Here is a 70,424-nt window from a genome sequence, read left to right as displayed (position 1 = left end):
AACTTATTGTCAAGGCGGAAGGTACGTGATTATGAATGAGATGTGGGTTTTTTTGTAACGGGGGCTGGGGGGTGGAACATCAGGATAGACGAACATTTCTTGGTCGGTGACGGGGACTGGTTTGGGGTTTGCAGTGACGCCACCGAACACTGCTGCCTACTGTTTCCTACTTAGCAAGCATTCTTTAGCTGTTGTTATCCAGCTGGTGATCGGCAAACTTTATTTGTTTGGAGGAATATGGAGTTAGCTAGATAGGAAGGCAAAAAAGGTGGTGAGATGGGTAGTTTCCACACTTTTTTTTTGGAGAAACATGCCGTGGAGAAGACTGGGCAAGCGTCTCAGGATATGGTGAGACCGAGGATGCTAGATCCCTAAACCACGCTGGGCTGCTGCTGTGTGCGTGCAGCACCGAGCACCGGGAAAAGAAAACCCCTGTGTCTGGTTGAGGCTGAGGCCTGGCATCTGCAGGGCGTGCTGGGTGTTAGCTCAGTGGAGGGATGTGTGTCCCCACCATCAAAAACAAACTGGAGCAAAGCAGGGGGTTGCTTAGGGCAATCACAAGAGCGGAGACTTGGCTGCTTCTGGAAGCTGGAAAGCAGCCTGACCAGTCCTGGTAAGTAAGCCTTGGGGGAGAGTGTGAACTCCAGGGAGGTTATTGAAATTATCCTGGCAAAGGAACAAATGGGTTTAAATAGGACGTGAATGGATTTGACTACAAATTAAACAACAGTGGCAACTGTTAGCACAGGAACTTTGGGAACAGCTGTTTCATGGCAGCAGGGAGGGCAAAAGTCCAAACCACCATGAAGATGGAGCTGGGGTGGGGATGCTGGGCAAGCTTGCTGTAGTGCACATGGGGGACTGGATCTGATACCCCAGAAACCTCTTCCTGACCCAGGCTTCTGTTAAGAAGCCAAGAAGGATTAATGTAAATGCAACAAACCTGGCACGGTTTCAGTTCAGAGCTGCCAGGCCAACACGCTCCCTCTGCCCGTGCCCAGGGCTGTAGGTGCAGCAGACGTTCCAGGGTTAGGAGCAGGGGGGTGTTAGGGGTAGCGCAGGGCAGCAGCGCTGCATCATGAGGCCAGGCTGGTGGCAGGAGGGATGCCGGTCCCCACGCTGGATCACGTTGGTCCTGCAGCAGGAGGTACTCTGCAAGCCTCACACACAGGGACGTTTCACCCAAGCTGCCACCTCGTTCCCTGATGGCCCTCCATGGCGATGGCTCCAAGGATTTTGGGGCTGTTATCCTGGAAAAGCAACCCAGCAGCACCTTCCTGCCCTGCTGAAGGGAAAATGAAGCCAGCATCTTCACACAGCCCCGACAGGATGGGGTGTTGAAGCAGTACGCGCTGGATAACTGTGTCAAGGACCAAGCTGCCACTGTACCTGCCATACAGGGGGGTGATGGGCAGGCTCCCCTTGGGAATTTTCCTGCACTTCACAGGGCACAGGGGCTGTATCAGGCAGAGAGCAGTGAGGTACAAACAGTGCTGGTAAGCATGTGAAACCCTCCCAGGCTTCTGTTCTTTGTGTGCTTCTTCTCTGTCTCTTCCTTAACGCAGTAATAGTGCTGATCAGGCATTGCTCCCTTTGCTGGTGCCCTTGGTTGATACCAACATATTCAACACCGTTATTGCTGCCTACATGTTAAATGTGGGCAGCTCTTGTTCATATCACCATCATTGTGGCTTTTTTCAGTAACTGTGTGATGCAGCGAGCTCTGCCACTGATGCTACTTGCTAGACAGAACTAAAAAAATTCAGTTTGCAACACACCTCTGGCAGATTTGTATTTTAAGGTAAACAGATTTTTGCAATGAGCCACTTCCACTCAGAAGAAGGCGAAAGACCTTAATCCATCCTATGAGTGGGGTGGCAAAGGGTGCTGCTCATTAAAGTACAGCTCCCAACTGCATCAAAGTGGATCCAGATGGATTCAACTTGTGCTGCTCATTAAAGTACAGCTCCCAACTGCATCAAAGTGGATCCAGATGGATTCAACTTGTAGATACTGCAAAAAGCCCTCAGAGCAGCAGGCCGATGGAGGACCTTAGCCAGCGGGCTGTTGATGGAGGTGGGAATCAAAGATGGGGGTGGGGGGGTGGAATAAGCAGCTGGGACCTGTGACTGTGAGAACAGATGGAGGCTGTTTGCAGGCAGAACTCCTGGGGTGGCTACTCATCCTTGTATTTCTCATAGGCTGTACGGCACTTTTGCATGGTAACTTATCCCAGCAAAGTCTCCTGTGTGGTTTTATTCCTAGATTTGCTTCCTTTGCCCTTCCTTTATCCGTTCCATGCTATCCAGCCCCCTTAGGGTTTGTGCGCTCTGTGTCCTGCTGTGACAGCTGCCTCCTCGGCTGCTTCGCTCTGGTGGAGAGTGGAAATGAGCTGCTTCTGCTGCTGGGTCTACTGGGCACCGCTGGGCACTGCCTGTATTCACATCCCCGTGGCACAGGCTGCGTGCTGGCACTGTCACTCCATGCTTGGGTGCCAGGCGTAAAGGAACTTAGAGTCACCAGCAAGTCCCCGCTGCCAAATAACCTAACAGTCTGGGACGGCTCAATAGTCTCCCTTCCCTCAAGATAAAAAAATAAATGAAATAGATCTCTATTTTATCGGAACATGCAAGCCAGAACTAGCAGGGGAGCAAAGTTCAAGAGCATCCCCGCGGTGCGTGCCTGGAGGGAAGAGGGGAGGCAGGCTGTGCAGGCAGGCTGCGCGGTGCTGTGCCTGCCGCCGGGCTGGCTCTCAGAGAGGTCAGTGCTCCCCAGGGCACTCGTAGCATCTCCTGGCCATCACTGCTGCTCTTCCTGCTCAAACACACGTGCAAACGCAGCCCTGAGGTTTAGACCACAGCTGCGCTTTACTCAGTGCATCACTCTGCCCTGCCACAGCTGGACCAGACCCTGGGCTGGGAGTAGGTAAGGTGGGAGATGCTGAAATGCTTTTGTAAACCGATGACAAAGGAAAGAGCGATGAGTTCTCTGCTTCTGGTGGTGGGCAGGTTGGAAAATAACAAAAGGAGCACTTACACTGAAAAACAGGGTTCATCTTAACATGCCTGATATACTGAACATCTTCCTTAGTGAAAAGCAGGTCTGCAGGTATCTTCAGAGAAAAGGAAATACAGGTGCACAAAATTGATGTGAAGGTTCATCGCCACAGAAAAAAAAAAAATTGTAAGAGAAAAATTGAGGCTTCAAATTATTCTCGGCTCCAAAAGGAGATGTCTTGATCCTGCAGTTAAGCAAAGATTTTTATGAATTGCCCAAAAAATTCAGGTAAAGCCATGAATTAGAGTCATGAAACTGCATCTAAATCAGATGCAGGGCTTTCACTTAACAAATGTGTCTATGGGTAATGGTTGAAAATTATGGTTCCTTTCTAATCAAAAAAGTGCCTGTTCCTTGAACAGAAGACCAGTCAGCACTGGGTTTTAAAGCACAATGAACATCAAGTTTCTGATTGTCCTTCTTGGGCTTTTTTTGTTGTTGTTGTCGCGATGACAAAAGAGGAGCAGCGCTACGTGAAGGAAGTGCGGTTAAACCAGACTTTAGAAATTCCATGCCTTGAGGACACGACCTCAGATAATTTGTCCAATTACCCATTGAAATGGCTCGTGGTAAGTATTTTTTATCTCAGGTATAAAATTCAGAAGCAACCAGAGGGTATTTTTTGCAGATTAAAATAGAAACGTTAGATTTTACTGCGTCCTGCAGAAGCTCCTAAACAAAAGGTGTCGGTTGTGTTGGACTGTGATAATAAAGGGGGAAAATATAAACGTGGTTTTGCAACATAGAAACCACAAACAACAGCTGTTAAAGAAACAAAGAAGGGAAAATTCCATCTTAATTTCTTTTAATTTTTCAGGAGCACATGTAGAGCAGGTCTGTGGAAGGTGGCAAAGCACTTAGCAAATGTAACAGAACTAAAATATTCCTTGCATTGGGTTTCTCAGGGATTTTTGCAGTAGCAAAGCTGTAGTATCTCTGAAAAATACATGGTTACTGTGTAGGGTAGTAAGATATCAGGCTGCTTTGAAACAGAAAGAAAAAAAGGTGCTGACTGTAATGTTTTTGTTAGTTAATCCTGTGTCACAGAGACATGCAAACCCAGGTACCTAGCTAACCACATAACGACTATTTTTAAGCATTTTGCTGTGAATTATAAAGCTTGTTACATTTTTTTTACCACATATCACTTTCTAGATAAATATTTATATGCTATATTTTAATGTAACCTTTTAGCATTAATTTCAATCAGTAGGGATAAGTATCAGCCAGCAGCATCCTTGAGGTTTGCCTGTGAATTTCTGTCTATTGCCACAGAAAAGCTGTAACTGCTGAGGTTTTTCTTAAAGGTGATTTTCAAATATTTTGGGTTTTTTTTAGTTTTTTTCCCAGCTCACAGTCTATTTAGATCTCCCCTTTGCAGCACATTCTTAATATTAAAAATCTTTGTATTTTTGTAGGGAGCATCCTTGGCCTTACTACTTTTTAGCGTTGCTGGTTCACTCTACAAAGTAGCAGAAGGAGGGGAGGGGCGGGGAACCAAACCCAAAGGTCATCACAGTGATAGCTGTGGGCCACCATGCATCATTTAGAGTACAGCTTGCAAATATGTGCCAAGGCACAGATGTCCTGCTTGTGCTGGCTGCATCTGCATCTAACGGTGGCTGGCACAGATGACTTTTAGCTTTTATCATCAGGTTCTCTCTGATTAAAATCTAAAAGAGCAAGGATTTTCTTGGAATTTCAGTGATATTTAATATGTATGGGATGTTCAGCATAACTTAGAGATTGCTGCAGTGAGACAGCAGCTCTGTTGCCCTCTCTGCAAGCTACTCAGGAGTCACAGCTATTTACTCCATAGGTCATTGGTAAGATGATGACTGCTGTTGTATTTGAAGTTCTGGGAGAGGATGTATATGAGAAAAGAAAAAAAAAAAAAAAGAGATGCTGCAAATGTCCACTTACTGCTACTCAGTGCTATGGGCATGAGGGAAGATTTTTATAGTGGGAATAGAGCTGGCTACACAGATGCTTGGGCTGGGGTGTCTGATCTTTACCCACCAGGTGGGTTACTCTTTTCACAGGGCAAAAATGGCAGGAGAGAGGAACTGGTGAGCAAGGAGCCCTCCCACCCTGCGGTGTACGGCAGCGGCAGCACGCAGTATGGGCCAAGAGTTCGCCTGGCTTTGAATAACACTCTGAAGATTTTCGCCACCCAAATCACAGATGATGGCAGGGTGTTTTCCTGCCACGTGGTGTACCACCCCCAGCGTGTCCTGAAGAGCAGCACCACCGTGAGAGTATTCGGTAAGGGGCTTATGCCAACGGCTTGAACTTGGAAAGGGAACGCGACTGCCTGTTTGCGAAGAAGGCAATAGCTTTTGAAATGCGCAGAGGTTTTTTATAGAGACCTATCTACATTGTATTTTTTTCAGCTGCAAGGAGTTAAAATGTTTGTAAATAGCCCCTTAGTTCTTACGAAGAATTTGAGGCCATCCCTTCAATCCCTGGCATCAAAACTAGGCGATCATTGTGCACATACCAGCAGTGCTGGCATGCACATTGCCACCATCTCACCCCCACGTGTAAGCTTCTGTTGGCACTTTGCAAGTTTCAGGTAAGCACCTTGGTCACCAAGATGTCCATGATGCAGTTACAGAATGACCGTGCTGCCTGTGGTTAGGAGATGATGGCCAAAATTCTGGAAGCAGCCAAAGTGCTTTGGAACTACCGTTGCTGCAAAGTCGCATCCTGGAAGGCATGTGATGTTCAGCGGCTGCCAGAGGCTCTGGTTCTGAAAATGGGGTCCTGCCTGGAGGTCCCAAACCAGGCAGGAGTGGGAGGACCTGGGTACTGTAGGTGTGTGGGCTGGCATTTCAAGCTGTAAGTCTTCTCCATCTTCATTTGCTTGCTCTGTTCCATTTCTAGTTGCTTAGGAGCTGCTCTACAATTGCTAAGGTACAATCAAGTCAGAAAAGTGAAAAGTGGGCTATATTTTCTGCTTATAGGGCAGTGGGTCTGGAAAACATATTTCCAATGCTCCTAAAATGAATGGGTGTTCAGCAGTGGGTCTGTCAACTTTCCCTTGACTGTAGCTGCTTGCCCAAGGAAGCCCACGTCTCATGGACAGAACAGCTTTTGCTCTAAAGGCAAAGATTCTCCAGGGAGCAGCAAAAATAATAATAAAAAATACCAAACCACAACCCAAAACCTTGCGTCTGGGGGCTGTTGGTCACTGATGCAAGAGAAATAAAAATAGAACATGATGATCTCAAATTTCCCCTTGCGTTTGCATGATTCAGACATGGATCTTCCTTTTAAAAATTAACATTTGTCAAAAAGCTACAGTGTTGCCTGGGTAATTCTGCAAGTATACGAACCTACTTGAACTCTCCCTCCCTGCTGATGCTCTTGCCTTGCATGTCTGTGAGCCGAAGAGGTTGCTTTATTTGGCTCGTTTTCTGAATTACTGTGCCACGTGTGGCTGTCCGTGCACGCACCCACATCAGCCCGCTAGCACAACAGAGGAGAGCAGCGGACAGGAGAAAGCAGCCATGGCCCTGGGTGACCAGCAGCCCATGGTGCTCCCAGTAAGCACTGGCTGGCTTCGGGCCAGTGTGTCCATCAGGTGCCATCAGCCTTGAGGGCAGGGTAGGGTGCAGGGGCTCCCCGAGAGCTGGTTTGCAGTGGGTGCTGAGGAAGGTGGCTCAGACCTAGAGTCCAGATCTCAGAAGAAAGTGCATTTTTGTGCTCTTAGCCCTCTCCCATCTGATATTTTGCAGATAAACTATCTTGCATGCTGCCATCTGATATTTTGCAGATAAAATAACTATTTTGCATGCTGCCTCACTCTTTTCTGTTACCATTCACTGAAGTCGCACTGTTTAACCGTCGCAACACACCAGCTTTTCTCCATTTCCTCGCTCGTGCGCAGCAGGAGGGGAGCCCAAAAGCAGCCTGCCTGGAGCTGCCCCTGTGCCAGCCCCCAGCCCCTGCGCTGGCACAGCCGGAGCTGGCAGAGGGCAGGCAGAGACAGCCACCAGAACCACCCAGCAACCCCCAGCTGACATCTGGGGACAGACCAACAGCCACTGCAGACGATAGCACACCTCTTGTTCCTTGAGCCAAAGCTGACCAGGGAATGAAGAAACGAACATTTATGTCCTAGCAGGGTAGACCCAGCCTCAAATGGCCAGGGCAGGACCTGAGGCACGTAGCAAGCGTACACAATGTCAACAGCACATACATTGGCTTTATCTGTCACCCTGGTTGTTGACAAGGATGTAGCTAGAGAACAAAGGAGAACTGAAACCTGGGGAGGTTTTCCCATCTTAGCAAGCCCCGTCACCCAGATGTTTGTGCAATTGAACGCCATGGGCTGGGCGGCATGAGAGAAGGGCAGGAGGGCAGGCAGCTAGTGCTGCACGGCGCTGTAATGGGCTGGAGGAGGAGAGGAAAGTGCTGTCGCCTGGGGAAAGTTCCCTGTGCAGGACCCCTCTGACAAATGCTTCGGGGCAAGCAGAGCAGAGACAGCCCAAGTGTCAGGGGTGGCAGTGGCAATTCCCTGCAGGAGGTGGCCTGAGCGTGAGCAAGAGCTGGGTGGGAGAGGGTGGGGAAGGCATCAACAAGTGGCTCAATGAAGTTGAGAGTCTTGATAGGTTGAGTAAAAACAGGTATTCCATCGAGAGAGAGCTTTTTTTTTAAAAGAGTACTTTTGGATTGAAAAGCTTATAAAAATATTTCTTTTCTAGAGTTTTTTAGATACAAGTTTCTGAGAAAATGTATGGGCTTTTCACATCTAACTTTGCCAAATATTGATTTTTCCTTTTTGTAAGAGTAAAAGCTCAGCCGTAGAAACTACTGTACTAAATATTGAATTTCTGCTAGACCGAAAACATGGGTAAATATCCTAGCAAGGCAAATGAATGTCAAACTGTTAAGAGGGGTTGGGATGTTAAATGGAAAAGATCTATTAGGTCATCCAGAGCTGTGCTTGAGAGCTGCCTGCCAGGGCAGTTACTCAGCAAATGTCTTCTGAGAAGGCAGAGGACAGCAGCCAGTACAGATGTGGAAAAGCATACCTGTTCTCACACACACACAGAGGAAAAAGAAAAAAGAAAAAAAAAAAAAAAAAAAAGGCAGAGCAGGCACTAGACTAGATCTTATTTATTCTCCTAGCCAACTTTCAGGTGAGATTAGAAGACCCACTTTACCAGACTATTTCTCTACATCTGAAAAAGTATGGTTGTCTTCTGCTAGTCCCACCACCATCTGTACAGTTTTGACATAGCAGAAACAAGGATGAAATCTTCAGACATTCATTTTCTGATAGGAAGAATTCTCCCCACCACCCCAAAAAAATAAACATAAAGGGGAAAAAAATCCCTCAAAACCAAAAATGGAAATCCCACCTGAAAAGCACCCTAAGTCCAGAAAAACATAAGGCCACAATAATTAAATATAGGTTTCTCCCAGGCATAATCCATCAGTAACATTAGGCAGAAAAATGGAAATTAAAAAAAAAAAGGAGGTGGGAGAGTCCTTGGTAGTTTGGAGTTTGACTATATAGAACAACGGGGAAACGTGAGCAGTTAGCCTCAGAGGGGAAGGTAATGAACTGGGGTGACCCTATATCAATTAACAGGTTAGGAAAAAATGAAAAAAAAAGAAAAAATAAAAAGAAGAAAATTGTCTTAATGGTAGAGATTAAAGTGAGGTTTAGGTTGGAAAGAGAAAGAATTACGGACGTCCTAAGTAATCTGGGGCTGTGCTTGATTCCAGTCCAGTTTTAAGGGTCAGAATGGGCCAGAAGCACCATCTAACCACGGCTTTTGAGACTTGCTATACATTAGCAGTTTCATCAGTCCTAACTTAACGAGTCTGTTAACGTTACCGCAAAGCGGTGATCCCAAAGGCTAGTTTAGAAATGCCAACTAGGAGAGGCTGACAGTACCTGATAGCTTTTATCTAGACACAGCCACAGTTAGAATCAAAAACGCTGCAAAACCAGAAGGAAACACTTTTTCCATTTCTTGTGGATGCGGCCACCAGCGCCCTGCTGCTCTGAGCGAAGGTGACCTCTGGGCTGGCTGGCACGCTGGGAAGCATCTGCGGTGTGGCATGCTCACACATCTACCCAGGCAACGGCCACGTGGGCAGCTGGTACCCCAAATTGATCAGTTTGGGGGATGGCTAAAGCCTTTGCAGACGGCTTGGAATGGCAAACACCCCGAAACCCCAACAGTTCGGGAGTATTTTGTTTCAGCAGGCACAGGAGGGGTGGCTTTGCTGCCAGAGCTGCCTGCAGGATGGTTTTAGCTCATTTCTCCAGCAAAGCCTCCCAAGAGTGGTTTAGATAAGCAGTGAAATACATCACGGATCTTGCGGTAGTAGCTGCTGATATATGCTTGTAAACCACTTCCCTGACCTCGAATCAGAGCTGTGCGAGCTTTTATCTTGCTAGGTGTGTGGGTGGATGTAGGATTTAATTTCCACTCCTTTAACGAAACAAGGCTGTTAAGTCTTATTAGAAGCTGTTACTGTGACCTTTGGTATCCGTTTCACTCACACACTTCTGTTTGCTTTCCAGCCTACCCTGAGATCTCCGTTAGCCTGCCGGAGGGCTCAGCTGGCACCTCGCCGAAGGTGAGCCGTTTTGGAGCAGGGAGCAACGCCTGTGGCCGCTGCCATGCCACCCCAGCAGGGCCAGGCAAGCCAAGCTGGGTCAGACGTAGGGGGGACTCCCAAAACTGATCGAGCTCACGGGGCAACGAGCAAGTCAATGAGTTAACGTCAGCCATTTGTGCCCTTCCTCCTGAGCGATTCCCATCCCCACAGCAGTGAGCTGATTCAGTGAGCACAAACCGGAGCTAGCTAAGGGCTTCTTCATGGTATGGGCAAAAGCTGGGTTTGTGTTAGCCCTGGGGAAGGCTCCAGGAGAGGATCGAGAGGCTGTGAGGAGCTGATGATGTCACAGAGGGCTGTGATGCCCCCTTTCCCTCCCCATCTGCCCGGCTACCCCCCAGCAGCCTCGAGCTGCCTTCTCTTCCTCCTTAAAATCCCTCTCTGAAGGTCACCCGCTACCCGGGATGCTGCTGCGAGGGGCCAGGTAGCAGCAGCCTCCGCCTGCCCCGCAGCCCCCCGGGGTCAGGGAGGGGAAGGGGCTGCGGGAGCGATGCTTGGGGCACCGGCCTTGGCCTGATGTGTCGATGGAATGGCGATGATCATGTCAGCTGCAACGTGTCATGCTACAAACAGTCCTCAGCCGGAGCAGCGGGATGCCGACTGAGGGACTGGCTTTAAGGCTGAGGGGCCCTATTTCAGGCTGAGCCCCTGTGTTTGGGGGGCCTCTCCTTTATCACATGTTTGGTAATGGCAAAACCTAAAGCTCCGCTGTACCATGCTGGCCATACTTGGCATAAAACATAATTTGGCCCATATGACTGACCAGCAAGACACCCTGGCTACTAGCTACGGCGCGTTGCTTCCCGATGCATCTGGCCAGGTTGAAGCTTTTGATCTGTGAGCATCCCAAATTAAGGAAGTTTTCCTCAAGAAGAGCGCTTGTGGGCAGGTAGAACCTTGCATTAACCGTACCCACCTGCTTCAGACAAGCCATGAGTTGGTTGGTTCTGCAAAACCAGTATCATTTTCCTGGTGACCTATTTCCAGGGGTGGTGTTGGACATTGCAGGCTTTCACCCTGTTGAGCAGGGCAAGGAGTGCTGCTAATCATGGGACCGGGCACTAGAAACTCTACCAAGAGCCTCTGCCCGTTCCTCACCTCCCAACAAACACCAGCTCCTTGTCTTTTCCACCCTTTCTTGCAGAGCTTGAATCTCCTTTGAGTGTCAGATTTGTATTTCTTCATAGGAAGCATTCACAAAAATATGACGAACTAAAAGAGCCCGAAAAATAAGAGAATAATGAAAAGAGGGGGAAGCAATTGCGCTAGGAGTTCAGAGGTTATTTACCACAGCAAGGGAAGAGTTTCAGCTGGGTAGTTTCAGTCTTCATACTGAATGATTGACTTCGGCTGGCTGCAATGCGTCAGGTTTGCTTTCAACTAAGTGTGTGAACCACTTTCTTCAAAAGTGGGAGCAAGAGGGCTTTGTGCTGCATAATAGCACATGCTTTTTCTTCTTTTTTTCCTGCATTTTTTTTTTCTTTGGTTAAATGGACAAGGCAATTTCTCTTAGCGCAATAAGCTGCTAAGTAAATGTAATTGGGAACATCCAGGCAGCATGAGGATGAGACCTCCCACCCTGCTAGTGCCCAGCCCTTCATCCAGCCTTGATTTCAAGGTCCTTCTCATCTATGGCTTGAGAAGAAATCAAATTGACCGCAAATATGGATTTTTGGAGCAACTGGAGTACAGTTAGGACTGTTGCGTGTACAGCACACAATTCCTTGTGACTTCTGGAAACCTCTTACACATCATGCCCTCTGCAAAGTTGTAGTATATATTTTGTACATTCAACATAGCACTGTGTCAGGCAGTCTTTTTCATGGGATTTGTCTCTTTACCTGCCTAATGAAGGAAGGATTTAGACGGCAGTCGGGAGGTATCTCGCTCTCCCCGCACACGGTGGGGTACCGATTCCTGTGGTTTTCCATGGGGGTGTTTGCCACTGATGCGCTGGGCTGGGGGTGTCACCCTACATCTCTCCAACCACAGCACACAGGACTGGAGGGTGTTAGAGCCCCGTCACCCCCCACCTGGCCCATGGTGGTTGGGGTGTCCCTGGGCTCTTATTCCACAGAATGCAAATCTCATCCAACTCTTCAAGCAACCAGAACACTGGGGGCGCAGGGGGGGAGAAGCGCAATAAAGAGGGAGTGAGTGCTTCCTTCCTGAGCGGGATGGGGGGTGAGGAAGCTGTGTCTGTAAGGAGGTTTGGCAGCCAGGAAGGATGTAGCAGAGGGTGACGGATGGTTTTTGCTGCCCCACAGCCTAACGTGAGCTGCGTCGTGAGGAAGGCGTTTCCCAAGCCAAGCCTTGTGTGGTACATGGACAAAGCGAGCCTGGCGGAGCAGGCCGGAGGTAACGCAACCTGTCAGCAGGACCACAGCGCAGCTCTAGAAGTGGTCCCCAAGAAAAGTGATTGTTGCTCATCTGCTCCTGCCACAGGGAGCCTGGTGTCCGTCTGGGTGAAGGGGAGAGCATCAGGCCTCCTCCAAGGGACCAGCTGGCAAACAGCTGTGACCCAGAGCCCCCTGCAATTGCTAGTGGTGGGAGCAATGGCTTGGCATGATCACGCTGTTCTTGCCAAATCTTTGATAGCGACTCAGCCAAGAAACCTGCAGCCAGATGAGCTTGCTTTTCAGTACCAATATTTTGCACAGCTCTGATTTATAGTTTCAAATGCAGTGAGAGAGTCTTGCAGCTTTCATTTTTCTTCTTTTTCCAAGAAATTTCTGTTGAACAAGAAGACTCACAAGACAGTGAAGGTTTCTATCAGCTGAGATCAACGTTGTTCTTGCAAGGGACCCACCAGACACCTAAGACATTCTCGTGTGCATGCCTGTTTTCCTCCCTCAGGAATGGAACATGGACTATCTCATCAGAAGAAATATCTATTTCCTTCGGTAGGTTTTTCATAAATAGGACACATCTGAAAGGTAAAATGTTAACAACACCGAACACATGTATTCTCTGCTATTTAAAATACTGAAGAAATGCCAAGAGTATGGAAGCTTTGTTGTAGAAAGCTCATTGTAGAAAGTTCATCACACAGCTTGAACTTTCTGGCAGGTTTTTTAGCTTGAGTCTTGCTCAAGTCTCTCAATAAGCTAAGTAACTCCTGCGCAAACATAAGCGGCTTGTTGTTTGTTTAGGCGGCAGCTCGCTGCACTTCCCACGCCCCAAAATAACGCCCACTTAGCTGATCCACACAGCACCCATGAGCTGTTACAAACGTGTTTCTCCCTGAGCACTCCCGGCAGAAAGCCTGTCTGTGCGCACTGCAGCTCTCTGGAAAACCAACCCCCAGGGTCAGGGCTGTTGTATATCTTCAGAGAAACCTGCAAAAGGTTGAACCAAGAGCAGCTGAACTATTTTGGATGGTGGAGAAGCTCCCCTAGAACCTATACGGTAAGAATTAGCTCTGCATTAGGGAAGCGTGGAGAAATACTCTCTCACGGAGCTGGTGAGAGCAGGAGACACGGCACTGCAGAGGTTTAAGGCGTTTCTGAGGATGCAGGGTGGCTGCCAGAAGGGCAGACAGGTTTCCTTTAGCACATTCTCCGTGCATGCCTCCTCTTCAGGTGCAAATGCATATTTACACCTTTTTTGGTTGTTTGGGGTTTTTTTCTTTTTTCTCCTCCTATTCCCCCCACTGTGTATGCTCCTTGCTGCACAGACAATGCACCTGAACTGCTGGCCCCTTGGCTGCCTCCATGGGTACCTCACACACCACGGTGACTACTTGTAGCTCAGCTGTGCTCACCTGTGGCTGTGGATACACTTATTGGTATGTTTTTTCCACAGACTGCACCAAAAGCCAGAGCTTACTCCTCTGGAAATGTAGCATCGGAGGGAAGGGCAAGAAACAATTGTTTTTCTCCAAAATGACTCATTTCACCCAATTTGCAGTTTTGTAGAAATACGTTCGAGTCGGAAAGCCGTCAATTAAAGCAGTCTACATTCTTGCCTGCAGGCTATGCTAAGGCTTAGGTAGATCCACTCTGTGTAAAAATGTTAATGTATTTAGATGTGACAGAAAGGAAAGTATTAAATTAATTCTCAGCTATGTTCTGTGAAGGTGCCATACCAATGCACAGTGTGAGACAAACCCCAGACTAACTTTTCAGCCTTTATAACAAAAGCCTAACTACTTTTAAGAACTGCTTTCGTCTTTTTTTTTTATTTTATTTTTTTCCCCTCCACAGACAATAAGTCTAATGAAGCCACATCTGACGCTTTTAACACCATAACTTCAGAAGGTAGGATAAATCAGAGAACAAAATATCTTGGGTTATGTTAAAGGTGCGTCTGTAAATTCTTAAAGCTGTTGGAAAAATGGTTTTGCAAACTTGTTTCAGGATGGGTAGCAAAGTATCCCTTTCTGCAGCTATGACTTCAGAGAAAATACAATAAATAGGTATTTTGGTTGTGTAATCTATCATAATTAAGCCCAAGCATAATTAAACCCCAGCCCTGAGGGGCACTTAATGTTATTTCTGATGCTTCAGCTGGCATTTGAATATAGTTCTTTCAGCACTGAACCGATAATTAAAAATAACAGCCCTACTAATGGTTCCACCTTCTGTTAAAGTACACACAAGATCCTCAACGCTTTCGCCTAATTGAAGAGCTGCTGGGATGTTTCTTAATTTGCATAAATTTGGTAAATCCGCACTCTGCCCCTGCAAGTTTGTCTTATTATCACCTTAAAGCAGACAGGCACATCGTTCCCTCCACACCTCAGCTGAAGCCCTTTGGAGACGCTTCTCTGGGAGCACTTGCTCTGCTCCGCACAGGAGGCACCTGCCCCTCAGCAGTGGGTGACGTGGTGCAGGGAATGCTGCAGGCGACCGGCACAGGCACACGTGTGCGTCGCCATGTCAGCTTGCTTCTGCCAGCTCAGGCTGTGGCAGGGTCAGCCAAAACCTCGCCGGGCACCAGAAAGCCATCCCAGGTACTGGGGATATCTGAGAAAGGCTTTGTCCCCTGCTGGCATCTGCAAGGTGACGTCTCAAAGCAGCCCGTCGGGTCGGGTCACCGCACGCTGCAGAAGCACATGGCACCCGGAGGTGTCCTGCCACCCTGCTTTTGAGACCTGCTGCATCTTTGGGGAGGGTCAGCCAGCTCCTGTGAGATCCCCGTTAGTGCAGCTGGGGCACAGGGAAATGCAAATGGAAGAGCAGCACCCAGAAACAGTCAAAGGAGGCATGAACGCTGGCAAAGGAAAGCAGCTGGGGAGTTAGTGGTTACCTGCCCAAGCCAAGATCCTATCTGCAGGGGGTCACTCCCTGCCCAGCACCCTCCCAACGTGCCCAGGCGGACAGCGGCTGCCTTCCCAGGTGTGTTTTCCTGATGAGGTGTGTGAGCTTTCATACTCACCTCCTTCCTGGGGCCCTTTGGGGAGATGTAGTCCTTCCTCCTAGCTAGTCAGCAGGCACTTTGCCTCACCTCCTGGGGAAAAAAAAAAATAAAAAAAATAAAGACACATCTTTTCAGGATGAAAACACTGCTTGGGCAGGATGGTGTCTCTGCTGTGCTTGGCTGGCTGGTTAACGGTCCTTTAATTACAAGGAATAACTCCTTCTCCCCTTCTTTGAGGACCTGGCTGAGCACTTCCCAGTGCAAAGTGTCCCTGAAAATTCCTGTCAGAGTTGTCTCTGAGGCGCCTCATGGACAGAGCTCTGCAGGTGCCACCACCTGGTCATATATGTTATTTCAACATGCGTGTTGCTAAGGTGCATCTGTTTGTATGGGATAAAACCATGTCGCTCACTTCTGCTTTTTGAGTTGAGCTGCCAGGGGCTCCAAACGCCTTTATCCCCCAAACCTCTGTCTCCCTAAGGGTTTCACAGCTTCAGGCGCTTCGTCTTTCTCCCTGGACCACTTGGCTGAGTTGTGCGTTGAAAAATTATTTGGAAATTGGGTGATGCACTCTCTCACTCTTGAACCTCGGAATCACCTGCTTTTCTAAAGCAGAAGAAACACCTTTCTCACCCTGAGTAAAAGTGTTTTCTTTGATTTGTTATAGACCTTGGAAATTCAGCACTTCCATCAGCTGTCATGACTACCTTAGGGGGGGGAAGCTTTCTTTATTACTCAGTTAATAGGTGTAGGGTCGCTGCTCGACCTTTGCTTCAATGTCACGTGCAGAGCCAGGGGCAGGCAGGGAAAGGTCGGCGTGCCCTGGTGCTGGCAGTGCCTGTGTGCTGCTGGACGGGAATTTGGGAGCTAGGAAGTTACCCAAGAAGAGATCTGACACAAATCCTGCCAGAGAGGTGCGTGTGATGTGTTGGTTTGTTCTTCTTTTTTTCCCCTTGACCCAAAAGGAGCGCATCGTTCCCATTCGTTAATGCTATAAGACAAATAACACTGCTTTGCTAGAGCATGCATGTGGATAACTATATAAAATTATCTTCAGCAATTAAGAGGAAAACCCGTAAGCGCAGGTGATCTCCCGGGCTGCTGCATGCGCTCAGGACCATTTCTGGCCAGGCTCTGGCTAGGCGGGGGAGCACCGCCGTCAAGTGCAGAATCCACCTCACAGCAGTTAAACCTGAACCCTGTGTATGAAATCATAAATAAATAAATAACGCAGCTAGCGCACGTGAAAGGGCCAGCATTAATAACATCAGCTGTCTTTTGGTGCCCCATGAATTTGTGGGGATGCATTTTGAGCGTTTAACCTTAAATCCAACAGCAGGGTTCCTGCTGCAGAGCCTGTGTTTACCCCACAGCTACTGCAAGCTCTTTGATCCAGGTTGTTTTATGATTTATTAATAGTGTTTTAAAAGACCCTATTGAGTAAAGGTGATACCGTGCAATCTGTTTGTCTGTAGAGCACCAGTCGACATCTTTGGCCTCTCTGGATTTCGCAAGTCAGGCAAGCTTGGCTCCTGCTTCCACGACACAAGGTAATCAATGCAGCCAAAATGTTTTCTCTATTGCTTCAGGAACGTAGGAGAAAGATACATCAACACAATAAACACCTTGCATTTTCTGTAGCAGTTTAATGTCCGCTGAAGCCCTTGTCCTAGTGCATTACACACTAGGAAGTCCACAGGTCAAAATTAAATGTATGAGAAAATGCTGCCTTGATTTTATCTTTTTTAATGCTCAGTTAAGTTTATATGCATTAATTTCAGTAAGTGAACAAACACCAAGGATATATTTTTACAATACCTATTCCTTGTATCTCTTTATTTAAATATCACACAAAATTAGAATTACCTTAGAGTTGGAAAAAGTGCAACCCAAACGTTGGAGCACAGGATTACAAATACCAGAAAAGCATCGATAAACAAAATGTTTACAGCAGATGACTCCGATCGTGATTTCGTCTCGGGGCTGGAGGCCAGCAGAGGGCAGGGAAACCCACTCGGGGGGTTTAACCTCGCTTCCCCGGGGAGAGGCGCGGCACCAGCGGCGGGCAGGCACTCGGCACGGCAGCAGCCTGGATGGAGAGCAGGCAAGGCTGTGAGTCCTTCTGATCCCAAGGGAAAGGGTTGATGTCCGCCAGTCCCAGCAGAGGTATTTTCTCATGGCACAGCCTGCCTGTGAACGCTTTTGTCCTTTAGAGCCTCTTTCCATTTCGAAGCCCAGCTGTCCGTCCCTGGCGGGCTGGCTGGGTTTAAGCAGCAGGCAGAAGGGTGCTGGGGCTGCCCTCGCCGGCAGCAAGGTGCAGGCATGGCACACACTCTCCTTCCAGAGACAGAACGGTGTGAAACGGCAGCGCCGGCAGCACAGGGAAGAGGCAACACGGCAAGTTGTTGTCAACAGCCGTCTTCCCCTCCACAGCAAGCACCAAAGCTCTGGCTCAGACATGGCCCACTGCTGAGCGGCTGGCAAGAGTGGATTTGGCCCTTGGTACTTGCAGCAGCCTTGTTCTCCCAAAGAAAAAAAAATTGACTGCAACAGACTAACTTTCATGAGCCTGTGGGGCACTGAATGTCCTCCTTAAGCTGCGTAACGCAATCCTGCAACCTTCGCTTAACCTACATTATGCTACAACAGCATTTACCTATAGATGAGCGAGTAACGTGATGGGCATGGGGGGGGGGAGGGTAATACTGGATTGATATTTACAATTGAATACAATAAATACACTTGAACACAAAGCTTCTCCTGCCCCAGCAGAGTGCTGCTTGGGAGCTGGATCGCTCAGTGCAAAGTCCTGGGGCATGAAGAGGCTAGAGCGAGGTATGCCAGGGCAGGAGCACAGGTTGCAGCAGCACTACAATTAAAGTTTGCTGCTTCTCCTGCTGCCGTTCCCGTCCCCAAGGCAGAGGCCGGCCTGGCTGAGAGCAGGGCAGCAAAGCGCCTGTCCGAGTGCGCTGACAGCCCTTCTGTTCAACAATTGCTCAACAAAGGGTATGAACATACAAGGTGAAGAGTTCCTTCTCCTGAAAGAGTTCCTTCAGTCTTGAGAGGCGCAAGACACAAGATCTGAAGAGTTCTCCTCGCTGGATTATACATCTCCACCGGCTGAGGAGGTGTGAGGTCAAAGATGTAACATAAGCCGGAGCTGAGCCATTTCTCTTCCGTAACTAGCCCAGGAATCCACTGCCTGTTACCCCAGGTGCCTGCCGCGTGGCAGCCGTGCTGTGCCAGCCCTGGGGCAGTGCTCCTCCTCTCTGGAACCTGCTGGTTCCCCGGCTGGTGCCACCACCAGCTTCCTGAGCACAGCCTGGGGGCTGCAGCCGACCAGGACGCCAAGTCCAAGTCTGCCCTTTTAAAAAGCAGGTTGGTTTGGTTCCTGTTATTTTGCAAGTTTTTAACGAAAATCCAAGAGACAGCTGGGAACTGGTAGGAGGGGAGAGCGCAGAGGTGTAGGCAGGAGAAGGAGGAGGGGAGGCAAAGCCAAGGCTGTTAAAGCTGCAGCCTGGTCTCTGCTTGGCTTCCATGGTAGCTCCATCTCTGAGCCCAGAGATGCTCAGGCTTTGAGTGCTGGGTTACAGCTGCATTTCACCTTCTCAGGTTTGTTCAGATGGCTTAATGATACTTTTCCAAAATGACACAGGTGTTAGGAAAGACGGACTCTCTTTAGTAAATGTGAAACGGTCCTCTTGGAAAACAGAGGTCTGCTAGCTAAACCACCATCTGTCTGTGTTTGAATAGCAGGTAAATAGCGAATTGAGCTCTAGAATACTTAACACTTCAAAAAAAAAAAAATTATTAAAGGCAACCATTAAATAAGTTGGCATTTGGCACCAGGCATCGCAGGTGTGACTCCTGCACACAAACTTCTTCAAAGCTTCTCTTTGCTAGTTGGGAAAACAGTTTTGTCTCACCAGAGCTGGTGAAACCCTGTCAAAATTCTGATTTATGCATGTTTGTTCATCACCCCACTGGCTTCAGGTCGAAACAAGCCAGTGCCCTTGGAACCACTGAGTTTCAGCTGAAACTCAGCCAAAATCCAAAAATGCATGCGTAAAGGCCCCGCATGTTTTCTTAAAGTGTATTCATCCATCTCACCAAACCCCACTTGAGTTTCTAGCTTGTGACAGACTTTCAAACCAGACACAGAGGGAAGCAGGCATCTGGAGTAGTGGGCAGCAACTGTTTGACCTCATTAGTCAGGAATCAGGGAAGAGAGAGAGGGGAAAATGAAAAGAGTTGTGGTCCTCTACAACAATTTTTACAAGCATGCGTATTTTTCAGTGGGAGCACCGATTTCTACCATAGAGGCAAAAAGCTACACCAGTGCCACAGCATCCACCGAGCGTCTGACGGCAGCATGTGAGTAGCTGGTGCATCTCCTTTGCTTCACAGGGCTGTAACAGGGGAGCTATGAGGCCAGTTGTGGGTGCTGCAAGGTGCAAACGTGGCACTGGCTTAGCGAATGTTGAGTTGCAAATCCACAGTGATCTGGGTTGAGTTGCAAATCCACAGTGGTCCGGAGTACCTTGCAAAAAGTACAGCAGCAGGGACTCGGCTCTACATGGCTCTTGGTTTGCGTTGCCTTTGGCAAGAACATGAGCTCCACGGTGGTTATTTTCACCTGATAGATGATAGCCATCGCATCGCCATGCAAAATTTATTACTAAACATGGAAAAGTTGTGTCCAAGCAGAGGCCAAAAGTCGGGCAGTGTAATCGTACCAGTTTCTCAGAACTTCACAGAAGCAATTCCCCTGTCGCGTTGCACTGAATTAGGAGAGAAAGGCTTGAGTCTTTCAAGCCGTCGAGGATCTGGAGCAGCAAAAGAGGAACAAAAAAAACATTCAAGTATCCCGGTTTTATTAGCCATATTTAATTCAATAATATTAAAATTGAAAGAGTTGCTAGGCAAATTTAGTGAGTACTGAGGGTAGTTTATAGATGAAATAAATTACTGGAGAAGCTAAATAAAATCACAGAGCAGCAATGAAATAATGAGATAATGTGGGACAATAATGGCTGGCTAATAGAACTTTGAAAGGCGGCCTCATTAAAGATCAATAAATCAATAAAAAAAAACCCTAGGAGTGGACGTTTTTTCACAGATTTTTCCCTTTAGAAAATCGCTGCTCAGCAGCAGAAAGCTAGAAGTCACTTTCTTTTTTTAACGTCTTGCTTTGTCTTTGTGCTTTCAGAACAGGCAGGACCTGTCAATGTGCTTCTGCACTTGTAAAGCCGTCGTCTTTTGGCTGAAGTGCGAACATAGCAGCCACTTTCCATTTCCTGAATATATTTTTGGCAGCACTCTGGTGCTTATTTACCCACCCATAACCCACACCCACACATTTAGACCAAAATCTGGTGACAACTTCTAATGCTTCACCGTCCTGCTCGTGCACAGCTGGCTGTTTGCAATTCTTGCTAAAAACATGCTGAATTGCACTGCTATTTGCAGGAGGTGCCATGCATTGCTACATAAGGCACAGTGCTATGGGATCTCTGAGTGTATATTCTTTTTTATACATATATATGTGACTTTGTAAAATGCCAGATCTACCACATTTATCCACCCAAAATTAAACACACAATAAACAAGGAGAAAAGAAGAACTGAATTAATGTCCAAAACTAAGTGAACTTTTAGAGCACCATAAAATGGGACTGATTTTGGTCGGTTTTTTAATCCAAACATACATACATACATACTCAGTGTCAGTCAGAACCAGCAACTCATAAGGATGAGATTTGCCTGGCTCTGTCTGCTTACTCATTTAAAGCATTGAACAGTGACTTTTTTTTCCTTGGATTTATAAATCAGTGATTATACTAGAGACTTTCAGGTATCTCTCTTATTTCATTTGTTGTTGGCATCAGAGAAAAACAAAGGGTATAAAATAGCCACAATGGAGCCTGATGAAGCAGTCACGTACAGACTTGTAAGATAATTGAAGGATATTATTTCTTTTTGTACAGATTTCAACTATTCCACCACCGAATCCCTGCAAAGCCTCAGGAATGCCACACACTCCTCCGAGGATACAACCCTGGCGCATCGTAAGTGCTGTGGCAGCTCTGGAAACGCTGGGCCATTGTCTAGTCGCATATTTTAGCTGTTATTTTAGAAGAGGCAAACACAGAGATGGTTAGAAAAAAAACAGGAACGTATCCTTAGGCAGCACCAATCTTAAACACAGGTAGCTTAGCTGTATTAGGAAAGGCAAAATATCTCTCTAAAAAAAAATGAAAGACGATTTTTGTGGTTCAGATGTAATACTTGACAGAGGAGACTGAGGTTTTGCTCGTTCATGGCAGAGGCAGACCCTTTGTGTTGCTGCTAAGGCACTTAATATCTTTAGCTTTTTCATTACCATCAAAGAGGTAAAAAGCTCATCATTCTCCCAGATCACTGTGCAGCTCAGCGCCGGCTTGTTGGAACACCTTAAGAAGTGTTTTCTAACAGTCTTTCTTTTTTCTAACATTCTTTAATTTGGGAAAAGCCCATTCTTTGTCTAGCCCCAGGTTGGAGGCCAAAAATGTAGGCGTCTTGCCAAGAGAATTTTGACACCCTGCTTCTGGACTTTGATTCCCAGTCTTCAGCAGGGTGAATAACGGTGCCTTCAAAACACAACCTGCATCTAGAAAAAAAACACCCCACAAACAAGTTACTAAAAATGTTCTGTGCCCGTATCTTTTTAGGTAACCTGTCCTTCAGCATCACAGAGCAGACAATTTCAGTTACCAGAGGGAAAGCTTTCTTTACTACCAGCAGCCTGCTCAATAGTACTGGTGAGGCACTACCCCACAAGCCCTCTTCTTTGCAGCGTGCCCTTGCAGTAAGTGAGAAAAGCCGAGAAGCACGAAACCTGGAGCATCGTCGTGTGTTGGACCAGGGGGCTCCAAAAAAGGGAAAAGAGATGAAAAAAGGAGTCACAGCCGCTGTGTCCCCACACCGCTGGTTGTCGCAGGCTGTTGGCATTCCTGCGTTCTCCCTGCATCCACAAGCAATGCCCTGGTGCACGTTTTCTTCCAGCAGCAAAACGTGGCCAGTCACACTGCTGTGCCCCAGGGGGTCACCCACGGCTCACGCAGCGTGGTGGTCTGGGTGCCTGGCCGCTGCCACTGTGGCAAAGACCCAGGCTGGGTGACACACCAGTATGACCAGCCTTGCAAAGGGGCACGGTGCCAGTACAACGGGAGGTGATGCTGAGGTGGGATCACCCACTGACTCCCCACACCCAGCCCACCGTGGCACCCACCATGGTGGCTGGAGGAGGACCATGCTCCTCCTTCCTCCCTGCACCCAGGACCCTGAGGGCACCTCTTTCAGCAACCAGCACCCCCAGGGGTGGCTGTGCAGCAGGGGGGCAGTGGGGGAGTCCCAGCATCACGGGGCGGGGGGAGAGGTGGCTGTACTCAGCTGGATGGTGACATGTCTCTCAGAAAAACTCAGGGGGGAACAGAAACAAAGCAATGGGGTTTGGGTGAAACGCTTGCTGGGCTGTGCCTGAGTAATCGCATCATGTGAACTGCTGGGTGGCTGAAATCAGCCCACAAACCTCATCAGAACAAAAGTGGGTTAAATCCATAAATTCCAGCTGCAACGCTCAGAGTTTGGGATCCTCAGCCTGGGAACCCGGCAGCCCGGCATGGATTTGGGGCTGCCTTGTAGCCGGTACTGTGCCCGGTGGGGAGCAGCGAGCCGCGGGCAGCAAGCCCAGCTTTCCTTCCTCTCTCCGAGGATGCTCGGCTGAGCAACCCCTCCTGTGTCCCTTCCAGGCAGCGTGAGGAACACGAAAGCCAGCCACTTCCCCTGGCCAACCCTGGTAGCCATCCTGCTCCTCTCCTGCAGTATCCTGGTAGCTTTAGGCGTCAGGAAATGGTGTCAGTACCAGAAAGAGATGTGAGTACTGGGGAGGGGAACCGTGGGGGCGGCGGGGGTGGCCCAGAACACAGCACAAACTCTACCCCAGCTGTCTGGATTTACACGTTCTCATTTGAGACTGCCCGTAGCGACCGAGACCTTTGACTACGTGGCTCACTAATGCTGGGTTTTTCCATACAGCAGTATGAAATGTGGAGCATTCTCAGCCCTTTCATCTGTTCTGTGGCCCGTCTATAAAATAAACTTTAAAAAAAAAAAAAAAAAAAGAGCTGCAGTGCAGCTTCAGGGTGTGAGGGAAGAATACAAGGCAATTTTTTTCCCCAGAGCCCCCCACTTCTATTAGTCTCCCTACCAGCTGCTTTCACTCTCTCATTTTGCACGGTTACTTGAGGACATGTTTTAATGAAATTGTACTTCTAGGGCAACTCTATTTGAGTTGTGAATAACATATATGAAAGTAGGCTACCTGAAACTTAATCCCAGTCGAAGAAGCATCGAGTTTGTAATTATTACCAAAGTTTAATTCCCTACTAAAACACTCGGAGATCTACTGATGAAAGCAGCATCTGAAAGCCGATGATTTTTAGTCTTACTGACGTTACTAAAATGTTTGAAAAATCATAGTGATAATGGCTCATTTGCAGTTCTAGAAAACCCTTTTGAAACATGACTGCGAACCCTATATATCAAAGGTAAAAATGGGCGTGATTTTTTTTGACTGAATTGGGATGGGACCTTTCTTTATCTTGGTCTATAAATTGGCAAAAAACCCAAAAAGTTATGAGTCTTTAAATATACCTTCAGAGAGCAGTGTGAGCAAAAGCTCTCTGCAAGGGTTTTGAATAGGTCACCGGGACATTTTAAAACATGACTAAAGTAAAACTGTGAGGTGGGAGCTGAGAAAGCCAAAGGAATGAATACCAGGAGGTGCAGAACTGCAACAGGGCAGTCGCAGTACGTAAGGGCGAAATACCAGGTGCTCTTACTGTGACTGGGTGTCCACCTGCCTCCTCCTGTGAATGTTCTCCAACAGCCTTTTACACGGCTTTGGTAACACGAGAGCATGGGTTTTTCTCTTTTATTTCAGTATGAGCAGACCTCCATCTTTCAAGCCACCACCCCCTCCGATAAAATACACCTCCATGGTGGAGTCCGACGGGACTCCCCCATCCTGCCACGAACTGGAAAACCTCTAACACCACCTGCACCCCTTGTGCAGCGCGCAGAAGACTGACACAGTTAAAAGGCTCTGTCTTTAAAGCAGTCATTATAGGAGTTTGGTGTTAATGACCCACATTAAAATTCAGAGCGCCTAAATGCCATTAACGCTGGAAGCTGAGCACTCCTGAGGACACTTACTTCATCCTGTCTCTCTCTATGTATGCATTACGTTAACACCAGTTTGAGTGTCACCGTGAGATTCCACGTGCTTAATTTGAATTGGGTGATCAGCTGGGAATTTGCTGTCTTGTTAATGGAGCAGATTAATGCATCACTTCGCCAGCCTGCCTGAAGAGTGTCGAAGCTTTTTTGTTTTACTGAGCGTATAGAGATGACAGCTCTGCCATACGGACATCACAATTACATGGGAAACGTTGGCTTAACACAAGCTTTTTGATACCTACGTGAGCCATTCTCACAATTATTATTTTTACTATACAAGTATTGACTAATGTGGCCCAATATATAATATCCTATCACGGTGAAACCAACCAAAAAAAAATCAGCACCTTACAAGGAAAGAAAATAGTCTGCATCCCTCCTCATGGGGTTGCAGCACAGGATCGCAGGGAGGGGTTGGTGTGATGGAAGGGCCAGCACAGCCCTGGTGAACGCATTCGTGAAGAAGAATCGGTTGCTGTTGGTGGCCTCAAATGTCACCTTTGGGCTCAGGTACAAGCCACCCGTGGGCTGGAGAGTTAAGGACTGAAGTTAACAAGGACCCTAAACAAAATGGAAAATGCCAGTCCTTTTGGAAGTGTGGTGCCTTTGAAACAGTAACTTCTCTTGAGCTTGAAATAATGTTTACAGTACATGTGAGGAAAGAAAGGAATATAATAAGTTTATTCTCCTTTGGTCTTAACAGGCTTCTGTCATTTGCTGTCTCCACATTTGTCAAGACCTCAGGGGTAGCTTCCCAGGTGGCTGAAGCCTGGGGAAGGGTTGGTCTAGCCCTGCCTGGGCTGTGTATGTCCTTACACTGACACTAATGATTAAATGGGGGTGCAGAGGGTGGGATCGGCTCAGCCCGCCGCAGGGTTCCCAGCTGCCCGATCCCTAATGCCAGGCACACCAGCAGCAGCGGGCATGCTGCCCTTGGCAGCAGGGTGGTCGTACATTGCCTTCAGCCGGCCAAGATGCTGTCCCACCAAGTCTGTTTGGAAATGTATTGTTACCATAATGGTATTTCTGTAATTAATACAAATCAACGGAAATCCAATCACATCAAGCTTAAAATTGGTATTCTGATTTAGGGATGGGTTTTGCTTTATTTACTGCTAAACACCGGTTGATGAGTATCAGGGTTCAAAGCACTGTATTTCCCGAGAATTTAGATGAATGAATGAATTACAGGAAGGAATGATCTGACAGACCTTTTTAAAGTATTTTGTTGTATTATTTACCTTATAGCTCAAGCGGTTCTAAATCCATCACTAAGGGGGTATCTGTGCTGAACAGAAAACACCTTCCTTCCTGCAGAACTATATGGACTTTGTATGCACGGAAGGCTCAATATTAATTTGTTTCTTGTCTGTATGGGTTTTTAGAAACAAAGTAGTTTAACTTTTGTCATATTATCGGTCACTGCAAAAGAAGGTAGCTTTTTGTTCTTAAAGAAATCAGAGAAAAAATCCAGATAGCCAAATTCCAAGGGATGCGGAGAGCCACGACTTTCATCCCTGTCGTTAGATGAGGATGACTCCCGGTAGCACACCTATCGAAGAGGGGTTATTGCATCATATTTTAATCCCCACGGTTCCTGGGGTCAGGGAGGTTCCCCCTGACCCTGGGGTTCTGCGGGGTACCCTGAGAAGCGCTCAGGTCGGCAGCGCTCCCTGCTAAGGATGCCACCCCGGCAGGCTGCTGCTGCCCCCACACATCTGCATCACCACCGGCAGCATCTCCGGGCGAGGCTGCGGAGCACGGCCAGGCTTTCCCGAGGGATGGGGACGGGGGCTTCCTTGGACCAGCCCCCCCCTCCCCGTGCTGGGGAAACACGGGCGGGCGCGGCGGGCGCGCTCCCGTTACTGCCCAGCAGATGGCGCCGCAGCACCGCAGCCGGGGGCAGCACGGGGCGGGGGGGGGGGGGGGGGGAGGTAGACCTGACCTCCAGAGAAGTGACGGGAGGGGGCAGGCAGCAGCGTGGGAGCTGGGGGGAGAAAGAGGGAGAGAAGCCCCCCGCCTGCCAGCCCCCGTCTTTTCATGTTCCTGCAGCTGAACAGAGCGTTTATATTGCTGTTTGCCTGCCTCGAGAATTATCATTAGGGTCAAAACTGACCCCTGCTTGAATTAAGGAGGGGAAAAAAAACCCCAACAAACCCACCACCAAACCTTTCAAACCATTTTTTAATTTTTTTTTATCAGCTGCCCTGTTACATAGCCTTAAATCAATCAGCTTGGACTTGTGTTCATCAACCCTGGAAGAATTTAGCCTCAATCACGTTAGAGATGCTCGAAGATGGCTGCGGGAGTGTCAGATAAAACCTTTTCTATACAAGTGTTCAAAGCTTGCTGCATGGTTATAGAAACGGCTTTTAAATCTAAAAAAGTTTTGAATGTTTGCGCTGCTAAATACAAATCCACGGCACGATGAAACCTGTGAAGCAGACCCAGGTCGGAATCTGAGGTCACGTATAACACAAATACAATGCTGTGAAACCAGCGGGGTCTGCCCTGCCTGGTCCTTAAGACGTGCATTACGCAGCTGTAAAAGCAACTGGCTGGAAAGCTGAGCAGCAACAGGGGGTTCACCTGCTCCTGGGGAGGCTGCAGCAGGTGGCGTGGGGCAGAGGGAAGGATAAAAGTAAGACGTTTGTTTTCAGTATTTGTTTTCAGTTCCTAACGTGCCTTGCCAATTCAGTGGCAGGGCCTGGGGCCATCAGTGGAGTGAGAGACTTCCCAGCGCCCGCTGTTCGTATTCCTGCCAGTTGCATCCCGGTACTGTGCCACGCTAGCCGGGCTACTGGCCACGCTGCAGCCCCGAGCCCGCGGGGTGCTTGGGGCAGGTGGGTACCTGCAGCCCCTGCCTGGTTTCACTTCTCTGACAGCAGAGGGGACAGCTGGGGGCTTAGAGGATGCTTAGAGGATGCCCTGGTCCTAGCGCACCTGACAGCCGTCCCACCAAGCCTTCATCCTCCCAAACTACCTTTCGCCTCACTCTGCATCACATATAATTTTTAAACAGCATTGCAGTGGCTTTTCTTGCAAGTCACCTTTTGGTCCTGTAAATTAATTCAGCGTGACTTGTCTATTTTAGAAGCACCCGATGGTTTGCCCGGTGCGCCTCGGTCAGTGCGGTGCGGACAGTAGGATGGCGGTGCCCGGCAGTGGGATGTGGGAGGGCAGGGTGCCTGGCCATCCCAGAGCCAGACTCATTAGTTCACAGTTGCTGAAAATAGGCTGTGCCACCTGGGATTTCCTGGGGAAACAGCCCATCCTAACACAGACCCACAGCGGTTTCGCTTTTAGGGAGATGGTTTCCTCATTGCAGCTGTCTTGAAAGCTTTGTGAGGTGCTCAGGCTTCATCATTTTCGTGTATGTGTTTGTTTTAAAAAGCCATGTACAGAAATCATACCTGCTAACCAGAACAGGGTAGAAGTTACCTTACGTAGTCTTTGCAGTATTTAAAGCCATCACTTACAGAGCAGGCAAACATTAGAAAGAGCTGTGTACACTTAAACTCCAGAAGAAGCAGTATATGAAGGAGAAATTTTGTTGTGTTTGTTGTTTACGTTAGTAAAGTAATTCTCCCTGTCTTGGCAATTAACTTTGAGCAATAAGCCAATGGAAAGCTTCTAAAAGGCTCTGCAGGAGGATAATGATTACTTAATCCTGTCTAAGGAGATTTTAATGGAAATAATATGAAATCATATTATGTTTCAAATTATTCCTTAAGGACAAGACAAAACTCACGGAACTCCCCAGCAAAGATTATTTGATTTCAGGCAACATTGGATTATGTCTTTAAAACTCCTCTTCCATCTGTTTTCTAGCATATGATGTTCCATCTCTTTCAAAGTCTCCTGTAACACGTTGCCCCAGTAAGATTTTTAATCAGTGGAAAAATAATGTATCTCTTTGCCGCTTGGTTCCTTTCCAAACAGGAGGACTTCCAAATTGACTCTGGCATCCTACACAGCTTGAAACACCCTCATGTGGTATAAATGAAGTATTGAATAGCTCGCTGTTGTCAAACAGAGGACTCGCAGATGCCAGGGCTCGCTTAAAGAAACAACAAAGGTGAGAGAGAGAAGCAGGTAATGCATTGATACGAACCAACCCCGGGGCTATGAGTGGGGGACAGAAAAAGGAGGGGAAGTCAATATTACAAAGGGTCTATTGTATGACAGATGTCTAAGTATTAGCAGTGGACTTGGGAAATGCAAAAGGTGCTGCCATAGCCATGGTTTTTTTCTGAGTTGGCTTACGATGGGAAATGAACACTGCTGTTTGGTCCACTGCACTTGAAGAAGTGGTGTTTTAAATGCAGTGACATCTGCAGAGCTTTGTGATGGAGTGTGTCCTGACGGTTTTAAATGTTAAATAATTCCATTACAGTTGGGGTACAAATGGTAATGAACAGCTTGGAAGAGTCTGAGTATACTTACATGTAATGTTGAGCAATTAGTTTCTCTCTGTGAGAGTGAACCCTGCAGTTCTCTTCTCATCAGTAGCAGAGTGACCTTTAAAATATGCGGATGATACAAAAGCCGTTTCAATAACTTATTTGATCTACTGTCCACTGATAAATTGCATGTAAAGATTTGGAATTTACATGGCACAGTGGATTTTGGACTGAAATAGAAGATTTTGAAAACATTAACTGAAAGCTTTTCAACAATAGCAATGTGCCCTGTTGAATAATGGGACGTGTTACTAGGGTATTCAACGTGGTAAGCAGGAGGCTAAGCTTCCTGTAGCACTTGGTGTTATCGACTTGTTTTCAGTTGCTTTAAAGCGCTTTTAAAAGAAGTGCATTACTCTGGCTTTATATTCCATAGATGGCAGCCCAAGAACCACATGTTAAAATTGAAATAAAATACATTTGTATGTTTGGAATTGACTAACAGTGAAAACCATGTGCCTCTTGGTGCTTAAATAGCATCAGCCTGATCCGTACAGCTAATCTTTTTACTGTGGGTTTGAAAATAGGAGGGTTAGGGGTGTGGGAATGGGATTTGAGCTGCTGGATTGTCTGGGCTGCCCATGACATTGGCTTGTACTCTGCACCGAGGCACAAGGGAATAGCTGAGCTCCATCAGTAAATCCACATAAGGCATAAATATGGCTATACAATCTGTGGGGAAAAATGGATGGTAAAGTTTTAGTCAGGCCATCATCCCTGCTGAATGCAATTCATATGTGAATGTTCCAGCCACATGGAAAAATATAACCATCTACTAATCTTGCTATAGAATTAAAAAAAATGTCGATAGCATGACCTTTTTCCTGCCTGCTTAGGCATTCATTTTGAAGTGGAGCATTTGAATGGTCTCAAGAGAGAAGACCCTAGATAATTTGTGGGTTTAGTCTGCGGAAAATAAAATTGCATTATTAATGCACATTTGTTCCCTCTGGCCATCACAATTAATGTTCATCATTGCAGGGTTTTGTACCGATTACAGAACAAAATTGCAGAGTTTTGTGGAGATGGAAAGAGGTTGAGGTTTTGGAGAAGGGAACAGGCAATTTAACGCTCCTCTAGAAAAGCACAGGAAGGATTTTTGGACCTCAAGAAAGTTCTGCTAGCAGTTACTGCTGGCAAGTATCTGTGCGTCGCCTCTGACGCTCACAGCTGAAGTCTCTCACCCTGCAGTGCTGTATGGATGCATCTCCTCCTTCCCTCATCATTCTGTTTTGAGCTGTTGGCATCCCTCACAGTCCAAATATCCTTTGCAGCTTGGAGATCTAGAAACCGTCTTAACCGCAACAGCCAAAGCGTACTCATGCTGCACATCACGGCCTGGGGATGCTGAGAGTAGCTGTGAACACATGAGAAAGTCGCTGTGCTGCGGTGACACTGAAGTACCTCGATGCTGTCACATGCTCCAATACTATTAAAAAGTAATGGCAAAGGGTCAGAGACTTTTGGGAGGCAGTGAAAAGGCATGGGTTTGGGACTCTCTCTGCTTCCAGCTTTAGGCCCCCTCTTTTCTAGCTGATCTGATGGCAGAAGTCTGCTAAGACCTGCTCTCATGGTAGAGGCGATTAGACTCCTTTTCCCATACCAGAGCACACATTACCTGTTCCCCTTCACATTCTGCCATCTGTCACACACACTCCATCTTATTTATGTCATTTGAAAGGTACGAAATGCAGGATGGGGCCTGGCAATGACACCGAGAGTGCCACATCAGCAGTCAGCCTTAATAGTTTTGGCTCTGGACTACAGCTTCAGTGTTTACTGTTTCACAGACCACAATGAAGTACTGCCCCAAAGACACAAAGATGTCCTCGAGAACATAGCAGCCTCACTACCCCTGTCCTGCAAAGCTTTCCCATCCTGGAAAGCTACACTGAAACAGCCGTGGTTGCCAGGCACACTCAGGGAGTTCACACATGCTGGTTTGCTGGGTGGTCCCAAGCTGCGATGGTGGAGAGAGAGTGAAGTAAGGTAAAACAGTCATTTAAAGGAGATAAACCTGTAAGGATGCAGACTGAAGCTCCCATATAGCAATCTTTCAGGTGAAGATATAAATTTAATTACAAGAGAATACATATATATGGGATAGCAAGGCCTGATCTCTCATACGTCAGAGGCAAGTGTCCAGGCAGTCTTAATGGGAACTGGGAGATGGGCTGCAGGACAGTTAATTGCATGCCAAACCTGCCTGCCATGTTCCTCCTTGAGTGCAAGAAGTCCTAGGTCAGGAGTGTTTTGTGAAAACCTGTCATGGAAATTGCACTGTTTTTAAGATTGTTCAATATCAAAGCTCTAACATCAAAATGTCTTTGCTTCCTTCAAAAGGAAAATGTAGATTTATGGAAGGAGATAGATTCTGCTTGTATTAGGTAAAAATACATAGTTAACATATAGGTATTTACAGATACATTGTTTATATGTATAGTTCAATTAGCATATATTAACGAAAGCACTCTGTGAATAACGTGCAAACTTTAATACACCAAATGAAAAACACCTGCTAATTTAAAAAATCCTTACAAACAAAACAGAGGACTTCTGAAATACGTAGCCTTGGTATTTGGTATTCCCCCTCTAGTAATTTGACAGTGAAAAATTCTCTTTCAGAACAATGTCTGGGGTTTTTTTTCTCTAGCATATGATGGAGTAGACCTGTGTTGTATACCTACCTGGTTGTCTCTCTCTGTACTGCATGAAGAGTACGAAAGTAATATGTTTGTACATATTCGTAATAAGCAGGTAAGAGAAGTTGCTCATAAAAGCATTATCCTTCAAAGGTATGTAATAACACAAGGGAGAAAAAATGTATCTTAGAGGATCCATTTTGCATATCAAAGCAAATCCAGAAATTGTTGTCAACAAAATACTTTACCTGACAGCTAAATGCAGCGTAAGGCAGAGTGGGAGAGTGCCAGGGAAAGGGAGCTGCTGGAAGAGCAGGCGGAAGGGATTGAGCCTGCCCTGTCTTGCTCCTTAGATCTTCTGCAGCCGTCTTGACTCTTGTCAGGTGTGGTGCATAAATTGCCAGAGCTAATATGCTTTACTAACCAGTCAACATCGCAAAACTGCGGCGTTGGCCCCGTGTGCTGGGGGCAGCTTCCCTGGCAGCACAGCAGAGCGCACAGCAGAGCCCCAGCCCACCGCCGCGTTACCCGGTGTACGCGGGGTGGGGTGCGAGGGCCCGCACACACACACACACGCTGGGGCCACCACGTCCCCAGCAGCACATCACACCCAGCACGGAGGCAGAAATCCGCGGGTACGCGCACGGCCTGGCGCTGGTGCCCCGGCGGAGGGAGCGCCAGCGCTCGGCGCACCGCGAGGGCTGGTGCCCAGGGCCCCGCGCCACGCACCTCCGGCGGGCGGGCACGCAGGCCCCGCGGCGGGCACGTCCCCGCTCCCAGACGGCGCTCCACGCTCCCCTGCCCCTCACGGACGCTATGCCGGTTCCACCGGTCGGGGGAGGCAGGGACAGGGCCGGTGCCGACCGCTCCACGGCCCCCGCAGCGGCCGGGCCGGGCCCCCTCCCTCACAGCCACAGTGAGGCTGCCGCCGCGGGGCGGGGCGAACAGCGGGCAGCCAATGGCTGGCCTCCGGGCCGCCGCGACGGCTGCGCACCTGCTATATAAAGGGGGCGGGCGGGTGCAGCGCGCCCTGACCCGCCGGCCGCGGCCCAGGCCCCGGCCCGGCCCCCCTGCCCGGGCTGGGGATGAGGCCGTCGCCGGCCGGCAGGGAGGGCGGCCGGCGGCGGCGGCGAGCCGCGGGGGTTATGGCGGAGAGCAATGCAGACTGGATGGGCTCGCTGCCGGCGGCGTTGCGTACCTACCCGCTCTCCAACCTGGCCATACCGGGTAGGGCGGGGGCCGGGGCCTGGCCTCGGCGGGGAGGCCCGTGTGGTGGCGGGGCCTGGCGCTGAGGGGCGGCGGTGGCGGGATGCGGCCCCGTCTGTGTCCCGTCGTCCCCCGTCCCCCCCCACCGTCAGCCGGGTGCTTACAGGTGCTGGGGCTGTAGCGGCGGGCTGGGCCCTCAGGTGTTTGCCCGGGCTGGGGGGGGAGGGGGGCGGGTTCGGCTTGAGCCATAGCAGCCCTGCGGGGGACCCGTGTTCGGGGCCTGGGCGCCTGTCAGGGAGTAACAGTGGGCGGGAGAGAGGGCTTAATCTTCCGTAAATGTAACTGGGAGCTAGTAACCGCTTGACCTGCATGATTTCATTGGCTTTAAGAAAGGTAGCTGTGATCTCTGGAGGCCTTCTGTTAAGGTTGCTCAGGTTGCTTAAGCAAAGCTTGTTTATGTTTGTCCTAAGAACTGGAGGTTCCTCAAATTCAAATGTCTTTTATAGTAGAACCTGTGTATGGCTTGTCGGGGGAAAGGTACAGCATCTTTATGAAATAACCCAATGTATGATCTTACAGTGAAGGCACTAAGATACTGTAATTACTTACAAATTTTTCCCCCTTTCTAGCTAAAATTAATAAAACTAATGCACAGGTCCTGCACAGAGCTTCTAATTTAAGAACTTGGTAAGGGTAAGTGTCATTGCTTCTGGTTTGCAGATAGATAAACTGACAGATGGTGAAGACAGCAGATGACTCTAAACTTAGGGAAAGTCAGCCTGTTCCTTTGTAAATCGCAAAAAAAATCTAGTATTGCTTGTAGGTGTCAATAGGATTTCAGGGGCAACTACTGTAGGAGCCCATTCTGACACTGGATGTTAGACTCCGGTCTTCAGTGATACAGGCTTGATTTTCATGGTAGTGCCTTAGCTTGTCAAAACCCTTTGAGGATGTGTTATATAGAGAATGTGTGGAGACACTTCCCCAGAAACAGAGTAAATTCTCTTATTACTTGAACAGCTGAAAAACAAAGTTGAACACAGAAGGGAGGTTTGGTGTTCATATAAAATTCAAGCAGTTGCAGATTTTAGAAATGCTGGCAAAGAAATCCTCCTCTGTTTCACTGAACAGTAGTAAATCAACTATTTATTGCTGTAGCAACAAGGGGTGGGTGACACGCCCCTTAAGGGCTGTGAAATTTTGCAGAATGTTGTGATGTAGGTTGCATTAGGTACATTACCACTGGCCATCATTAAAAATAATAATCGCACAACCAGTACTGTAGCAGAGAAACAAAGGAAGTTTGTTGTTTCCGTAGTGCCATGCTGCTTTTCAAATGAGTAGTGTTTCATGAGAATGGGTTTTCTGAAAGTGCTTGCAGTGTATGTTTATTTGTGGTCAAAGTTGGTGTATTTCCCCACCCCTTTCCTGCATGCATGTTATGCAGCCTGCAAGCAGGGAAAAAGACATGTGGGGTAGATGTTTTGGGGCATTTTTTTATTATATTTTAGTCCAATGATTATCTTGCTGAAGTGGACTTTTGGTGTGCTCCTTGACAAAGCAGCCTTTTTGGAGCCAAGGTGGTGCTGCTAGCAGTGTGCGAGGAAAGGGTTGTACAAAACAGGTTGCAGTTCAGGTGTCAGTTCACAGATACTGAATAGCAATGAAGGCCAATGCTGTCATCAAAAGAGATGAAATGTAGGCTTCAGGACAAATGAGAAGCATTTTTGTCTGTGCTTAATACCTGTGTGCACATATGACAGGTGTGGCCTGCTTTTTTCCATGTCTCTGCATGCATTTGTGTTGTGTGCTGGAGCGATGGACTCAACTGTTTTCTGTTTCTCAGACATTTTTTTTTTGTTTTCCACTTGTTCTTTGTAGGAGCAGAGATGTAACTGTAGGAGTTAAAACAAGTTTTAAGGCTTCAACTTAAAATGAAGTCAACTTGGTATTTGGCAGTCTCATTGCAAAAGACTCCTCTCATGATATTGCACAGCAAACATCATCTCTTTTCCTTGGACAAGAACACTATATTGGTTCAGCATTTTGCCTAGATTTTTTTCAATAGAAACAACAGAAGCTCAAACTTTACAACTTCTACAACTGATTGTAGCCAAGCTTTGGAGGGTGACCCTGTATTTTTCGGGGTCTCTCTCTCCATTTTGAGCACAGAGTTAAACCAACATGTAAACATCAAACTAGTGTACTTCATGAAATACCCACCTGAAACATCTTAAAATGTCATCAACTTACATGCCTACAATATAGTCAACAAAATTAACCACCTTCAACAAATACTGACCTTGTGTGAAACTGTTGAGCTTTTTCTCTTAATTATACTCCAGACTAATCCTCTTTGAGTGTGGGTTTAAAAATGAACTCTTAAAACACTTCAGTTGGGAACGTGACCCTTGGCAGAGTATTGTGTAGTAGTAGTTTAATCTCAAGCTGGTTTACTTTAAATGATTTAATGAAATAATGTATGACTGTGACACTTTGGTTGTCTCTTGATCTGCATCTGTTTTCTTATTTCCCCCCTGAGAAATGCAACACAAGAAAAAGCTGCTGAGCTCTCCCTGGTCTGCTTTCGAAGTAAATCAGTTATTTAAAGAATTCGCTGGAGAAGCCTGATCTGTTTTTTGCTTGTACTTGCATACTGATAATTCACAGCATTGTGGCATGTCCAATTTGTACTGTTTCATTTTATCTACTTTCCTAAATTTCTGCAGTATCATAACTAACTAGGTACTAGAGTCTGAGAAATATCTCTACTTCTGAAGATGCGGCACCACTTTCCAGTTTCTTCAGGCCTCTGCATGAATACTTACATTAGGATGGGTGAAATGCTTTTTTTGTCTCAAGATCTAGTTTCTAAGATCACGATAAGCTTGTCCCTGTTGTTTTGAGACAGCAAAGCAAGCTAGCAGATGTTTGCGTATTGTTTTATCAGTCCAACCTCCAAGGTGCTGGATGAATGTGATGAGCAGAGGCAGTTCTGTTTTCCTTTGGGCCTTGGTAATAATGTGTTTACTTAATCCTGTGAGGGCTATTCTATTTTTTAATAATACAAGCCATGGTGTAAGGGATACTACAGTTTTTAATCAAATTGTATCCCTAGACTGGGTCCCTGTTCTGGTCAGGATGGTTAGCTGTGAGTTTTTCCCCAGCGCTGATATTCTTTGTCTTCTGGGAGAAATTTATAATCACTTAGTTAAGGATCTACTGCTTCTTGCAGGAGCACCTGCAATACTTATGGGTGCCCTTTCATAGTGTAAGCAAGCTAATGAAATGCTGCTGTCCCCTGCATTCCCTCTTGTACTCCTGCAAGTATCAATGAGCATGTTCAGTGGTGGAAAGTTTTTCTGTGTTGTTGATGGTTTAGAAGATGTTTTTTTCTTTATGGAGAAGTGGTTCCTATCAGAAAAGCTTCCTGAAACAACCCTTCATGGGATTGGGCAAACACCAGGGTGGGTGCTGGAGTGTGTGGATGTCCTGAGGGAACATGGAGGTTAACCTGGTGTGTTGTGGTGCTGCAGATACTCGTAGGAAAGAACAATCGGTTGAATGGCTGTGTTAAGAAACACAGGTGATGATATTTTCTTGCATGTAGCTTTGGTGAAACACCTGCTATTATTAAAAATGAAGCTTTGTTGGGGAACAGTAAATTTGAATCTGAACTAAGTTCAGTTTGACTTGGAATCACTGGAGAAGAGAGCTGAAAAATAGAAAATTTGGAAAAATTAAAATGCTTTACTTTGGCACTTAAAAGGTGACTCTTGTAAAAAAGCATACACCAATGCTTTTGTCTTAGAGGATAATTTTTTTTTTAAATATAAATGTTCATGCTGTAGATCAAATCTTGTACATTTAAGGCTAAGAAATCTAAAGTGGCTTTTTTTGCCACCAAAAGTTCATTTTTTCAGGTGCTGATACACCTGGAGCTGAATGTCAGGCTAGGTAGGATGCTGTGCTGCTGTGGAATGTGCGGGCAGGGCAGCCTGCCCCTCTGGGGTGAGGTGGGGTAGCTCTTCAGTCGTGGCTTCTGCTGGTGCACAGAGCATTTTCTGTCTCCTGGTGATCCCAGATGGTGCGTTAGCTCTCCCTCCGCAAGTACGTGGAGGGATGGCCAGGTTCTCATTTTGAAGCAATGCAGGGCGATTGGAGCTTGGAGCTGTTCCTGCCTGCATCAGGCTGGACAGTTGGTGGGGAGCTGCCTGTGGGGTGCTGGGTTGTAGGTAGCTAGAGCTGATGGAAAAGAAGAGTTTTACAGTTCCAGAAGCATTTTTTAAGAGAAAAATCATATTGGCTCAAATATGGCTAAAATAAGATCATACTGGAGAGTTGAAATGATTGTTTAAAAGTCTTTAATTTGACTGTTCACTGATCTGAGGAGCTATGTGTCCCTGGCCTTCTAAACTTGTAAATTTTTGTCTTCTGCTGCAAACTACAGCACTAGTCAATCTGCTCAATTCACCCTCTGTAACACGCACTCTCTTAATTAACTTTCTAACCAACTTCTAATTGAATAACTTTCCATCTTTTGTTCATGGTACTGTCAGTATGACTGTGGCCAAAACTTTCAGTAGTATAACATGCCACTGTTTCTGCCCTTCTCTGAGAAGATCACCCCAAAAGCCTGAGGCAGAAGCCTAATGGTTTTCAGCTAAGTGATCAAAGTCCTATGAAATGATCAGCCCTGGGAAACAAAGCTTTACAAATACAGCTAGTAAGCAGTCTTAATGAGGAGCAGCCCTACCAGCTAAGCCTGTAGTTAAGCCTAAAGGGGGGATACAGAGCACGGAGGGTTGAGTTTTCTGTGATGACAAGCGGCTGTGGATGAGTGCATTGTGCTGTAGCGTGACTGCTGGGTGCTTGCTGTGCTCATGTGTTGGGCATGTGGGGAACACCGGGAGCTGGAGGGACCCTGGGTATCTCCTGTGCATCTCCCCACCCTGGGCTCCAGCCAGCTCTGCTGTTCTGACAGTCTTGACTGTTCACCAAAAGCTCTATGGGCTTGTTTGTCTTTTAGTTGGCCAAGCAGAACTGAAGTGGTTTTTCAAAGAAGCAGCAGTCCTGTCCAGTTAAGAACTGGCTACTAGGATCTTACTAATTTGGTATATTTTTCCCCTTTTTGCTTGCATGACCCTGAGGCAAGCTGCTGAGCTTGCTGATGCTGTGGTTTTGTTATTCCTTTGTTTGTGAGCTGGTGTGCACTATGGATGTGCCTTCTGAGAGGGGAAGCAGTGGTGAGCTTGAGGTTGCATCCTCCTTCCAAACAGTTCTCCTCTGGAGTCCTAATGAAAAGGATCATTGAGTCAGCTAAACTGGCCATCTGTTGGGTTAAAGCTCAAAGGGAGGAAATGTATAAAGTTAATGTTCTGATTCACCGAGCTCTATTTTCCTTCCCAGTTTAACTGGCGTCTACTGATCAATGAGGCAGTAACCATTAGAAGAAAACACTGCATTAAGTATGGCAGCATTGGATATGATTTGTAAATGTAGAATTTTCAGGATGAATTTTTCCTGAAAGGACAAGTTATTTTACTACCTTGGTGGTCTGTTTGATTGTAGCAGCAAATCTCAGTTCTTACAGAGAGGCTGTTAAACTATCTGGACAGCTATACTGATGAGAACACCTAATGGAGGTTGTTCCGCTCTTCCTAAGTAACACGATATTCCCTTTGTATGTCCTTACGTGAGGAAAACTGCTGTGACCAACACTGGATCTATGCAGAAGTTCCACTGGAAAGCCAGCCTTAGATTTTAGATGATAGTGGACCTTTTAAAAAGGGAAATCCTGTTTAGCCAAAACCAAATTGTTCTTGAAAGGCCACAATTTTATTCAGTTTGTTTATGAAGATCTTGACTATTTTTTTTAATTGGGAAAAACTTTCTTCCTTTTTTATTAAAAACTGTGCCCTAGAGAGTGACTTGCCTGCTTGGTGAATGAGTGCAGGAAACGCTAAAGTTCTACTTCAAACAGAGAAAAACAATCATAATGATACAAATGGTTCTGTCTCCTGTTTTGTGTGAACATTCCAGTTTGCCTTCTCTTCCAGAAAGGATGTAAAAAGAGGGAAAAGTACTGTGTAATGAAAACAAGAAAACATTCCCTTAGAGCCTTCTCGGAAAAGAATGAGCAATTGGTCCACACATTTCTGGTAGTCACAGAAGAGGAATATAGGGTTGTAAACAGAAGGGGTTTTACTTTGAGCGGGTGGATCCATCCGGACTTTGAAATAGTAAAGTACTGCCACTTTCTGCTTTCCCAGTGCAGGCAGCTGAAGCTGCTGATAAATGGGAAGCAATTGCTACAGCAGAAAAAACCAAACCCTTACTGGCAATAACAGATTTCTCCTGGCTGGAAGGAAAAGCCAACTACCATGTGATACGGTCTGATGCTGTTCTTAAGTAGACTGTTCTCCCTTTCTATTTGTACCCCTTCTATTGCACCCCCCCCTCCACCTCTCGCCCTGAAAGGGGCAGTGGGGGAAGTCAGGGTAATTCTTTGGTAGGGAGAAGAGGTTTTCCTAAGAGGATTTGGTGTGCGCTAGGCTTTGTGCTCCCTAATGAGGCTGCATTAAGAATACCTAAAGGAGTCTTTTAAGATTCTACTAAAATACAAATACTTATCTCAATAGTTTTAGATAATTAGTTATCAATAGGATGTTTATTATTTCTGCCTTTCCTCCTTTTGATGGGCAAGTTGATATGAACTATTTCATTTGCTTTTCATTAGTGAAGAGCTTTAAAGATGTTAATCTTTTGATTAGAAAATCTGGATTGCTAATGACCCTGGATGACCTCAGGATTCAATCCTGAGGACTTCTGGGATTTGAGAGGCACTTTTGTTCATCCCATATTTTTCTCATTTCTGGCACACACAGGACATTTGGTTTAGAAGAACATTTGCGAGCTAGCACTTGCATCCCGTGTTTTTTGGAACTTGATTACTGTGCTTCTAGATGTCTTTGCTTAGCAAGCATTACATAGCTGTCATGTGTGGTGTTTTGTAATATATGGGGAATGTATTTTGTCTAGTGAGCAAAGCTTGCTTTAAGAAGTTTGGCATCGCTATAGCTGGGGTGATTCTTTGTCCATAAATGACCCTTTAATGCTTTTAGGGGGTTGGTACAGCATGTTGACCTTGCTTCTTATGAATATTTAACATCATGTAGGAGGCTTTCTTGCACTCTTTCATCACATTAATATTCCACTGACCTGAAGACCAAACCAAATTACTCCAATCTAGTTAAAATTGCTGGCAGTGCACTCCTCTGCCCTTCTGCTTTCATTTAGTGTTTCTTGGTTAGCCAGACTTTTGCAGAAAGTGTCTTTAACTGCTACTTCAGGCTAGTCCACAGCCTTGCAACCAGGGAGACTAGCAATAGGCTAGAAAACATGCTTGTATCCAAAGAAACCACAGGAATTCTTGTCTTGTTTTCAAGTAATTGGCAGTGCACAAGCATCTTCTATGTTGGAAGATGCTCCGTGCTTTTCATGCCATCTAGTCATATTTTTAACACCTTATGAAGGTAAATGTCCAAGTTTGCTAAAGGACACCAGGATTGGTGAGGTGATGCTCATTCCATTCCAATTCCTCCACTGCAACTGTATATGCCAAAAGTGCTGATGTGGGAACAAAAGATAATACAGCATGATATAGTTAGTAATTGTTGAAATTCAAGGCTTAATAACATTCTGTTGATGAGTGTCATTTGTTTGAGCTACACCATAGGTTAATCTGACTATCTATGACTAAGTAACATGACAAATAGGCACTCTGGAAAGTTAGACTTTGCTGCAGATGTGATGACAAAAGGCTGCTTTTCTAACAATTAGCACAAAGGCTTCAACAAAAAAAGACATCCTGAACAGTGAAATACAATCTATGTAACAGACAAATTGAATTGTGAAGTGATATGTTTAAGATACAATTAACCTGGGAAATTAGTGAAAGGAGGAGAAAAAGAGGTTTAAAGATACGAATAAAAATCAGCAGTTGCACTTACTGGGATAAAATGAAGAGGATTATCAATCACTTTAACAATCTGGTGTCTGAAAGATACCTCTTTAATACTGTTCTAACCATACTATAGGCTTTGATAGTTAAATATCTGTGCATTTGATGGGATGACTGCTGTCCTTGAAGCTTCTGGTCCTTGTCAGATGAAAGGCATGAAGCAGCCATTGTTACTTTTAAGACCTGCCAGCTGATTAGCAGTCCCCTGGTTTTTTTCTTTGACTGTGCAAACTTTCATGCTTAAATTTAATGTTTGATGGAATGTTTGTTGAAAGCAATTGGCAAATCATCTCTTTGTTTTATTTGCTGTACCTAGCTTGGTTTAAGGGAGGGCTGAGTGCCAGACTGATGCCATGTCACTGGAGCAACTCTGAAAGGTTTGCAGTCTGAATGCTAATCTGGTCTCCTGTACAGTGACTCAATAAGTGTGCTGCATGTGCAACAACATGCCCTTGAGGCAGTTCAGACTGGGGTTCTGGCCTCTGTTCCCCTAAAGGCCAATGGAAGCAGTTCCATGGCTTTTCTGTGCCTTCTGATTTCTCGGTCTGTAAGATGGAGGTTTTAAATACCTAGGTTTGTTCATTGCTTTGTTTGCAACAGGTTTAAGGAATGGATTTATTGAATGAATATAGAGTGTTGTTTGTATTTAGCATGTCAGGTATCATCTGAAATGTCTTGCTGACAGGACTTTTTGAGGGTTTTTCTTGTTTCCTGAGAAAAGTGGTCAGTATAATTTGGGAAGATGCATGCCATTTGGGTGGCAGGGAACACAGACCATGAAGGATTTCTTACATATGCAGAAGGCTTTTTTGTGTGTATTGGTATGAGAGTTTTGTGATGCTTGGTCTGTTCAGGAGCTGCCAGCCCCCTGGCTGTTACTGTACAGTGTTAGAGCATCTGAGTGTCTTCAGATGTTCTTGTGTTTTAGACATGAGTTGCGAACATCGTTAGCAGCTCTTGTGCTGAGCTAACAAAATGAGCTGGTCTGCTTCATGCTTCTGGTGCAGGCTGTCCCTTGCCTTTAATTTGTAGAGCTGGTTGGGTTTAGGTTATGCTTTTTCAAAAAGAAATCATGCTGTATCAGCAAGCAGCCTGGCTCCTGTTGTAGCTGCAGAATGGCTAGGCCTTTCATGGAGTTTAAGGGTAGAGCAAAGGAGAACAGGGATTATTTTGACATCATGATGTGATCAGTTTAGCATGTAGCTTAATTTCACAGCTAAGCTATATTAAAAGTCAGTGGCTGAGCTGGTAGCATAACACAACAATCTTAAATTAAAGAAGGGCCTGGTGGATGACGTGGGGCCTCACCCAGCTCTTTACTCCTCAGCCCAGCAAGTATCCAGTGTTGTTGATTCAGGTTTTCAGTTTGCTTTTTTCTCTTACCAGCATAAAAATATTCTGGGTCCAGGTTTGGCCTTGGTGTTTCTCACAGTTGGTGGCTGGCCTTCTGTAAATGACCACTGAATCCAATTGAATTTCTACTGTGTCTTTCCAGCTTCGGTATTGATGTTCCCCTGTGCTCCTTAGGAGGTGGTCTTCTACCAACTGTGGAAAGGAGAGCTTGTTTTTTACATGTTCCAGTTCATGTTCTGCTTGGTTATATTTAGGTGTACATGTTGAGTTAGTTGTAAATGAGAAGGTCAATTTCCTGGGCTTTTAAGCAGAGCCACAAGACAGGAATTCTAAGGAACTTTTCTAACTATGGAAGAATGTCACATACAGTTTAGTTTGTTCAAACAGCAGCTGTCCTGCTAATGAGTGTAGTTCTTAAAGTATGCATTGAGAGAGTTGCAGTGTGCTTGTCTTGTTTTCCCTGTCGTTTCTTTCTAGAGCTAGAAATAGAATTTGGCTTGTGATAGTGGAAGGAAAAATCAGTTATTGTATCATTAAATGTGTGGCAATCTGCAAAGGAAAGGCTTTTGTAGCTGTAAAGTATGTGATTAGGCTTAGGAAAACAAGCTGTTTCTTGGCTCAGATTTGCTTAGACAACTCGAGTTGACATATATTTAATGCCAGATAAAATTGTCATTCCTTTGTAAATCAGATTTCAGTGATGCTGTCTGAGGGAGCATAATGGTGTGAGTGACTTTGGTAGACAGCTCTCTAGAGGATGCTGCACAGTCTTAGTTAAAATGAAGATAAAATACTACTTATGGCCTTATTCTAGCATGTTAAACACTTTTCTCAGTGACCTAAATAGAGGAGGAAGTCAAAACGGATAGAACTGAGAGCTTAAACCCAAACAAACACCCACACAAAGAAAAGCAAAAAGCCCCATGACTTCTTTGTGCTAAGTGACTTGTTCAGAGGCAGAAGACAAGCCCCTGGTGATTGAGGTCTTCTTTCCAAATATTGAGGAAGCTTGAAAGGCTCATTCTGCTGTATGGGGAGGTGTATGAAACTCAAACATCTGTGAGCTGCAGCTTGGGGTATGAGTCAGGCCTTACATGGCTGCTTCTGAAATGTCTTCACTAGATGTTTGATCCTGTATTTTGTTTGGGGTTGCACGTTTGGAGGTAGGAAAAAATCCAGGTGTCACTTCAAAAATGACAGTTACTTTTGGTGTAGCTTACTGTGATGGGTACTAAGTAGCTTCTTAAGATGACATCTTTTAAGAACACCTCTTTTACATGTCACTTATTTCTAGAAAACTGGATGGAAAGCCTCATAAGAGGCAAACTTCGAAGACTGGAGAATTCATGGATGGTTGATCAGAACTAGTTTGTGTTCATTTATACATCCGAAAACTAACCTTTACAGTGGTTCTTCAGTACTTTTGAACTAGTTGAAATTCCTGAGAGAGTGCGTTTAAGGTTGTTGTGCACTGATGTTTGGTTTGCATGCAGTCTGTTCTTCCATCTGGATTTAAAAATCCTGACAGGATAATCTAATTGAGATCGTAATCTTGTTTAGAGCTGGGACCTTGCGTCACAGGAAATGCATCAGTCTCCAAGTGGGTGCCAGTACACAAATAAAAGGTTTGGGTGAAGGAGGCTGTGGATGCCTCAAATGATGTCTTAAAATTGGAAATGACAAATTAGAGTTTAACAGAGTTGTGGACTGAGAGCAGGAAATTCTAGAGAAGTACAGTCCTGGGTGCAGGGATAAGAAACCTGTGGCATGCAAGAAGGGAAAATGCAAATGACAGCAGCATGGTGCAGGGTCACTGTACCCCAGGGCAGCTGGAAAAAGAGTTGCTTGTGGTGACTAGGGCGAAGATGCTTTCCCTGCACTTCAGCAAGTGGGTGGGATTGGGCTTGATGGGGAAACTTACTTGCTGTCTTGAAGGAAAAATGGGAGTGGGACTGTTTGAGCTCCTGTAGTGTTTTTTTCTCCTGGCTGGGGCTTCACAGGGAAATCATGCCTGGAGCAGCTGCACCTTCTTGGCAAGAATGCTGGTGCCTGGTGTAAATGATTAGAAACTCCTGGTAAACCTCAGTCTGTGGCAAATCGGCTTCTGCCTGTCTTTGCACTGTACCAGAGCAGGATAAAACTGAGATACACTGGCCTATTACTCTTTGTTCTGATACTCTTTTATCCAAGCTAGGGATATTTAATTGACTCTGAAGCTGTTCCTTTGAAGGAGGTTTATTTCTCAGTTCTTCTATTTAGTATTGAATTTTCAGTTGGAGGTTTTTTCTAGTAAACTCAAATTTTATACTGGAAATGCAGTTTCTCTGCCAAGATACAGGTTGTATTACAGGAGCTTTGTCAGACCTGCATTGTTTTGGCAGGGACTGATGGTTTTGATTGGGGATGTCTTTTTTTTTTTGTTCAAAGGCACTGCCAGGCAAAGGATGCATTTGTGAACTTGGTAGTAACAAGCATGCTACACAGCAACTGGTGGTGTCCTCGATTGTTCCACCTCCAATTTGAGCCAGCTGTTGCTTACTATTTGAACTACTAATCGTTTATTTAAACATCTTGGGGATGAAGTGAGATGTACTGGTAAGCCATGTGCATGTCCAAATACCTCTGTCCATCACATGAGTAAGATACCTGTTCAAAGTGTATTAGGTCCTGGTTGGATTTACCAGGTAGAATGGAAATAGAGCCTCAGATTCTTTCAGTGAAGCTGGAGTCTCAGACCAAATCAGTGATGTACCAGGCTCTGGGAAAGCATCAGAGGTAGATTAATAGTTTGTAAATTAAGGAAGGTTAGCAGGAAGCTTCCCTTTACTGTTGGTGCTTGTCTTACAGTCATTGTTTCCAGAGCGCATGGAAATTGCAAGCTTACGCAAGCAAACAGTTCAGACAGAACCTTAAGCATAGCTCTTGTAGAGTTAGGGAAAACTGAGGTGTAAAGGGTAGTCTGAAAGAAGAGCTATGCTCAAGTGTGAGTCTGCGACCCTGTCATGTGTGTAGAACTCTTCAGTTTGTAGGAGACATGGGTATATGTGTTTTGGAGGAGGCTGTTTTCTCAAATGAAGTATTCTTCTCTCTTGTTTCCAGGCTCACATGATTCTTTCAGCTACTGGGTTGATGAAAAATCTCCTGTGGGACCAGACCAAGCTACAGCTATCAAACGTTTGGCCAGAATTTCTTTGGTTAAAAAGATCATGAAGAAATGGTCAGTGACTCAAAATCTGACTTTCAAAGAGCAGTTGGAAGGTGGGATCCGCTACTTTGATCTTCGTGTATCTTCCAAACCTGGGGAAATAGGACAAGAGATCTACTTCATACATGGCTTGTTTGGCATCAAAGTATGGGATGGGCTGAAGGAGATTAACACCTTTCTTGAGCAGCACCCCAAGGAAGTAATCTTCTTGGATTTCAATCACTTCTATGCAATGGATGACAGCCATCACCACTTCCTGATCAACAGGATCCAGTCAGCTTTTGGATCCAAACTTTGTTCTGTTGAATGTGTAGAATATGTGACGTTACAGTACATGTGGAAGAATAAACATCAGGTAAGGAAAGGATGGGTAATGCTTTTCAAGCCCAAAGGTTAGATTTAAACAGAGAAGCTGTTTGTGGTTCCCACTCAGAGTATTGGACCGGTGGTGCTGCTGGTGGTCAGTTTAAAGCCTGCTTGGGCCTCCTTTGTGTGTATGTTTTCCTCTGTTTATTGCAGCTATGTACTCCCTCCATCCAAGGTGTGGCTAGGCTGTGTCCCTCTCCCAAGCATGTATCTTAAATAAATGATAGTGGCCTCGGGGCCTTGTGCTTCTTACAGAAGGCTTTCTCTTCTGGAAGTTCTCTCTGGAAGAACATGTTGTGCTGACTTATGTTGGTGAGGACTTGATAAACTCTTGTCTCTTTGGCCAGTGTGAGGCATGTAAACTTTAACATGACTGAGGTGTGGCACAATTTCTTAGCTCCTTTGCAGCCATCCAAACTTAGTGGCAAGATTAAATGCCTCTTGCCTGTGGCAGCTGCTCCCATGTGTACATACAGAGAACAGGGTTTCAGCAACAGCACGTAATTCTTAAACTGTAAAGTACATGAGGCTTTAAGGATTTCCTCTGAACATCAGCTGTCAGTGCTAGGGTCCAGAATGAACCATTTGTAAGTTTGGGTGTTAATCAAGAATTGCATTATCATGCTGTCCTCCTATAGGCAATCCCCTTACAAGGCGTAAAATGTTGACTTTCAATTACCAGAAGATTTTGCTGACAGCAAGACTTTGGCATCTCGTGCAGTAAGTGAGGGTGGAATGCCGCTATGCCAGTCAGCCCAGTATGCTCTAGCCACTCAATGGGAGTTCCACAGAATATGGCAGGGCTGCTAAAACCCTTAACTTCAACTACAGCTGTAATAGTCTCTGACAGTGCTTTGAAATGCTTTTGAGCCGAAGTCTTTGGATGACATTTCAGTATACTCCTGGCAACTTCATCATTTTAAACTGATGACCCCTAAAGCAATCCTGTCCTCATAGCTAACTAGAATGATCTCAATCTTCTTTGGCAATAGTGCAGCAATTTTACTGACACATGTGACTCCAGAGCAGCAGCTCTTTGCAGGGTTTACTTTTCACTGCTATCTAGCTGCAGCAGCACCACATAAGCATAAACCAGTGCAACATGCTGTTCAGATATAAATAACCTAGTTGTGAATTTTATTTTCTCATTTTTCTTTGTTCTGTTAGGTTCTCATATTCTACCACTACCCTGTGTATCAGGAATACTCCTTCCTGTGGCCAGGTAATAAAATGCCAGCGCCATGGGCTAATACAACCAATGTGCACAAACTGATACAGTTCCTGGAGACCACTCTTGAGGAACGAAGTCGTTATGGAACATTTCATGTTTCTCAAGCAATTCTCACACCTCGAGTGAGAACTATTGCACGCCATCTAATTCGTGGTCTGAAGAACACACTTGTTCATAGGTAAGGACTTGTTTTGATGTCTCAGTTCTTTATTTACTATATTTCATGTTGAAAGAGGCACTAAGTGAGTAAGAAACTATGAAATACTTGCTTAGAAAATAAGACTTGATGACAGCATGTAGTTTTGCCTCATTACTCTTGCTTGTGAGATATTTACAGTCTTTAAAATAAAGAGGTTTTGAACATAATAAAGTAACAGGGTATATATGTAACGAAGTGTTTCCTGGTAATTGGAGCTCTTTCTGAATGTGATGTGATTTCATAAAACATGGGCTGGACCTGTTTCAAGCTGATAATTCCTTCCAAATTGGCTGAACTTGAATGGTGAGGGGGGATCTTGTACTGTAGAGGAAAACTGCCTATTTGTGGGCTCAGTTTTGCGTTTGTCCGTACAAATCTGTCTCAGTAATTTCAGTAATGGCCAAAGATGTATGACCTGGGGCAGCATTTAATTTTGGGTGGGTTTTACCAAAAATTAGATGAACAATTTGACTTTTTTATACCACTAACTGTTGTATAACAAATTTGTCCATGAGTAAGGTCATTAAAGGGGGATTTGTTTTGAGTTGCACAGAATGCCAGTGATTTTTACTTGCTTCAGTAATGTTGATGGCAAGACCAGAGTAAGTTCCATGTGGCTCTATTTTATGGCATTATCACCTTGTAGCCTGTTGACTAAAAATTGCCACAACTCTTAACAGTCCTGGTGCAATCTGGTCTCCTGGTTCATCTTAATATTGCCTGTTTTGATGTCACTAACAGATTTATCTTGCCATAATTCTGTTGAATTATAAATTACACTTTTATGGGGGGCTGCAGCTGGTCTAATTTGATCAGCAACTGAGCTTAATATTAGGGAGTGGGATAAACACACATCTGCAGCAGCTGGGTGGTATAGAAGTAATTATGGTAAGATTATTTTAAAGCCAAAGTGTAACTTTTTAGAAAGGGTTCTAAAGAAATGGCAAGTGTTGTGCCTTTTGCAGTTGAAAACGTTGCTGATGGCAGGCAGGAAATTCCAGGTGGAAGTATAAATCGCGGAGTTCTCAGCCCTCCTTCCAGTTCACAGACCTTGATCTGGCCCAAGGTCAGTAGCTCCGGGTGATGCTTGCCCCGGTGCGCTCGGGTCCCTCCGCTGCGCCGCGCCTGCGGGGCCGGCAGGCGGCAGTAGGGGGCGCTGCGGGGCTGTGACGGGGCTGCCCCTGCGGCTCACCGGTGTTGAAAGGGAAACTCAAGCTGAATTTCTGGCTTCAAAACTCGTAAAGGATCATCGAATCTCATGGAAGGGGTGAGCAGTTTTGTTTCAAGGGGCTCCTGACACAGATCTGGGCTGGAAGCTGCTGGAATCCTCTTTGCTCCAGCCCTTTCCCTCAGCCCCATCCTCACTGCTTGTTTGAAAGTAAACATAAAATGTAAACATAAACCAAACATAAACTAGATGCTGCTGTTTGCTAAAGCATGATTGCTCATACACATTTACACATGCAAGCTGATTTGTATGTGTAAGTCTCTTTGCAGTTCTGTGTAATGTCTGCCGCCTTATATGGTAATTTTGTCCTGAATGTGAATGAATATTTAAGTGTTCTTGAGCTCTTGCTAAAGGAGAAATGTACAACGGTCATACTTTGCTGGTTGAAGTCTGTGTCCCTTGACAGGGACAGTAATTATGCCTTCACTCAAGTTCTCTCTTTTTGTTCTTGATGAGATTATTTTTTTCCTAGAACAGCAGCTGTGGTGTCATTTTAGGTTTTCTGTTTTTTCTTCCCCATCCTGTTAGCTAATTCACTTGCCTACCATCTTCTTGTGTAATTTTGTATGCATATTATGGCACTAATTTAAATAATTCTAACATACTTAGTCATTTCTCCAACTGCACTGAAAACCTTGGTGTTTGCATGCTTGAGTGCAAAAACTTGTGCAGACTCTTAGCTTGCACTCTGTCCAAGAAATTACTTGGAAATTCTACTGTGGGGAGAAATTTCAACTCCATTTCACTCAATTCCTGACACACCTCACCTTTCTCTGGTTAGTGATGTATGGTGGGATGCTCAACCTCTGCAGAGCTGAGGGCTCAGTTCAGGGTTTGTTTTCCCTGATCCCATTGCTCTGAGTCGGTCTGGAGGCTGGAAGGAGTTTGGTAGTGCAGTGTGCTGCACCCCACAAATTCTTTCCTGCCCACCCTAAGGCAGAGGGGCAGGGGAGCATCTGGGGCCAGATACAGCCCTCCTTTGTGCTACACTGAAGTCTGCTGTGAAATTAAGCTTTCGGTTCAACAAACCAGAATGGAGGAAACTGTAGTAGTGCAGCATTAAATTCTGAAGCACAGTCTGCCCGGTGAATACAGAGTTCACAAATGTTTTGTATGCATGGTAGTTTAGCATGATGACTGACCAATTGTTCTATTTGATAGTGATACTGAGAAATTAGAGACAAAAACTCTGGAATACGTGGTTTGGAGTGTTAGAAAGCAGGCATTCTTTATTTTCAGCACCAGATGCACCAGGGATGAGTTCCACCCAGCATGCATACCAGCTTGTTCATTGTTTATCTTGATATGGCTGATCTATATGGATTAATGACATTTCTGAGAAACTATTAGCATATTCATTACAGTTCCATGAAGTACTTATTATATCTACACTTGCACTACACATGTGTGGTCTAATGGGTTGGGGGTCATCTGGTGGTTGTTGGGGGCATCTTCACTCTTCTTAGTCTTCCTCTCTTCACAGCCTTCTCTTCTTCTGGCCATGTTTCAGCACTCTTGGCTCATGTCTTGGGTTTGGACTGGTTTTTAGCAGAGGAGCTAAACCGTACAATGCAGCGTTCTACTAGTAGCTGAACTACATAATACAGCGTTGTACAGCTCTGCAGTGTCATGGATATGTAGTTGCAACATTCAGAGTTAAGCATACCGGTAAAATTCTTCTGGTACCAGGAGCTAATTGCCAAGTGCAATATGAAGTGCTCTTCTCATCAGCCAGTTGCATTTTTGGGTGCAGTCAGGACCTGATCACAAATATGAGAACATTTGTAACTGTTACATTTGAAATAAGCAGGACATGTATAGAGAAGACTTCTAAAATGTTCACTTTGTATTTCAATTTCTTTAGGAACCTGCCCATGATTTTGAATTGGGTGAAAGCACAGAAGCCGGGTGTTATGGGTGTGAACATCATTACATCAGACTTCGTGGAGCTGGTTGACTTTGCTGCTACAGTTATTGCATTAAACGACCTCCTTCTAGAAGAGGATGAATCTGCAACTAAATCCTGATTGCTGTGTCCCACTTGTGCTCCTCAGCGGACATCTTCAGACTATGCTAAATGTTTTGTTGAAGTGAAATCTATTGTAGTCTGTTTATTTAAAAAAAAACTTTTCTGGAGGAAACTTGGTTAACCATCACGTACAGGCAGGTCCCTTCTCCCAGTGCTGTCTGAGTGCTGCTGTGTGTCTGTCTGTGGCTACGTGTTGGACTTAAGTTATGCACACATCTGCTGCAGTCTGGTGCGGTGTGTGCCTGCCAGCAAGGGGCTGGGCTGGCCTCCGCAGCAGATGTACCCGATTACGGTGCGTGTCTCCCCGGTGACTGGACCCCCAGTGCCCTTGTGTGTGCATCCTGCTTGTTTCTCGACACCAGGGCCTGAACCAAGGATCGCTGCTGCTCCCTCAGCAGCAGTGTGACCAGGCTGGCTGAGAAGGTATTGTTCATGGGCCACCTCGGGCATAGCTGGGCTCAGCTGGAGGCCGCTGCTGTATTCATTACCCTGTTTTAGACACTACCTCTGAGCTACTTGAAGAAACAATATTACCATTGTTCAGGGGAAAACTTACACTGTGTTGAATATATGAACTGTCCTTTGGGCCCGAGAGGCAAAGGCTTGGCACACTGCCTCTTTGGACTCCAAACTTCTTCTGGACCTCTTTATTTTACTGTAACATATTTATTGCAGCCATGTTTATAAGTGTGTTTCTTTTGGCATTAATATCGACAATATTTCAGTCCTCAAATCACGAGGATTATAACTCAAGTCTGAACTCCTGTTGAGACCTTTAGGAAACCACAACACAACCTTTCTCTTCCGCTTGCTGGTCATGTGTTTTTTCCATCCATCGAGTTTTCTTTGGGGAATGACACTGATGGCCTTTCTCTGGAAGGAGTAGGGCTAAGTGGGAGTTTGCATGGATGTGAAGGACTGGAGCTGACAGGGATTGCTCAAAACCAAAATATGACACTGATTTGCAATGTGACAGCAAATTCCAAAATTGGACCCAAAAGTTGTGTTTGTAGTCAGAGCCACAGCTATGGGGGAGAAACTTCCCCAGCCTGCACCCACTTGTGACAAAGCAAGCAAGTCACACAAGCAGAGCCACTCATCAGTGCTGCTCCTTTCTGTTGTCATACTCATTTGTGTGTTGATTCACAAAAAAAACATGACCGTGTGTGCTTGAGCCAGTGCAAGTCACACTGGTACTTGTCAGCACTTAATTGACTAGCTGATAGCAGTCCTGCAGTTTGATTTATCTTTTGTTTAAAAAAAAAAAACAACCATGAGTGACTGATTAGCAGATACTTGTCTGCTTTAGTCATATTCCTAAAGCAACTGTTGGTGCACTACTGAACTCAGTGATTATGATTTTTGTATTAATCTCTAAACTATTCATAATAGAATGGATTGTCTTTATAGGTATTTTATTCAAAAGAAAAGTGAGTCTCCAGATCTGTTATTTTTGTTACTGTATTCTATGTCTACCATTCTGGTCTGACAGCTCAGAAAAATCTAAAACGTCTTTGCTTGCTTGTCATAAACTCTGAACTCAGGACAAATTTATCTAGAAGATCTACAAACCTTCCAGGTGAACCTTGGCCGAGTTCTGAGCAGACTGCAACCTGATTTATCTGCTTGTTGCATGATTTTCATTAGGGTTCTTCCAAATTTTAACTGAAACTTTTTGTAAGGGAATTGTGGGTGAGGGGGTGCCTTGTCTCAAGCTGTGCTTCTCCATTCCTTTTGTTTCGGTGATGGGGGGAAATTGCAAAAATTAGGTGTTGGGAACTAAAGCTCAAATTTCTAGTTTAAACTTGCTTTGAAAACCCTGGCAGAAGGTTTTTATTTTCAGGGTTTTTTTTCTTGTCGATGAAACTGTTGGAACCTGTTTTGAGCAGTGATATTTTGTTTGCAAAGTTATTTAAAACACCTGGATTTTCCTGAGCTGAGTTTTGTTGACCTCCTCTTCTCAGTCCCAGCTGAAACTCCGTGATAGTGTTAAATGTATGGGTTTGGTTTCAGTGGTCATTTAGCTGCAAATTGTCTTAGAGCTCAGAAGAACTCATTTGAATGTTGATGAGGCAGAAGTGATAGGTTTGCAAAGCTTCCTGCTAGAGCTGGAGGACAAGGCGAGAAGGTGAGGTGAGTATGATGATTGCGTTTGACCCTTAATATATTTTGTACTGTATATATCTACCTCAGAAGAGACTTATTTGGCTTAACCAATACTCATGTTGTGCATGCACAGCGATGACTGCTAGTCCAGTTGTATTTATTTGACTAGAGATGCGATGGTTGTAACTCAGGGCTTTGGTTAGGTATTTTTAAGTACCAGCTCAAGAAGTTTAAAGTATTTTCTGTTAGCTCTTGTATCTTGAAATAGGACAAAAGCATGCTAGGTGTTAAGAGTGTTAGCAGAGGGAAAAGAAATGGAACATAACTTTAGAATTAATGATGAAGTGGGGGAAGAATTTCTGTACATTTTGCTTGTCTGAAGAGACTTGTGTGTCATTTCAGAGCAGTGCTCGGTGTTATGCCTCTGTGAGGAATCTGACAGCCTCCATAGTGAGTTGGGCAATTAGCTGTCAGACACGACTGCCTGTGACAGAGTATCTCCTGTGGGTATCCTGGGCAGCGTTAGTGCTGATGTTTAGAATCGGTTTTAGGATAGTCCTAAACAATCCTAAACAAGACTACCTACCTTTCTTGTGTTACACATGGTAGCCCGTTCCAAAGCAACCTGTATTAATAGGCTTGTGTCTCTGATACACCACCGCAGCGTATCCAGATGCCCTGACCCTTTGTAAAATGCAAGCCATCTGGAACTGGACTTCGGGCTGTGGACTCTATTTTTCCAGCGTTATAAAATTAAAAGGTGAGCTGGGCGGAAAGGGAGGGTTGAGGAAGTAGGGCAGCAGTTTGCATCCAGTGCCCACGCTGGAGGTGTGGCAGTGCTTAGCCAGGTTTCGGGCAGCAGAGTGGAGCAGGTCTGGCAGGTGAGTGACAGCGGCCACAGCTCATACTGGGAACTCTGCAGGGAGTGTAGCCGCTGAGCACCGAGCAGCCTGCGGGGTCGTGTGTGTATGGGCTTGAGGAAAATAAAGACTGGCATGAACGCAAGAGGAGGCTGAGGGCTTCTTGCTGTCGTAGACCTGTACCTGTAGCATGGGGTGGTGTAGCCTTGCTTGTGTGTGCCCAGAGCAGCAGGGTCACTTGAACAGTCTACCTGGAAAACTCCCGCAGAAGAATTATGAGGACTTGACTGTTCTGTCGGTGCTGGGAGAAGAAAAGCCAGGAAACTAGCAGCTGCCTGAGGCAAAGTACCTACTTGAATTGCATGTTCTTGAATATTTACTTTTATGGTTTATTACGGATTCAGGTTACTTATACATTGTTTTATGACTGTTTCTCTTACTAATGTGCAATCACTGAATACTGAGCACACGGGTGGTACGCCTGTTCTGGCACGGACAGCTGCTGTGTGCAGTTTGAGGGCATACCTGTGGCTCAGGAGACCTCTGCGCCTATCCCTGATGGGAGAAGGTTGTGAGGAAGCATATGTGAGTCTTTAGTATCTTACTGTGTGCTCGTAGGTGAAAACAAAGAGGAAATACTAGATTTTGCAGACTGATAATCTCTCAGCCCCTATTTGGGAGCTGCTGTCCTAACATATTTAACAGCTGTGGAGCTGGGAGTTGTAATGTTAATGTTAAAATTTTTAAATTTTTCTGAGAACAGAAGACAGATTCCTGCTGTCTAATTTTGGAATTGAAGGGATACCAACTTGTGTGTGTTGCTGTGATGGTGAGGATCCTGCTGGAGACAGTGCTGGCCAGGTGCCTTCCCGGGGTGCTGCAGTCAGTGAGGGATGTCAGACTGGGGGTCTCCAGAGCAGAAATACTGCAAAAAGGCCCCCACTCTGCTAAACAGACTTGTTGGAGAAGAAAGGAATAGTGGGAGAGTAGTGTCTTTGCTCTGAACACATGCTATTTTCTGCTGTGTTGGTACTGAGTATGTTGGAGTTCAAAAGCACCTGTACTGTAAAGCTGAGGAAGCATTTCTGAGCAGGGATTTTGGCTCCAACAGAAGTAGGGCATCTGCCGAGGTGCTAATCTATTGTTCTTATCTGGCTGAGCCTTTGGAAGTATTTGCTTTGTGTACCTCTACCATCTAGTAGACCAGGGTTTGGGACTTCTATAGATAAATAGACAACGTCGCCATTATGGTTTAAAATCGGGTTAGCTATGGAAGTCTGACCATGCACGTGACACCTGAGGTCTACTTGAATATATGGTATTTCACGTGAAGTCTGTATGCAGTTTTAATCGGACTTCTATCTAGGCTTGAGCCTGTTGTTGCCAGTCCCCAATAAGCAAATTCTTTGGTCAGAGGACCGCTGTTTGGGGCAAAACTTCGGGCAAACTTTCAGTGGTTCTTTATGCACAGAGAAGTTGTCTGTGAGGAACAGAACTGACTCAAACTTCATTTGAAATTCAGATCTGGTCAAGCTGTAGTCCATTTGGCAGTGGGAAAGATGATTATTTTTTCCTGTGTCTGACAGGAAATTTTTACTCCAGCTTTGGTTTTTGACTCAACAGATGGGTAGAAGAGCCAGAGCATATGCTAAAGAGCAAATAGCTTTTATGCTAAGGACATGTACGTTGGGCTAACTGTTAAAGAGTATAGTGATTTACTTAGCCACACCTTTCAATGATAATCCTGTTTAGCTGTTTGATTTAGGTTGTTAAATTAGTCTCTATTATGTATTTGAAAAAATCAGTCCCACTACTTTGTCTTGCTGAAGTGTGTGTACTTCTCTGAGCGTGTTTATTTCCCTACAAGTCTTATCGAGTAGACAAGCTTTAACTTTTTAATTGTAGGGGCTGGAATAGGAATGTCAGTTCCAGAACTGTTTGAATGTGATTATATCTTGTATTCCTGGATATCTGTGTTGTCGTTCATTAAAAACAGTACTTACCCTTTGTTAGGTCTGTGACTTTCCTCTGTATCTCACTTAAATTGAACTGCAGATAATTCTGAACAGTATTGATCAGCACATCCTATATAAATAATTTTGATGGTTCTTTGATTTTCATCAGTGGCAAACATATTTTGCAATTGGGTTTTTCTGTTTGTACTGTGGAAGGGGGGCAGAGGGAGCAGAGTGCACTGCAGATAAACTTGGGGTTGACAACTGTTTCTTTCTGCTTTACTCTGCATCTATGTCATTATGAGTTTTTATTCCTGAAAATAAAAGTACAACTTGAGTCAATCATCTTTCTGTGTTTTGCACTGCTGTTTTGATACATTATGATTACATTAGTCAATTAACATCAGTTGAGCGCAGTTATTTTCTGAGGCAGAATGGTGTGGTTGAAGGTTGTGTTTTTGAGGTGCTACATCTTGTTGCACTTGTGTTCCTGGGCAGTCAGACCCGGATGACATGTTTATTTTTTAGGGTGTGCTGAGAATTTATCTGTGGAAGCCATAGTGCGAAATGAATGGAAAACTGTATGCTTGCACTCACATGCATGCACAGTTGTGTCTCTGCCTGAACACGGTGGGATAAAAGCATGCTAGTGCATGCATCAAGTTGTGTCTTGAAAGGCAAGTACTATTTTTTGTGCAGCCTCTACTGCTGTAATACGAGTGCTGAAGCTTCATGGTGATGCTTGATCAGGAAATAAAATTAATGATGATTCCCAGAGCCTGGGCTAATGTTGGGTGCTTGTAACCTGGTGAGGTCAGCAAGACCCTTCTTTGGGTCACTGTCAGGTTGCCTCTCTTGGGGATGTGGGAGTACCAGGGTGGGGAGGAGGGGAGAGCGAATGACCCAGATTCCTTTGTGTTTTCAGACACTGGTCGCTGATGGGTGCTGTCTTGCAGCTTTGTTTTCTGAAATTACTAAAGGTAGAACTGGGAGTTAAGACCCTAATCACTAGTGTCCCTACCTGTTGTCTCAGACCTTGAGGTGAGTGTTTACAAGCCAGACTAGTGACTCAGGTACGCAGCTAGCCAAGGGTTTCACTAGTCTGAAATGTGCTGCAGGCAGGGAGCGTGCCACCACTTTGTACAGAACATACACCTGTGCAGCAGCATCCAATGTGAATAGCAGGAGCTGTCTGGGGGGCGGGGGGGAGTTGGTGGTTGACTAGCTTGCAGTAGCAGTGTTAACTTCTTTTTTTTCTCCTCTAAATGCTGTTTCCCCAGGCCAGGAATTGTATGCCATAGGGGACTTTGGGTGCGAAAGTGAGCGTGATTTCATCATACTGCTTTCCTAGGGGGTTTAATTTTTTTCCCAGTTTGTGTGCCTTTCAGCAATGCTGGACGAGGGCACACATGCATATATGTGCACATATATGCACGGAGTAGTAACTTTTATGAAGGGTATAATGATACTGCAAGAACTAGCCGCGTGTTCTGTGACAAATTCATGCATGCCCTTTATAGCAGAGTCTCTCGCTGTCGCCACAAACCTGTGATTAGCTGTTCAAACAGAATCATTCCTAAATTGCATGTGGCTTAGTACTTGCCTCTTTGGAGATACTACTGAACCAGCATGCAGATTTTCAGCTGTGGAGGATAAACTCTTCTGTGGTGTCTGAAGGAAAGCCAGTTTGAAACCTGGTGTACGCTGCCAACCGCTCGTGTTCTGTGCGTAACTGGAAGGTGAGCAGAATGCAGGCTCTGGGGCTGAGTAGTGGTGGCACCAGATTCTTCTGATCAGTTAGGTGACACACCGGTCACTTGCATGAGACTAGAAAAACATTTGGCCAAAAAGCCTCTCTCCAACTGAAGTATAGTAAGTGGGGTCAGTTTGTCAAGTTCTCGAGTGAATGGTGGGAAAAAACCCAAGTGATTTTTAAACTGCTGCTGGTTAGTGAGTCCAGCTGCTCTGCTCAAGGATCCGAAATCTGATACTTGTTGCAGTGCCACTGCCTGAAGTTGAGACAAAGTGGAATCTTCTGGAGAAGAGGCAGAGCTACCAGATTCATCAACAGGTGATGTGCTGCATGGGTAAGCTGTTAAAGATAATCACACTTCAAATCAACTCTTCCTCAATTTAGAGATTTGCTTTAATTAAAAGCAAAGCTTGCTTAGAGTAGAAAAAGGTTGGTTGCTTTCCTGTCCTTCCTCGTGTATCTCTTACCTACAGTAGAAATAAATACACCTCGGGGGAAGGACTGCAGGACCGTGCTGGGTCTGCTGGAAGGAGCAGCTTTCAGACATGAGCTGTGTAGCCCTGGATCTGCAAGGTCAATAAAAACTTGACCTCGGTGGGCAGGTACCGTTCTTCCAGCCACCAGAGAAAATGCGTGCCTGTGGCAGAATGGTTCGCAAATTTGTGAATTAAGTTTTCAGTGTAATTACCTACGGGCTGAAATTGCATAGTGTTGTGAATTAGGTAGTACTTCAGAGGTGAATGCTTTTGGTCTGCTTTGTGGTTATTTTTGTTTGTTCTCAGGTTAAAAATAAACCAGCCTTGTCTGTTGTGAGATAACCATTGCTTAGCCTCGTTTCTAATTTAGAAGCAAAATTCATATGGAGTGATTTTGTGCTCCTGTATCTGTAGTGAGCAGTTCCTTGGTGGAAGGAAAAGTGACTGGCAGTACCTTAGGTACTGGTGCATCAAGGTAGGGAGCTGGTAGCTCCATAAAATGTAAACTGTGACAGTGTCAGTGCAGACTGTCCCTTTAGAGCTGAGGCAGACACCTTAGCTGCTGGATGAACCTTTGAAAGAGTTCTGGTGACTCAGGGGATGCTGAACAACAAATGAGTTGGTTTTCATGCGAAGACTTGCAGGTTTCACTGAAATGCCCTGAAAGCTTGACTGGTGCGTGGGAAGCCGGGGGGGTTATCTCATACCTGGGCTCGAGCGGGGAACTTCTGTTTGATCAGAGCTGTGGATGCCTTTAGTGTTTCATCTTTTTGACGATGAGGAAGTTGTGATACTGTTTGTGGCAGATACTGTTTGGGGTTGCTCAGCAGAGGCGCAGAGAAACAGCAGGTCCAACCCCATCCCCCCCAGCCCCTTGCTTTGCACTGCAAACAGCACCTTGGCATTTCAGATGTCTTTGTAACTCTGGGACCAGTTCCTCTTGGGTTGAAAATTTGGGAACACAAAGTACAGAAGAAATGGAGAGCTGAGCTGTTTTCTTTTTATCATGTTGCTTCTTGCAAATACATTTTAAGAAGAGGGAAATAAAAGACTGCCTGAGGGCATGTTCCTCCCTGCATCAAAGTAGTCATCTGGCAGACTGGGTGGAGAAAAACATACATTGTTTGTGTGGTGAGGTCTCTGTAAATGAGAATTAAAGATGGTAAAAATATTTTTCTTGAACTCTCTGCTACTGACCATTCACCTTTCTTAGCGCTCATAGCAGCAGAGCAAAGGGTTGGGTTTCAGTATTCCTGGGTTTTCTTCCAGCTTGAAATTGCAAAACCTAAAATCATGAGTGCAAGGAAGAAACAAAAAGCACCCTCAGAAAGAGAAGCTGGAGCAGTGGAAAGAGAAGGGAAGGTATGTAATAGAGATGGTGCTGCAACTTGCCCTTTGGAATGGAAAATAAAGCTCTTCTGGTTCAGGGCTTTTTTTTCTGAGACAGAACAAATTATTGCATGAAGATCACTCTTTGAATCGCATCCAGTACAAAGTTCATCTGATATGTTAAATGCAGTTCCACGTTTACAAAAGTGCTGAATTTTACTTGATAGCATCCTTTAAAGACTGCACTGGCAGCAAATAAAATACAACATGCCAGGCATTTCTCCTGAGAAAAATAACAATCGCTAGCATTTCAGCTTAAATATCTCGCATGCCAACAGTTTTTTTTCTCTGATTTTGCATTTCTTAGAGGAATTGTGATTTGAACTCTAAAGCATTAGAAGCAGCCAACTCATCCTGTGTGATAGTGGTTATTACTGGAAAACTTACTTTAGTCATTGCCAAAACAAAAGTGTGTATCACCAAGATAATCCCCTTCTGGCCCTCCGTAAATCTGTCTCGAAAACTGCCCTCAGTAACAGGATTGTCTGCGGATGACTGACACGAGGCAACCTGGCAGGACAGCTTCTTTGTTGCACACCACAAAGGGGTTTATGGCGTGCTGTGCTGGTGTCTCAGGCTGGTCCCCCCCCTGCAGATGCTGGGGATGGTCACTGTGGCCACGCACAGCGCTCGAGCCCAGGTGTATCCTTCCAGGCTCTCCCATTGCAGAAGGAATCCAAAACTCACTGCAGGGTTCCTGAAATTTCTCCACGAAGGAGAAGCAAGGCTGCTGCAAGGATAACTTACACTAGCAACTGTCAGTGTAGTTTGGAGGATCCTGATAAGTCCTGCCAGGTAATCATTTGTTTTCATAGTACTCATCTGGGAAGGGGTTTGGCAGTGCCAGCTTTGTGCCACCTGGGTGTCATGCACGAGGGGGACTGTTTTCTCGGATGGTTATTTTGACTGCCATCTCCTGGGAAGAGCTACTAAAGACCAGACTGCTCAAAAATCTCCTTGTTTATGGCAGTAAAGCAGATAAACACAAGAAGAAAAGACTGTAGTCATTGCCAAGAACAAGAAATTCTGAGCAGCTTTATTTCCCTTCTGCATTTAGCTCCGCTCTCCTGTCTGGGGGCTAGGTTTGCTCCCTTTCCAAGGATGAAGGATAATGCAGGCAGTGTTAATAGCATGCACCAGGGAACCGGCTCCTCAAGATCATGATTATAGTGAAGCTGTTTACCCAAAAGTGAAATGAAAGGCTTGGCCATGCGTTTGTTCCCTGCTCTGTTACTATGCTGTGACTCGGCACAGAAGAGGCTGTAGGAGCGGTTACAGCAAGGCTTTGAGCAGAGGGCGAGGGAAACGAGCTGAACATCAACCCTCTGGAGAGCACTGGAGCTCCCACTAAGTGCATGTGCTTCTGTAGAGGACAAACAAACAGTCAACTTGAAATCCTTGTTTCCCTGCCCCACTGGGTGTGAGTGGTTGGTTAGGGCGCTTCAGAAAAGACGGGAAGGAAAATCCTCCTTACTGCCCTTACACCCGCAGAAATTTAATATTTCATGGACAGGTACGTGCTGCTGTCTGCCCTGCCTCCAGGGGCACGGGCTGGAAGATCCAGAGGCTCCCAGTGTGGTGCTGCAGTTCTCTGCCATCTGTTTTGTTATTGCAAGAGATGTGCAGTTGCCTGGTCCGGTTCCTGGGATCTTGCTTTTGCTCCAATGGTCCTTGTGCCCTTTGTGCCTGTGGAACAGATAGGTGGGAATTATTATTTTTGGTGGGTCTCAAGCCTTGCCAAAACTACGAAGTTTTTTTACAGTGTCAAGCTGAAAAACCTGCATTGTTTGTTTTGAAGAAAACCATGACTACCTTCTAGCATGCTGTTTTGGTGGTGGTCACCGTACCTGCCCAGGTCACAGGGGTGTTGCACTAATTCGTTAAAGCTTGAGGAATGTTCCTGCTACAGGACTGAGGGCTGCAAATACGGACTGACACGGGCTTTAGGCTAAGCAAACCGAAACCCAACTCCCACGTAGGGACCCAAGGATCCTTCTGCCAAGTGCAGGGATGCTGTCCCACCTGGCTGGCCCTGCAGGCGAGTGGCACACCCCCCTAGGGAATGCGGACCCCCGGGTCGAAGTTAGGCTCAAGCTATGCTTCGAGATACCATCTCCAGAACATTTCAGGGCACCACACCTTGTTCTTCTCAAAAACTCCTGTATGTGGTAGGACAGGAGGAGAAAGGCAAGCAGGCAGCGTCTCCTGTGACGAATCTGAAGCCCGTGCTCAGAACTCTGTCTTGCTGGATTCCCATCGGTCAGGACACATCTGCTCTGCCCAGTGAGTATCATTGTTACAGCTGGTGCTGTTTTCCTACTCCAGGGCTGGCACATGTAGCTGTGTTCCCCAAGAGTTTAATTAGATTAGGTATGGCTTTCTGGCTCCAGGTTGAGGCTGTGTTCAGACAGACTACTGGGTTTTTTTCAGAGCTGATTAGTGTAGTCCTAGTCTTGAAAGCTGCCTTTAAGTTTCAAAAGCTTTGAACCGTCCTGCTAAATTACCATTGGCAAGATGCTGCTGGATGGGACGGTCCAGTTCCAGCAAGGTGGTAGAGCTGCTCTTACTTTGTTTCTCTGGAATAACAGCCTTAAAAGACCACCTAATGCTCACCCAGGTTTTCCCTCCTGATCTGGTGGGAGCAGGGTTACATTAGCATTGAGTCTGGAGGAAATGTGGGCTCCTGGCCTCTGTGCTTCTCTCATGTGTGTCAAGGAAGAGAACTTGGAACGTGCAAGGGACTCTTGGTGTCACTGTTCCCCCTCCTTGTTTTCAAGTGCCTGAGAGAAAGAAGCTGGTACCTTAGTGGGTGTTCCAGACATCTAATCAGAATGTAATTACTCTGTGATCACCCTGGTTTTGATAGCTGGGGAGGAGGCATCAACCAGGGGTATGCTGGACTCTGCTGGTTGACTGGATTTGTTGGGGTTTGTAGAACTCCATTGCCTGTCCTCTCTGTTAGCTATTCTGTTTCAGTGCACCTCTAGCTGACTTGAGTTCTAGAGCACTGTGGCACACTGCAGGATGCGAAGGAAACAAAAAAAAAAAAAATTTGGAACTTTGAGCAAAGCACTTCAACTCAATGGTGTGGTAGGAGGAGCAGATGATGTGCTGAGGGTGATGCTAAACTAGTTTGGGGAGAACTGGGAATGAAATAGTATGGAATTAGCAACTTTATGCCACGGTGGGCTGGATAGTTTAGTGTCTGTGTGCTGGCAGAGGTTTTTTTGTGGGGGTATTAGAGCTTTGGAAGTGTTGTGGGTTACAGGAGGAGCACCTGGGAAGGGTTTGAGCTCCAGTGTTGCCTTTGCTTTCCTCAAGAAGGTCACCAGAGCTGGTTAATAAAGCTTTAGCTGCGGAGCTCACTAAACATTCTTCCAGTTCAATGGCCTGTGCAGAATGATGTGTTTGGTCAATGTTTAATTCCTAAGCAACAAGTGGTGATTGTCATACTAGAAGGCACTTGTGGTGTTGACTGAAGCAATGGAGGCCAAGGATTAAAAAGGTCGTGCAGGGTGATCTCTTCTGCACCCTCAAAGCTCTCTGCTTTAGGTCAGGTCCCTGCACAGCAGGAGAAAGCAGGGAGAAGTTCTGCCTTAAGGCCAGAAAAGGCTTTCCAATAAGAAAAACCAGCCCTTGGCTAAAAAAAAAAAATATATATTGGCTGTAGTGGTGGTGGGAAAGGCAAAAGGAGATGTTACCTGTGGGATGGTGGGGGGGAGGCAGGAGCTCGGGCGCCATCCACCCGTGCCCTGGTGCCAGGAGCAGCAGTGGGACCGTGGCTGCCGCTTCGGGCGGCAGGAGCTGAGGGGGGAGGGGCGGGCTGGGGCGGCCGGGGGCTGCCTGTGCGCTCGGGGACGGAGAGGGGGCTGCACACGGTGCCCGCAGGAGCAGGGGAGACCTGGGTGGGATGTCAAGTAGAAAACTCAAGGAGCTTTCTTGTTAGGATGAGTCAGAAACGAGAAGAGCCGAGAGCCTTTATCCTGCCTCTCCCTCCTCCGAGCTCTAGCTGCCCTTCTCCCCCCCTGCAACGGATGCCCCCGCTGCCCTCCCCCCATAATGGCTGCCCTACCTGTTGTTCCTCCCCCCTTCCATGGATGCCCTAGCCTCTCTCCCCCTCCCCCCTCCGGCTGCCCTAGCTGCCCCCTCCCCCCGCGGGGTGCCCTCGCTGCCCTTCCGGCACCCGAGAAGCAGCACCCCTGTGCTATGCCTCGTGGTGCCCCCCAGGAGGTGGCTCGGGCAGGGGCTCGGGGCTGCTGCCCCTGCCAGGGCGCCTGCCCGTGCTGGGCCGTGGGCTGCCAGCAGCTGCCCCTGCTCTCTGTCCCCGCTTCGGGCCTGGTTTTGTCTGCAGCTGCTTTTCCCAAGGGCTGTGTCGGCTCAGGCTTTGCACCGGGATGGGGGGGACAGACACGCTCCCACCGCCCGTGGCACTACCTGCAAGCGGTCGCAGTTCACAACCCTGGTTATGGAGCCTGGCCCAGGACGGCGAGGCTGGCTTGGCTTGGGCATGTGTGCTAAGAGGATCTGTAGGGCTTTGCTTCTGCATATGTGCTGGGAGGATCAGCGTGATTTGTCCTTTATTTCTCGTGTTTTATACATCGACACATACAATAGCAATTATTCCGTGCTTTGCTGATTCTGGCTGGTAAGGGACACCAGGATTGATAAAGTGCTGTCCAAACCGCTGCACCTCCCAGATCGTGGGGTTTGGGGCTGCTTTGTCTTAAAGGCAGAGCTATTACCAATTTATCTTCTTATGGTTGGCTGTTACTGAGCCTACAGACCAGAGTTCTGCTTCAGTTTAGAAGATTAAAGCAAGACTTGAGTAGATTATCTTTGATCTACTGCGACCTCAGCTGCTTAGGGAAGAGAGCTGGGCTGGAAGCTGACGGCAGGGCTTACTGGTGGCCAGGACAAACTGCTCTTTCCATCCTAGATATTGACACCAGCACTGATTTAGGGAGCACCAGGAATAAATTTTCACCCATGCAATTTTCAGCTGCAAGATAGGTTTAGTACTAAATTACTGACTTGCGAGGATTTCAGTCATGGCAATGACTGATCTCTCTTTTTTTTTTTTGCGGAGTTGACGCTCTTGTAAACATATAGGGTGGCTATGTAAAAGCTATTGTTTGAGCTCTTTGCCTTTTTAAAAAAAAAAAAATCATACTGTTTACCCTGAAAATGAAAAATGAATGCTGTGTAAGAGTGGTATGTCCTATAAACTAGTATTACTTTGCTTAGTGTATCAGCAGGAGCAGGCTGTTCCAGCAGCCAGGGTGCACATTCCAAAGCAATTAGAACAGTTTCATGAGTAAATACTGCTCAGCAGCTGATAAAATGCCTTTCAGATGTCTTCGTAAAACAGATTCAGGTGACCAGCAAAGAAATACTTCCTTTAACCTTTGCAGTTGAATGTAAAAAAAAAAAAAAAAACCCTTTGATTTTTTAGCAACTTTTTCATTCAAAAATTGCTGTGAATTGAAAATTGTTAATTCGTGTTGGAATAGTCTGAAACTGAGTCACAGGGAAAAGTAAAGGTGGCTGTGGATTCCCCCCTCCCCGTCGGCTTCCCCAGGGTCCCTGCCCTCTCAGAGCATAACCAGACATCGAAATCGTCTGATGCTTGGCTCAACCAAGAGGATGAAAACCTCTAGGGAGGAGGAACAAGTGGAAGGATGGAAACCATAAAAGGAGGATTTCCTCTGCCTATAAACTGGCATGTATGCAACTGCAATTCATCTGGGAAGCTCCACCAACTGTCCAGCATGCCTGTTTGCAGCTCAGGAGCGTGGCCGCAAGCTGCGGCACTGCTTCCCAAACTGCTTGGACCAGCAAACCTCCCCAGTCCTGTTTTTCCCCAGGTTGTCCCTTGTCATAGAGCTTTGAATTCCCAGCCTCGCCTCAGCGGTGTGGTCTCCAGGCCCACCAGCCCTCTGTATTCCCCAGCTGGGAGAACCCCTGACCCAGAGTACCCAGACACAGCCAGTTGGCTATCAGGTACTCCAAGCACACAGATTTTTTTTTAATTATTTTTTTAACCCCCAGAAACATGCTTTCAGAAACTAAACAGTCTTTTAGATGTGAGCTGGGTTTTTAGTCTCCCCTGTTTCCCTGGTTTTCTCTTTCCTATCCTGGATACTTCTTGGCTAGTGTTACTTTCTCTGGATTCTTTTCCCTACATTGCTGCTTTGGGAAGGATGGAGAGAAAACTAGGGAGGGATGGCTTTCTTTTAAACACTTTTGCCTTGGGACGGCGTTGCTCTGAGTTGCAAGAGAAGGCAGGTAGTGGGGAAGTTACCCGGGACATGCTCTGGGAATTCCCAATGGAGGAGGCCGGGCATCTGAAAGGAGAGGAGCACAAGCCCTGTGAGCGGGGCTGAGCCTGGAAGGTGATCAGGAACAGAGGTGGGCTTCCAGCAACGCCAGCTGGAGCTCAACCCGAGCGGTGCGTGAAGCCAAACCCCAAGTCTGTTTGCTTTGACTGGGTAACTTAAGACCTGCACTTGGATGCTGTGGTCCAGGCCCTGGCCGAGCAGACGGAGCCTGAGCTGCTTCAGCATGAGGAAGACATCAGATTTATCCCAAGCATGTCACGTAAGCACATGTTGAACTTCTGAGTGTGTGTGAGTAGCCCTGGTGCCAGTACAGCGTTTGGGAATCTGTCCTCACTCCCAGCCCTTCGTCCTGATGAAGAGAACAGGATTTATAGAGGAGACTTTAAGCATGTTCTTCATGTCTTGTTCAGTGTACTGAAGCACACAGATAGAAAATATACACCAAGATCTATGTAACGTCATTGACTCCAGCTAGCATAGGACTAGCATTGGTTTCTTTTTGGTTTTTTGGTTTGGTTTTTTTATGTCTGTCTTGTTCTGGTTTGTGGTTTTCCTGGGGAGGGTTGTATGTCATGTGGAGGCATGAGAAATCCAACTCAAAGAACTGGGCTTGGGAATTTTCTGTGGACATCCCGTGGGGATGCTGCTGGCACACACCTAGTGAGGTTTCAGAGGCAGCCGGCTATAGGGAGATATTTCTGGTACCTCTTGCCCAAATGCTTTCCAGCCCCTGCTCCCCCTTCAAGTGACAGCAGCTCATGGTTGTGCTTGGTGGAGCCCACTTCTGCTGGAAAACTTGGCCAGCTCTGTCCCAGGACCTGGATCTGGATCCTGAAGTGATATCCAGATAACTCCTTTCTCTCCCTGTCTTCTAGGCCTATATATAGAATCTGTAGTTCTGCATGGCCTTATTTTATTTTTTTAATCCTGAGTTAGACTAAATAGCAAAACAACTGTTGATTATGTTATGAGATTTTATTTATGGCATGGTTGTCTTCCTCAGCTTGATTTAGTTTAAAAGAAACCCAAATACTTCCAGACTGAGGTGACTGTGGCTAAAACACTTTCCAACACCTCTGGGGGCTTTGGTTTGCAAGCAGTGTCCTGGGTTGGGTTTGCTGTGAGTCAAAACCTAAACAAAATCATGAGCTCGCCCTTACCTGCTCCCCTGAGCTCTGCTGCGTTAGAGGCGAAGGTACCGATGTTACCTGGCTGGTTTGAGGAGCTTTACAGCACCTCGCTCAGTTTTAAAACCTTGTGTAAAAGAGGGGGCTTCTACAGCTGTACATTAAGTTTCAAGCTGCAGTCAGAGCCTCGGTCGTGTTGTCTTGCTTTGGCTTGGAGAGGGAGCTGCCTTGGCCGCCGGCCAGCTGGCAGGGCTGTGGCTTTCAGGCTTCCCCACGGAGCCTTGGCTCTCGGCAGGTCAGCAGCCTGGCCACGGGCAGGAATGTTGGATCCTGGCCCATTTGGCATGTTATGGCCCTGCTGGATAAGAATGCAGCGAGCCAAGACCCTAAGCTCCCAGAAGCAGGGAGAGGGTCTGTAAGGAGCCTGCCTCTACCACCCTTGGGACCTGGTGCTTCATAGCAGCACCAGCTTGGATGGGAGGAGGTGTCTCCATGCCAGGCTGGATGGCAGAGGGTGTCTGTGTCTCTGTTTCCTAATCCTACACCAAGTGCAAGAGGACTTCTGCTGCAAAACTAGCCCAGAGCCCCCTGAACTCTGAGTGATATTCAGCCTCATGGCTTTATTAAAAACATTACAGTAGCTTTCACCCCCAGAGCACTACAGTCTTCAAACTGAGAGCTGTATTTTGGCTGAGGAACACCCTAAAATCAGGCAGTGTTCAGGTGGGGGTCTTTGTTTTCACAATTTTGACTACTTAAAGCCGCATGATGTAAGTTTTAAGTCTGCTTCTTCTTACCTACTCAAAGCTCTTGTGCTGGCATGACCAACAGAAGCCCCGCAGGTGGGCCTATGGGATGTGCAATGGAGTTTGCCCGCAGACAAAGAACTTGCAAATTCCTCTCGTGTTGACTTATCCAGGATTCATGAGTTTGGAGTGGAGTCCTCTTGGGTCTTTTAATCACACGAAACCTGGATGGTCCTGCTGCATCAGCGTAGCTTTTTGGCTCTTTGCCACAGGACACAGTCTTGGCTTCAGGGACAAACCAGCATGCTGAGGTCTGTGGTTTGGGGGGTCTGAACGCACCTGGTGTCCTGTACGCTGTGTGGCAAAAGGTACATCCTTCTTGCTTTTCAACTTGATGGTTTTCCACTTTGAGTTTCCTTTTGAATCATTTCCTAGGAAAGAGAACCTTTAAAGCAGCTCTTTCACCTTTCACTTGGGCAAGTAGGCTTCGTGCTGCAAATATGACAATGCTTGAAGGGGTTAGTTAGTGTGTTAACAGCTTCAGCTGCTAATCTCCTGGAGAACGTGGGGTTTTGGAAGTGGATTAGTGCTTCTCCCTAATGACCTTCAACTGCTTGTTCTGCATGGATACAGGGAATTTCCTCAACACTTGCATGAGACTAGCAAGCAGTCTCATACTCTGAGGTATGGTGCTTCTGCAGAAATTAGTAGTTGGCTGAGGTGCTGAGCACTAAAGTCACCTTATGGGAGACCTTGCTGATGGTGATGGGGGCGGGGGGGGGGACACACACACACACAAAAAAACCTGCTTCATGGCATGACAATATCTTCTCAGGGAAGCCAAAAGAAGCTTCACAGTCACACAGTGCCCACAATGCCTAATCACTTCTCAGAATTCCTTGCTAAATTATAACATGTAGCAAAAAATCAACTTCTCTGAGTTTTCAGTGAGCTTTCACTTCCAGCTTGTCAAAAGAAAAATCTGTGCTTCTTCCACCCCCTTGAATGAAGACTTGGTCCCTGTATTCATAGTCTCCATGGTGTCTTTCTTGCATTTGTTTTATGTAAAGCAAAGAAACTCCCATGTACACGTACTTCAGCTGGAATGATAGGAAGCTGCTTTTCCCATATCCCAGATGCTGGTAGCTTCAATGCACTTTCATATTGGGGATCTCGGGATCTCTGGGTTCCTTTGAAACAGCCACATGCTTCTCAGATGTGGCAGGTCATGAGGCAGGGACTGCTGGAGGACAAGAGGTAACCTATTTGTGGTCGAAGAGGCACAGGGGAAAATTATGTCAGAGTTCCTCCTTAGGAAGGCTTTGCAAAGAAGGTGTTTCACGTGTAGACACAGAGTGTTCATCCCACCTCTTTTTGAAGTGCCTAATAGTCTGTCGCGTTAGAGACAGCATCTCTGGCTGCTCCTCCAGGAGGAAGGTTGTGAGGCTCAACAAGAGACTAGAATTAAATTCCTGAGAGTCATTCAGTAAGCTATGTAGCCTACTGGGTTCTGTCTTGTGTGTGCTTCCCTCTAACTGGGGGGATGTCCTTTCACTATCTGTTGGCAAATCACACCACTTTTATTTTGGGTGAAGCTTTAACAGTGTTTTTTCTGTAGCGCTTCCCATTGCTGCTCCCAGCCCTGCTCTCACACCACTTCATCTCCTTAAAACTCACTGGTGTTCTAAAATCTATTTTGGGGGAGTTAGGTATTCAGAGAGAAAGTAATAAGAAGGCCTTGCAGCACCCTCTGATGTTTAGGAAAAGGTTAACAAATCCCAAAATAGCTTCTCCAGGCTGTGGGCGATGTTGGGCCAGGTTTGCATTTCTGGGATTCTTGCTTTACCTTATTTAGCCAGGCGGAGCGGGACCCCGCGGTCCCCGCACGCGGCGGGGAGACAGGGCTTGGTTGGGATGAAAGTATGTGCTTTTTGCTTTGGAGGCACATGGCTAAATATGGGCTGCATTAATAAAAAATGAGCCTGTTTTCTGGCAGAGTTACAGATTCCCGACGTTCCTCAAGTGAAAAAGGCAAGCCCTTCAGCATCCCGCTTTGTGACTCTGACAGCGGCTGTACTGGAGGGGGTGGGGGGATGTGGCAACGTTGACAGTGATGGAGCTTGTTTGGATTTCAGTGAGAAGTAATTTGGGTACAGGACAGCTAGAGCTGTCTAAAACAACAATTTGAAACAAAAACAAGCAGGCCAGAGAACACAAGTTGAGTAATTTTTGTGAGCTGTGGCTCCATGATGCCATTTCTTTTTTGCTATATTTTCCCCTTTTTTAGTAGTCTTTTTTTTTTTCCTGTGAACAACTATTCTCCATTTGCAAAACACAACCAGACAAAATGTAAGATGGCCAAATAACATGCATAGTTTTAGGGAATAAATATTGACTTAGGATCTGATATTGGTCAAGTGATACAGTTGAGGTGTGCCTTACAATAACACATAGCTCTTGGGCAGGAGCAGTATCAGATGAAAAACCCTTTGCTGGCTGCCTGTGTTATTTACCTGTTCACAAATGTTCTGACTAAAATATTGCCCCTTGGTGCTTTGTCAGGTACGGAACCTGTTGATGCTTGGGCCGAGGTGAAGAGCGTAAGGTGGAGAGTAATGGGGAAGCAGGGATGTATTAAAGCAGGTGTTGCCTGAAGCGTTAACTCTATATCCACTCCTTGAAATCTAACAGGGTTGGGGGATTCTTGCAGGAGCAAGGGGAGGGTACAGCCAGGGGCTGTCAGGGAACCATCAGCAGATGTTAGCAAAAAGGTGTAGGTAGTGAGACAGCTCCTACTCCTTGCTTGGGCACTGCCGATGGGACAATATAAGCTAGTTTCTAATGCTAGTAATCAAAAAGATGTAGCTCCTCAGAAATAATTGCAGGCCAAAACGCTTAGACAAGGTTGTCTCCTCCCAGAAAAGAATTAAAACCCAGCAAAAGTTTAACTTTTCTATCAAGTGAATCATGGAGGAAAGGCTGAGAGGCCCACTGAGATTTTGATCAGGAACACGTTACATCTCAAGCTGTTGCTTCATGAGCTTGCTATGCAGGTGATGAAAATGTGAATGGTCTAAAATGCTGCTTGAAGGCATTAAAAACGAGATGGCCACAAGAGCTCTGCAGGCGTGCCGATGGCATGGTGCGCGTCAGCACAGCTGCATCGGGAGCAGGTGGGGGTCAGTTACACCATGGCTGCAGCCCTGTCTTGATACCTGTTCTTGAGAAAGGCATCTCAAACTTACCACGGTCTCCTCGTGTGTTTATATATCACCACCTGGGTGGTACAAGTGTTTTGAGTAGAGCTAGTCGAAATTTTCTTGTGAGAAAAGTCTTCCAGAAAACAATTTTATTGAAAAACAGAAGATTCATGTGAAAAATGAAAACTCTT

General features: G+C 46.1%; 2 protein-coding genes across 2 annotated transcripts in view; both read left to right on the top strand.

The window, feature by feature from the left end:
* Positions 1–24,678, top strand: part of CD96 (CD96 molecule) — a 28,127-nt gene extending 3,449 nt beyond the window's left edge. Inside the window, exons 2-14 of the mRNA XM_037378567.1 lie at positions 1–21; positions 3,517–3,626; positions 5,100–5,322; positions 9,605–9,660; positions 11,967–12,057; positions 12,426–12,602; positions 13,905–13,958; positions 16,536–16,610; positions 19,357–19,434; positions 21,047–21,127; positions 21,770–21,859; positions 22,850–22,973; positions 24,043–24,678. The exon at positions 1–21 is cut by the window's left edge and continues 405 nt beyond it. Of these exons, the coding sequence (XP_037234464.1) occupies positions 1–21; positions 3,517–3,626; positions 5,100–5,322; positions 9,605–9,660; positions 11,967–12,057; positions 12,426–12,602; positions 13,905–13,958; positions 16,536–16,610; positions 19,357–19,434; positions 21,047–21,127; positions 21,770–21,859; positions 22,850–22,973; positions 24,043–24,151 (1,289 nt within the window). The 3' untranslated portion in view covers positions 24,152–24,678. The remainder of the gene's footprint in view (positions 22–3,516; positions 3,627–5,099; positions 5,323–9,604; positions 9,661–11,966; positions 12,058–12,425; positions 12,603–13,904; positions 13,959–16,535; positions 16,611–19,356; positions 19,435–21,046; positions 21,128–21,769; positions 21,860–22,849; positions 22,974–24,042) is intronic.
* Positions 24,679–32,483: 7,805 nt separating this feature from the next.
* On the top strand, positions 32,484–51,541 carry PLCXD2 (phosphatidylinositol specific phospholipase C X domain containing 2). Its single transcript, XM_037378187.1, has 4 exons — positions 32,484–32,670; positions 45,125–45,585; positions 46,764–47,005; positions 50,119–51,541. The coding sequence occupies exons 1-4, from the start codon at positions 32,529–32,531 to the stop codon at positions 50,279–50,281; spliced, it is 1,008 nt and encodes a 335-aa protein (XP_037234084.1). The 5' UTR covers positions 32,484–32,528; the 3' UTR covers positions 50,282–51,541.
* The last annotated feature ends 18,883 nt before the right edge of the window (positions 51,542–70,424 follow it).

This window comes from Falco rusticolus, chromosome 2 (assembly GCF_015220075.1).
Source record: "Falco rusticolus isolate bFalRus1 chromosome 2, bFalRus1.pri, whole genome shotgun sequence".
NCBI classification, from domain to species: Eukaryota; Metazoa; Chordata; class Aves; order Falconiformes; family Falconidae; genus Falco; species Falco rusticolus.
This window is presented reverse-complemented; position numbering and strand designations above follow the sequence as displayed.

Coding starts and splice junctions, on each gene's coding strand:
- PLCXD2 (XM_037378187.1), top strand. CDS start 32,529: ATGAGGCCGTCGCCGGCCGGCAGGGAGGGCGGCCGGCGGCGGCGGCGA. Junction 45,586..46,763: donor TGTGGAAGAATAAACATCAG/GTAAGGAAAGGA, acceptor TTGTTCTGTTAG/GTTCTCATATTCTACCACTA. Junction 47,006..50,118: donor AAGAACACACTTGTTCATAG/GTAAGGACTTGT, acceptor CAATTTCTTTAG/GAACCTGCCCATGATTTTGA.